General features: G+C 39.6%; 5 protein-coding genes across 14 annotated transcripts in view; 2 read left to right on the top strand and 3 right to left on the bottom strand.

Moving 5' to 3' along the window:
* Positions 1-22,187: 22,187 nt before the first annotated feature.
* LOC121780247 (UDP-glycosyltransferase 74E2-like) lies at positions 22,188-25,088 on the bottom strand. Its single transcript, XM_042177788.1, has 2 exons — positions 24,393-25,088; positions 22,188-22,982 (listed from the first exon to the last, which is right to left on the bottom strand). The coding sequence occupies exons 1-2, from the start codon at positions 25,032-25,034 to the stop codon at positions 22,245-22,247; spliced, it is 1,380 nt and encodes a 459-aa protein (XP_042033722.1). The 5' UTR covers positions 25,035-25,088; the 3' UTR covers positions 22,188-22,244.
* Positions 25,089-28,348: 3,260 nt separating this feature from the next.
* Positions 28,349-39,916, top strand: LOC121779901 (golgin subfamily B member 1-like). Of its 8 annotated transcripts, none has more exons than XR_006045955.1 (10): positions 28,349-28,485; positions 28,613-28,726; positions 29,772-30,438; positions 30,529-36,185; positions 36,743-37,535; positions 37,625-38,304; positions 38,740-38,875; positions 38,974-39,055; positions 39,134-39,305; positions 39,403-39,916. XR_006045955.1 is itself a non-coding variant. In XM_042177363.1 (10 exons), the coding sequence occupies exons 2-9, from the start codon at positions 28,676-28,678 to the stop codon at positions 39,234-39,236; spliced, it is 8,178 nt and encodes a 2,725-aa protein (XP_042033297.1). In that variant the 5' UTR covers positions 28,349-28,485; positions 28,613-28,675; the 3' UTR covers positions 39,237-39,248; positions 39,403-39,916. The 8 variants fall into 8 exon arrangements, 1 of the variants encoding a protein (XP_042033297.1); XR_006045957.1 differs by having other exon boundaries at positions 29,763-30,425; positions 30,540-36,185; XR_006045956.1 differs by having other exon boundaries at positions 29,763-30,434; positions 30,540-36,185.
* A 1,829-nt stretch (positions 39,917-41,745) lies between these two features.
* LOC121779847 (probable cyclic nucleotide-gated ion channel 14) lies at positions 41,746-45,081 on the top strand. The gene is made up of 7 exons (XM_042177304.1): positions 41,746-41,964; positions 42,045-42,591; positions 42,938-43,150; positions 43,228-43,529; positions 43,641-43,752; positions 43,837-44,073; positions 44,148-45,081. The coding sequence occupies exons 1-7, from the start codon at positions 41,936-41,938 to the stop codon at positions 44,880-44,882; spliced, it is 2,175 nt and encodes a 724-aa protein (XP_042033238.1). The 5' UTR covers positions 41,746-41,935; the 3' UTR covers positions 44,883-45,081.
* A 598-nt stretch (positions 45,082-45,679) lies between these two features.
* Positions 45,680-58,605, bottom strand: LOC121778755 (probable xyloglucan glycosyltransferase 5). Its single transcript, XM_042176159.1, has 6 exons — positions 57,943-58,605; positions 57,551-57,859; positions 57,326-57,469; positions 46,692-46,838; positions 46,504-46,617; positions 45,680-46,426 (listed from the first exon to the last, which is right to left on the bottom strand). The coding sequence occupies exons 1-6, from the start codon at positions 58,603-58,605 to the stop codon at positions 45,827-45,829; spliced, it is 1,977 nt and encodes a 658-aa protein (XP_042032093.1). The 3' UTR covers positions 45,680-45,826.
* Positions 58,606-65,789: 7,184 nt separating this feature from the next.
* The window catches only part of LOC121779807 (ubiquitin carboxyl-terminal hydrolase 18-like), a 7,601-nt gene continuing 4,846 nt past the window's right edge, over positions 65,790-68,544 (bottom strand). For 2 of the 3 annotated variants that reach the window (XM_042177242.1, XM_042177244.1), the window contains exons 8-11: positions 68,308-68,392; positions 67,744-67,956; positions 67,585-67,646; positions 65,790-67,160 (exon numbers count right to left, since the gene is read on the bottom strand). In XM_042177242.1, the coding sequence (XP_042033176.1) occupies positions 66,203-67,160; positions 67,585-67,646; positions 67,744-67,956; positions 68,308-68,392 (1,318 nt within the window). In that variant the 3' untranslated portion in view covers positions 65,790-66,202. The remainder of the gene's footprint in view (positions 67,161-67,584; positions 67,647-67,743; positions 67,957-68,307; positions 68,393-68,544) is intronic. The other variant, XM_042177243.1, reaches the window with a different exon arrangement.

Here is a 68,544-nt window from a genome sequence, read left to right as displayed (position 1 = left end):
ACTAATACTTTAATCATCAATTCTCGGCATGTTTTTGGGTCTATTACATTATCATTAACCTTTAACTTGCCATCATGATTAAGAAGCATGGCACCCACATCTCCAAAATTCGGTTTCTTCTTACAAACCAACATAAGGTGACTAAAAGTGGAAGTTCCCATTTTCGTACCTTCATATTTCCATCTTTGAAGACAATGATTGCACTTGACATTCTTCCCATTTTTGTCGAGTTCTTCATTTGTAAAGTTATTCCAAACATCGGAAGTCTTTTGTCTCTTCTTAGGCTTGGAATCACCTAAAATCTCCACATTTTCAATATTAACTATTGGAGAAGAATCTTCCATTCTTAACAATTATAAATCTGCATCATAAATATAAATATTATTAGCATTGATTAATCACTAATCAAATAATCATGTACAACCAATGTATAAACTAACTAAAATGCCTCTGTTTTGCATCGGCTGTAATCAATTATCACTTATATTTGTCTAGTATAGAGTTCTAAAACACATGCTATATAAAGTAAATGCTACCAATATTTAATAAAAAATGTGAACTTGTAATGAAGCAACCAATCAAACAGTAGCTAAAAAAAAAGCAATACATTACTAATTAAACAAATACGATAAGTTAGGGTTTTAACAAATAAGCACAAATCCAATTTTTAAATCCTAACAAAAAAATTCACTTTTGCACGTACTGTAGAAATTTAATTATCAAACATATTTATATGAACACTGACATGCACTGATACACGAATAAATAAAAAAGAAGAAGGGAGAGAGAGAGAGCACGCACCCGATGAAACATGGAAGAGGAGTGAGACGGTGGAGGTGAAACTGTGAAAACACCTTATGAAACTTGAAAGTGAAGTGTGACGGTGGAGGTGAAAGTGAATTTAGGAATTAGGATGTTGAGTACAATGGAAGCTAAAAGTGGAGAATATCGTGTAGTCCAGAAAGTGGAAGTGAAAAGTCATTTAAAAAAGAAATAAAAGTTTAAGAGTCATACGACTCATACTAGATATTTAATATATATATATATATAGATATATTATTAATTAGGTTTTAATATAACCCGATGGGCTGACCCGGTAGGCCGTTGGGCTAGCCCGATAGCCCTATAGGGCTAGCCCGTTAAGCCCGATTCATTATCGGGTTGAGAATTTTCTGCCCTAACCCTGTAATTTTAATGGGTTTTTCGGGCCAGCCCATCGGGTTCGGGCTACACTGACATCCCTATATGTGACATATGAAAAAAAAAATTAACCTAATTTTCTGGGACAAATGTAGTGTATAATGATAAGGATGTCATTGCAGCATGAAATCTATTGGCTAGATTAGTTTACTAAGGGTTGTTCGGTTTGCAAAATTATATCTTAAGATTAAATATGTATTATGTTTGGTTCATGAGATTGAATTTCACAATTTAATCCTAAATGAATAATCATGTGATAATTAGTCATAGCTACCTCCTTTAACTACATAATTTTACGACTCAATCCTATACAGATAATCTATGGATAATTAGTCGTGAAAATCAAACTAACACGTAAATTTACAAATTTAGAGTTAAAATTTTCTAATCTTAATAATTTACTAGTATAATCTAGTTATTACTCCCTTCGTCCCACAAGGATTGTCCCATTTTTCCATATCTATCAGTCCCATAAAATTTGTCTCATTTCACTTTTTTATCATTTTTAGTAGTGAGCCTCATATTCCACTAACTCATTCTTACTCGTATTTTATTATAAAATCAATATATAAAAGTATGACTTACATTCTACTAAATTTTTCAACTCACTTTTTGTTATATTTTTTAAAATCCGTATCCAATTAAAGTGAGAGAATCTTTGTAGGACGAAGGAAGTAACTTGTAATTCGGGTAAAGTTGATGTGAAACCTACTAAAATGATAAGAGCATCTGTAACGCGTCGGGCCGGGCCGGGCCGCAAATCGCGAGTCCCGGCCCGTCCCATGCGTTACACGGAGGCGAGTCACGGCCCAGGCCGGTCCCGGGGGCCGCGTTCCCGGCCTGGTGAGCGTCCCGCGTCCCGGCCCGGGACGGGGTTGCACGGTGACGGGCCGCATGTCCCGCGGCCCTGCCTAGCGTTACACGCTCTTCGGGCCGGGCCGCAAATCCAATTTTTTTTTTAATTCGATGTCTATAAATACGAGCTTGCGTTCCATCCATTTCAATCCCGCGTTCCATTTCAATACTCTATTATACCCTTTGTTTCGGCGCCAATGGATTGGTTCAACAGCGATCAACGTGAGATGGAGGAGTTCGTTAACTCGAACAATTGGTACATACCGTCGTCGCAACCATCGCAGACACAACCTAGTCCGGGAGTCGGTAGCAACGTCGACATTACATCGCCGGTCAACTCCGAAGATTTCGAGCTCAGTGATATGGAGCCCGCTCAAGAGCGGGGAAAGGAAAAGGTCAGGGAGGAGGATGGGCCGAAGAAGTACACTTCGCACGAGACATTGTGGCTTGCGAGGAACTACATCGATGTCGCCGAGGATCCTATCATCGGCAACCAGCAGACCGGCAAGGCTTTTTGGGAGCGGATTGCGCAGAAATATAACGTTGGCCGTCCGAAAGGGTCGATCGAGCGTAGCTACGTGAAGCTGCGCAAGCATTGGGGCCGAGTCCAGGCGGATATGAACAAGTGGAACAGAAAGTGGGCCAACGTAGTCCGTATGTGGCCGAGCGGGCACAGCGAGGCAGACCTCGTCGAGAAGGCGAAGGATGCGTTCTTCACTGACGGGAAGAAGACCTTCAAGTACTTCAAAGTTTGGAAGCTCGTCGAGAAGAGCCCGAAGTACACCAGCGGTGCCGAGCCGGCGGCAACAGGTGCGGCGAAGAGAACCAAAGTTTCCACCTCCGGAAACTACTCTTCGAGCGAAGGAGGTCCGGCGATCGACCTCAACGTGACGGACGACGATGTCTTCTGCTTCTCTCCTAGCATTCAGAGCCGCCCGAAAGGAACAAAGGCGGCCAAGAGGAAAGCAAAGGGGAAGGCAGCTGCGAGCAACTCCGCTATGGTGCCACCGCCGACCAATCCGTCTCTGGATAAGATGGCCGACACTTTGTCGGAGATGAATATTACATGGCGGATGAGCCAGCTGACGAAGTTGACATCGAGGGATACATCGAAGATGTCGGACGAGGAGATCGAGTTGCACCGTGAGATGATCGCCTACCTTCGCGCCCAAATGAAGAAGTAGTAGTCGTGGCCCGGGTTTCTTGTATTTCAAATTTGCTTCGTCTAGTAATGTAATGTTAATTTCTAATGAACAATGCATTTTCCCGATTTCAATTGTTCAACGAATTGCGTTTACGAGTTAAATAGGTTGGAGTTGTGAATAGTGTCATTTATTAGTTGCGGCCCGGTCCGCAACCTGCAGGGTTACAGCAGTTGGGGCCTGGGCCGCAACTGTAGAGGAATGATGACGTGGAGGGGACTTGGGGCCGGAAATGGGGACGGGTTAATGATGCCCTAATATCCATAAAATAAAGACTTATTAAAAAGGGACCGAATGCTCCAACAAATTACATCAATCATTCACCAGCGATCAACCAACCTGGTGCCCTTTGACCAAGAGCAGAGTTAATGCACATTGAATGGAATGGCAATAATAGTAATTGGGCAAATTAGAAATTCTGACAAGTCCTGGGGTTGCAATAATAAATGAATGAAAAAATCTATGTTATTTCTATTCAATTTACAACAATTTACAACGACAATATTGACAAAAAGCCTCTTGCATCGAAAAAGGTTGACTACTTGACTAAAAATAATAACCCGTAGCCGCTTCTTGGCCGTCCGATAAACTGAGGTTCAGTCAACGGATGCGATGGTCTCGCTGGAGTTGACTAGTCTGTAATTTATTCTTTTCATATCAATTTCGTAACTACCTATGAATTCTTGCCACATCAATTTCATTTCTTTTTTGATAAGAATAATCATTATTTCTTAGTTCTTACGAAGGTGGAATTAAAACCCAACTCCATCCCATTTTCTGAAATGGTTATGAATAGTGGACGGAAATGAATTAATAATTTAATAGGATGAATTTGTTTCGATTTTTTGCTCTTGAAAAAATAAAATATTGTTAATATTTAGTAGTTATGATTTGTGGAGATATCACGACACTATACGTTTTATTTGATAGTAATAGTGCATAGCTTAATTGATAAGATATTTATCTTTTAGAGAGTTTGAGTTCTCATGAGATAAATAAAGAATTATTATTAAACTTTTTTTTAGAAAAAACAGAAAGAAAAAAAAATACACTCTTGTGCTTTTCTAAAAGTCTTAATACAATCGGATACACAATCTATGTCCATTACTTCTAACAAAGTAAACTCTCTAGATAAAGTATTGACGTTGTTCAACCTCTAGCGACTATCCTAACATTTTAAATGTTTATATGACATTAATTTTCTCCTAACATATTTTCAAACATGTTGCTTACAAAAAATTAATTTCACACTAAATAAATAAAATGAGTGGTGATGAGTAAGTGAACCAGAAAACCATACTTATAGTCTTGTTGGGATTTAATTTGTTAGATAATAATCTTCCATAAATTAAAAATGATTTCATATGTGTACATATCAAATATCACCTGTCTACAGTAACTATTTTATAATATCAGGTGATTTTTAACTTGTGTTTGCATTAGTAGACCAAGATTGATTGAGATATGGTATATGATTCATTCACAAAATTTAAATGATTAAAAAACACTAGACAGCAAATTAAGGAAGAAAAATGTGAATCAAATAGCAAATTCAATGTTGACAACTTGTCTATAAACAAATTAAGCATGCAGGCGGCCATTTACGATATTCCACAAAGTCAACTCCATTTCAATTAAGATTATCATTGCTATCAATAATATCCCTTAAAAAAAAGAAACATAGGGAATTTTATTGAAAAAGTTAACTTGTATTTGCATATTAAAAGTTGACATTTTATTTGACTTTTATGTTTTAATGGATCCATATAATTCTTTCATACCCACCAATCGCACATTAAAGCTCGTACTACTATTTAAAAAGTGGTCTCTTTTTTTGGGACGGAAGGAGAATTATTTAGTAAGCAATTTTTGTTTCGTTATCTCTTTAAACCTTTTTCTTTCTTTATTTTTAACTCTTATCATATATAGCATGCTTCTATTATTTAAATTCAGCCCACTAAAACTAACATGGGCCCAACTCATTAAGAAGAAACAGACTGGCTACAGAAATAACAAGTGATTGTAAAAGATTAAAATGAAATATGGCCCAATTCAACTAAAGCCTAAAATAAAATCATAGTAACTTCAGATTTGTATTAGCTGATAATGAAGAGAAGGTTGCTGGTGGGTGGAGGTGCCATGACCCGTGGGGTCATTAATGGTCGATTATTGGGATTTTCTATAGATACTGCTTGACCAGCAGCCGGGGTCAATCGACCCCACCTTGTTGTCGAATTCTTCTCTCTTATCTTTTTTTTATAGGGATATTGGAACTTAATATCACAAAATAAAGAGACAATTTAACTCACCATCCTAAGCATCTCGACCGAGTTGATTTTTTGAAAATACACCAGGTCTATTATTAATGGAAAGGCGGCATGGTTTTGGTAGTTTTAACACGAATATAATAAAAGAGTGGACTTTAAATCTATCTATGTTCACATATGGTAAACTTAAAATGTGTCTGTTCATAGAATAAAATTACAAAATATTCACACTATCTCTACAATTCACCGCTCAAAATAATCCCTACTTTTTAATGATATGTTTTAGGCAATGTTTTAAAAACCGGACCGGCAAGCGAACCGACGACGTTACTGGTTCACGGTTCAACCGGTCCAACCGGTCGAACCACCGGTCTAACCGTTTTACTGTTGCAAATATATATAAAAATACATTAAATTTAGTAAATGATTTACAATTAATAATATATCACAAAACATTAAACTTTATAGATAATTAGTGATGTATAAATATAAATAATATTAAAATTTTGTAAATATATTCAGATATATATATATATATGGGTGCATTATAATGATAACCTCAATTTCCGTAATAACCCTATAACTAATATATATATATATATAGGGGTGCATTATAATGATAACCTCAATTTCCGTAATAACCCTATAACTAAATCTGGACCACACATTTTTAAAATCACGTGGTCTAGATTCAAACTTAGATTTACTTCATAAAAAAACACGGGGTAAATATGTCATTTCGCTCATGCTAAAATTTACGTATCCAAATTTCGCTCATTTAATTTCTGAATTTCGCTTATTTTATCATTTTATCAGTCAGTCAAAAGTATCATTTTATCAACTCAGAGTATCATTCTATCCGGCAAAACTATCATTCTATGCAATAAACCTAACATATATCATTTTATCATTTTATCAGTCAGTCAAAAGTATCATTTTATCAACTCAGAGTATCATTCTATCCGGCAAAACTATCATTCTATGCAATAAACCTAACATATATCATTTTATCATTTTATCAGTCAGTCAGAAGTATCATTTTATCAACTCAGAGTATCATTCTATCCGGCAAAACTATCATTCTATGCAATAAACCTAACATATTATCGTTTTATCATTTTATCAGTCAGTCAAAAGTATCATTTTATAAACTCAGAGTATCATTCTATCCGGCAAAACTATCATTCTATGCAATAAACCTAATATAATCGGCACAATACATAATATACAAACCTACAAAGCAGTAAACGTATCATTTTATCAACTCAGAGTATCATTTTTATAAGGTTACTGTCATTTTATCCGCTTAGATTATCATTTTATCAGGTAAAAGTATCATTTTATTAAACAAAAATGTCATTTTATACACCAAAAATACCTATCATTCTATCGGCTGAAAGTATCATTCTACCCGGCAAAACTATCATTCTATCGGCTGAAAGTATCATTCTATCCGGCAAAACTATCATTTTATGCAGTAAACCTAACATTTATAAGCTAAAAGTATCATTTTATCAACTCCGAGTGTCATTCTATCCGAAAAAACTATCATTTTTATAAGGTTTCTGTAATTTTATCCGCTTAGATTATCATTTTATCAGGTAAAAGTATCATTTTATTAAACAAAAATGTCATTTTATACACCAAAAATACCTATCATTCTATCGGCTGAAAGTATCATTCTACCCAGCAAAACTATCATTCTATCGGCTGAAAGTATCATTCTATCCGGCAAAACTATCATTTTATGCAGTAAACCTAACATTTATAAGCTAAAAGTATCATTTTATCAACTTAGAGTATCATTCTATCCGGCAAAACTATCATTCTAAGCAATAAACCTACCATTTTATCATTTTATCAGTCAGTCAAAAGTATCATTTTATCAACTCAGAGTATCATTCTATCCGGTAAAACTATCATTCTATGCAATAAACCTATCATTTTATCAGTCAGTCAAAAGTATCATTTTATCAACTCAGAGTATCATTCTATCCGGCAAAACTATCATTCTATGCAATAAACCTAATATAATCGGCACAATACATAATATACAAACCTACAAAGCAGTAAACGTATCATTTTATCAACTCAGAGTATCATTTTTATAAGGTTACTGTCATTTTATCCGCTTAGATTATCATTTTATCAGGTAAAAGTATCATTTTATTAAACAAAAATGTCATTTTATACACCAAAAATACCTATCATTCTATCGGCTGAAAGTATCATTCTACCCGGCAAAACTATCATTCTATCGGATGAAAGTATCATTCTATCCGGCAAAACTATCATTTTATGCAGTAAACCTAACATTTATAAGCTAAAAGTATCATTTTATCAACTCCGAGTGTCATTCTATCCGGAAAAACTATCATTTTTATAAGGTTTCTGTAATTTTATCCGCTTAGATTATCATTTTATCAGGTAAAAGTGTCATTTTATTAAACAAAAATGTCATTTTATACACCAAAAATACCTATCATTCTATCGGCTGAAAGTATCATTCTACCCGGCAAAACTATCATTCTATCGGCTGAAAGTATCATTCTACCCGGCAAAACTATCATTCTATCGGCTGAAAGTATCATTCTATCCGGCAAAATTATCATTTTATGCAGTAAACCTAACATTTATAAGCTAAAAGTATCATTTTATCAACTCAGAGTATCATTCTATCCGGCAAAACTATCATTCTATGCAATAAACCTATCATTTTATCATTTTATCAGTCAGTCAAAAGTATCATTTTATCAACTCAGAGTATCATTCTATCCGGTAAAACTATCATTCTATGCAATAAACCTATCATTTTATCAGTCAGTCAAAAGTATCATTTTATCAACTCAGAGTATCATTCTATCCGGCAAAACTATCATTCTATGCAATAAACCTATCATTTTATCAGTCAGTCAAAAGTATCATTTTATCAACTCAGAGTATCATTCTATCCGGCAAAACTATCATTCTATGCAATAAACCTATCATTTTATCATTTTACGTGATATTTGGGGAAATTCAGAAATTAAATGAGGGAAATGACAGTTTTACCCCCGCGCTTTTTTTTATGAAGTAAATCTAAGTTTGAATCTCAAAACTATCATTCTATGCAATAAACCTATCATTTTATCATTTTATCATTTTACGTAATATTTGGCAAAATTCAGAAATTAAATGAGAGAAATGACAGTTTTACCCCCTTTTTTTATGAAGTAAATCTAAGTTTGAATCACAACCGCATGATTAGAAATATGTGTTGTCCAGATTTGGTTATAGTGTTATTACGATATTTAGGGGTTATCATATCGTCACGACTCTCTCTCTCTCTCTCTCTCTCTATATATATATATATATATATATATATTTAATATTAGTTAGTCTAGATAAAAATTTTAATATTTTATGTATTAAAATAGATAATGTTTATATTAATTTAAGAAAATTTATTTCGTAAAATAATATATAATTAAATACGAATTAAGTACTTATTAATTAGTTTAGATAAGATTATTCATTAATGTCAATAGCTAGGGTATATAAATTAAGTATGTAATATAAAACATTTATTTATAGTAAATAATGAATCTTATATGGTACTAATAATAATATAGGTGGTAAGTAGAGCATCATTAAAATATAAAGGATGATAATTATATATATTATAATTAACAATTATATTAAAGAATAATAAAATTAAAATGAATTATTAGTTTTTGTAGATAAAATTAATGGTTAATGTATAAAAATATTTAATGTTCAAATTGTTCAATGAGCCCATGTGGTGGAGTGGTAGAGGTCTTCTTAACTAGATGAGAGGTCATGAGTTCAACCTCTAACAACAACAAATTTTAAAAAAATTTGAAAAAAATAGAAAACCGATTTCCGGTTCACGGCCCAACCGGTCCGACCGCCCGGTTCCACCGGTTCACGGCGGTTCAATGCAATGGTGGTTTAAAGGGGTGAACCGGACCTGACTACCTACCGGTTCGTGGTCCGACCGGTCGAACCGGCCGGTCCTGTCCGGACCGGTTTTTAAGACATTGGTTTTAGGCTTGCTATCATCATTCATAAATCGGATGACACAGATGGAAATGAGGGTTTTCAATTGTCATTCACAACTCGAAATTATCTTTGTGCCGAATAATCTTTTCTTATGCCATTAAATGTTACATATTGTCATTTTTCAATTTTCATTATTAAATATTTTATTTCACTTATAGTATTTTTGAAAAATAACCTCACATTCTACCAATTCATTTCACTTACATTTTATTACTCCATCTATTCTTGTTAATTATGACACTTCTTTTTAGCACGGATGTTAAGAATAGTGTGTTAAATGGATGATAAATAAAGTACTCTCTCCGTCCCAAGATATTAGACTCGTATACCATTTTGGGGTGTCCCAACATACTTGAGTCATTTTTATTTATGGTAAAAATCTACTGTATTACCAACTCCAGTTACACTACTAAACAACACCTCCTAAATTCTTGTGCCAAAAGAAATGAATCTAATATTTTGGGACGGAGGGAGTAAGGCATAATAAAATGAGAGAAATAAAGAAAAAATAAAATAAGAGAGATAATTACTTTTTATCATAAATATAAATGACTCAATTATGAAGGAACTTGTTGAACTACTTTCGTTCCTGAATAGTTTTTAATTAGGTTATTATTGATTAGATTTTGTATGCTTTTGATTACGGCTCTATTAAACTATATTTATTCAGTGTGTAAAAATTATCTCAAAAGAAAAAAAACAATTACCCATTCAGAAAAAGACGATAGGGGCGCATATTGTTGTTGTTCAGTTGTTTTTGCTATATATTGATGTGACTATATATTATTAGATGCCGTATGAAACATAGAACCAGTCACATGCTGACAAAACATAATTACAATTTGACCTATGTACACTTGTAGAGGAAAAATCATATATAACCAAAATACAGAATTGCATGTTTTGTTTGTCTACATTCATAAAAGTGATATTCTTCTAATTCTCTTAGAGTGGATATTTTTAAAATTTGCCTAATAAAACAATGTTCAACACATACCCTATCTTAGAGCAGGGTATTCGGTCCGTTCGGTTCTAACCGAACCGAATACCCGGTTAGCCGAAATCAAAAGGAACCGAAATTGAAGCACCGAACCGAAACCGAATTTGCCTCGATTCGGTCCCGGTTAACCGAACCGGAACCAAAATTTAAAAAAAGGTGATTTAGAAATTAAACTTTAATTCTTCATTAATTGATCATTTGTTAATGGAACGGGTTGATAATAAGGATCAAGTCAATTTGATTTGTTTTTTTTCCGAATTCTCCTATTTGAAGATTCCCCGTTTTGCGGAATTAATATGTTTAATAGTTTCGTGCCATGTTCGTATAAAATTTGCAATGATTACGGCAATTATATAGGAAGGAGAACTTGACTTTAATTTAGTTGGAGAATGAATAAACAATTCAATTGGTAAATATCAAACAATACAAAAGCTTTCAAATATCTATGTGTAGCATTAAAAGGGTGTAACAATCCAAATATTTGAAGATTATGAATTTAATACTATGATTGTTACGAAAATTCGAAGGAACAATTATGATAAGTAGTAAATGTGTGATTTTGACCTGTCATTACTTGATCAGGTCGGTGCGAAAAGTCCAACTACAAAATCAACAATTCAAACTTTATGTATGTACTTTATATTAGAAATTAAAAAAAAAACCTATAACTTGCTTAATCTAACAAAACAAAAAGTTTATAACCCGCTAAATCCAAAATTTGAACTAATTATAAAAGTAAACAACTCCAATCTCAAAGCTTCCGAAACAACAAGGTCAATCAATCAAAGTATACAACCTACTTATAATATGCTTAATCCAAAAGTTGAAATATTTAAAAAGGAAACAACTCCAAGTTCAAATATTCCAAAACAACCATATCAATCCATCAAAGTTTACAACCTACTCAATTCAGCAATCACTCAAAGTTCAAATATTAAAAAAAACTCCAAGTTCAATATTTTCAAATTCCAAAATAAATGCACGATAAATTTAACTTTCATCATGATCACTTGAATAAGTTCTTTCTAATTCTCCCAATTCTGCATCGTCCAATGGTCACGTCACTTTGCCATCCTTATGGAGTGCCCCACCGCTATAAAAAATAATGAATTAAAGAAAATGAGTTCAAAATGAAGATTAAATAAATATATTAGTAAATAGCAATGAATTACTCACTTTCATAGTATTGCTTTTTCAAAAATGGTATTGGTTCTCCTTCTTCTTCCATGAGATCGACAGAACTAGAACTAGACCTCAACCAATCCTCGGAGCATATCAAAGCTTCTACCATTTCTGGTGCCAAAGAGTTTCTAAATATCGACAGCACACGCCCCCCCATACTGAATGCCAACTCAGAAGCAATGCTTGATATAGGAATAACAAGGATATCTTTAGTAATCTTTGATAGAATAGGATAGGAAATACCATATGTCTTCCACCACATAAGAATGTCAAAATCACCATCTTCATTGGCCTTGTATTGCCTCTCTGCGAAGTAACGAGTGAGCTCTGAGCTTCCATCTTCATCATCATCATCCTCACTAGCAACACATAGAATGTTACAAGAACTTCTACCAAGAAATCGCAGATTAGTCGATCTATTCGACATTTGGCTAACTGAATCTGTTCGTGGTTGTGTTTTGGCAGCCACTGGAGTGAATTCTCTCTTGTACAACTCAAATAAGTCAAAGACTGACTTTCTCAACTCCTCTGCCAACTCATTTGCCCGTGCGTCACCATGCAATGTCTTCAATCAATGCTACACATGCTTCATCTTTTGTCTAGGATCTAGCATTGCAGCAATGTACAGAATTTTGTTCATGTTTGGATTAAGCTCATCCCCCTCTAACCAATACTTACCAAGCTTTTCCATCATCTTCTTGGCCATGTATCTAATCTCAGCATCTTCATCATCCTCCAACCTTTTTATGATAAGGAATATGGCACACATCTCCATTAAAAATGAATATGATGTGGCATACGTGGTACCAGAGACGAGATGAGTCATAACATAAAACGATTGGAGAAAACTACACTATAAATACCCCCTACCCCACCTTCATTTGTAACCTTTCCATTCACTTTTCCACACTCAAATTACACTATAAAATGGATTCCGGTGAATACCTAAGTCCGAATAGTCTGATGTTTGGGGGTGGTGCACGTTGGCCGGGTACAGACCCTGACGAATATCGGCCGTTCGACTCCAACACGGAGTACGATCCTGAATTCAGTACGGATTCGTACGGTCTGTTTGACAAGGTGCCGTCTCCAACTCGCCCCGCCGCCACCGCCAGAAAGAAACGAAACCAACACCGGGCGTACAAGGTGCCACCCTCGTCTTGGCGAGGTGTTGGGTGGATATTTCGGAGGACCCGATATTCGTGAACAACCAAAAGCAGGTTGCGTACTGGGAGCGCATCGCCGAGCGCTACAATGAGGCGAAGACGCCGAGCGCGTACAAGAGCCATAGGGAGCAGCTTCGCAAGCACTGGGATCAGGTGAAAAAGCAAGTCAACCTGTTCTCGGCGGAGTAAGAGAAGTGCTCGAGGGAGCAGGGAAGTGGCGAGAGCTTGAGCGATGTGCGCGATAGAGCGCTATTGTCGTACTAGTCAATATCCGACGACTTCAAGCATTTCAACATCTGGGCGCTCTTGAAGGACAAGCAGAAGTTCCAGGGCAGGATTATGCCATCGGCTGAGCCAAAGAGGACGAGGACCACCGAAGCCGGTGCTTACACAAGCAGCGAAAGCGGTGCATATCCGGTGGACCTCAACCGGACGATGTACGAGGAGGAGGAGAGTTCCGGCACACCGGTGTCTTCCTGACCTCCCATTGGCGTTAAGGCTGCGAAGAACAAGGGGAAGGCGAAGGCGACATCCTCCTCGCAAGCCGCGGCCGCCCCCCCATCGCCGATCCCGACCCCGACCCCAACCCCGACCCCGACGGCACTTGCCTACGCGGAGTTGGCAACGGCCGCCAGCCGAAGGACGTTGTTGGACACGCACAACGCCCTCATGCAATGTCAGGACCCAGCCAAAGCTGAATATCTCCAGGGGATGATCGATGAGCTGCGCCGCAAGTTGGGACTTTTGTAGAGTAGTCAACTTTTTTTTCCATTTCTAACTCGTGTAAAACTTTTTTTAAATCAATGTAGGATTTTCCGTTTTTAATTAATCGTGGTATTTTTTTTAATTATTTTGCATTGACATATTTGAAAACATTTAAATTAATTAACAAAACAATAGTGAAACCTATAGGACGGCCTTTAGGGCGGCTTATAGAGTGCCCCACTGCAGGTGGAAGGGTAGGAGGATAAAATGCTGACATGACGGTGCATAGGGCGGGCTTTAGAGCATCTTCAGTGGTTCTGGACATGCAATAGCCCTCCCATAGCCTTGCCACTGCCATATCATCAGCACTAAAATCCTCCTGCCACATCATCTGGACATGCAACTGGACAAGCAACTGGACATGCAATAGCCCTCCCATAGCCTATCCACATCACTAATAACAATCATATAATTTAATTTACAATCGTAGCAACATACGAAATTTAATTTACGAGACAAATACAGGAAAAGTGAATAATACTATTAAAATTTTAAAAAGTACAATAATTTTTAAAAAAGTACATTAATTTTAAAAAAAAAGTACAAAAATTAAAAAGTACAATAAAAAATTACATAATTTTAAATAAAAACTAACGCCTTGCAATCCTCCGCGCCCACAACTCTTCAATTAAATCCTTTTGGAGTCGAATATGAGCATCCGTTTGACGCATGTCGGCATGTGCTTGGATGAGGGCTTCTTCATCGTGAGGTACCCCACCTCGTACGTTGGCGGCGGCAACGCCGTGCCTTGGACCTGCTTCATTATCGTCGTTGGCCCAATTAGTCAGTTGTACACCTTCATCTTCGACAATCATGTTGTGCATGATGATACATGCGTACATTATATCAGCAATGAAGTCGACATTCCACAAAAGCGTTGGTCCCTTAACTGCAGCCCATCGAGCCTGAAGCACACCAAATGCGCGCTCCACGTCCTTTCGCGCCGACTCCAGCCGCATCGCAAAGTAGGCCTTCTTCGCATCTGATGTGCACCGGATCGTCTTCACAAAGACGGGCCACCTAGGGTATATCCCATCCGCCAAGTAGTAGCCCATATCATGCTGGTTGCCGTTGGCGATAAAACTGATGGCCGGACCGACGCCCTGGCACTTCTCGTTGAAAAGGGGTGACGAGTTGAGGACGTTTAGGTCGTAGTTCAAACCGGTTATCTCAAAATACGCATGCCAAATCCACAGTCGGTAATCAGCTACGGCCTCGAGGATCATCGTGGGATTCTTTCCCTTGTAGCCGGTCGTGTAAAACCCCTTCCAGGCATCGGGACAGTTCTTCCATTCCCAATGCATACAATCTATGCTGCCTAACATTCCCGGGAACCCATGTTGATCCCCGTGCATCCGCAGCAGATTCCGGCAATCTTCGGGGGTAGGCTTTCGGAGATACTGATCACCGAATACTTCAATCACGCCCTGACAGAAATACTTCATACATTCAATGGCAGTCGTCTCACCGATGTGGAGGTATTCGTCCCACATGTTTGCCGAAGTCCTGTAGGCCAACTGCCTGATTGCCGCAGTGCACTTTTGAATAGGGGTGTGGCCGGGTCTGCCAGCCGCATCGTGCCTGAAGCGGAAATACAGATATCGATGCTCCAAAGCGTTAACAATACGCATAAACAAGTCCCACCTCATCCTAAAACGACACCTGAAATGGTTGGCGTTAAAACGCGGGTCCTCTGCGAAGTAATCTGTGAACAGGCGCTGATGTGCAGCTACATGATCACGATCAACCACTTCTCGACGGTGGACAACTGGTCGTGGGCGAGGTACCGCCGGCTGCATATAACTCTGCAGCCATCGATCAACCTCACGGCTCGTATAGGTATCTAGCTCTTCGTTCATCATACGCTCATACTCATCAGCATCCCCACCACGACCACCACCACTACCACCGGCATTACTCATTTATCGTTGTTGATCTTGTACATAAATTAATTAAGATAGAGAGAGTACTCGTTAAAACAAGTGGTGCGAATGAAAATGATGTCCAAAGCGCGTATATATAGTGTTTCAAAAAATAAAAAAAATAAAAATAAAAAATCTGACGCCGGTCTGACGCCGATCCGGGGCCTACAATGGCGCTGTGAGGATCGGCGTGAGAATCGGGGTCAGCCCAAGAATCGGCGTGGGCACGCCGATTTTGACGCCGATTTCGCCGACGCTGACTGCAATGGTTCGGCGTCAGCACCGGCGTCCGTGAAAAATCAGCGTGCCGGTGTCGACGTCGCCATTGGAGATGCTCTTAGGGCGCCCCACGCTCTAAGTTATATTGATCTGATAGGTATCGAGCTTGAGCACTGCAGATTGAACAAAAAGATTGTTTTATTTCTCAATGAATAATAGTCTCTGGAATTCTAATATTATTAGGCCATCCACAACGCTGTTCCTATACCGTTCCTAAACCGTTCCTTAAACTACTATTTGCGGGCCCCACTATACTTTTTTACTCCATTCCTTAACTAAGGAACGGAACCTGCAACCCTCCGTTCCTTAGCCGTTCCTTAAATTACTATTCATTCAATTTCATTTCATATTTTTATTTCCAACCCAATTCAATTAAAACAAACACACTTTATTAAAAAACACACAACATTAAAAAAAATTACAACTTAAACTTAAAAAAAATAAAAAACACACAATTAAAATCCTAAAAAAATAAAAAAAACACATAATAAAAAACACTCAATTAAACGTGGGAAAATAAAAAAACTACTCCGCCGGCTAATCATCCACCGGAGGCGGTCGAGGTTGAGGGGGAGTCGGAAGGCCAAGTTGTGCTGCCATATGCACAATTCCGTTCCACCAGGCCGCGAATTGGGCGTACGAGAAGCGGGAAGTGTCCGCCATTGTGGCGGTCATGTACGCCACCATAAGTGTGTCCAAGCCTCCCCGCGAGCCCGATCCCGAGGCCGGCTGGCTTGATTCGCCTCGGCCCTTCCTCGCTCTAGCTGCCTTCGTCCCTTGCGACCGACGGCGCCCACGACTGGATCCCCCGTATTCGCTGGCCGTACCCGCAAACACCTGCGGTTCACCCTCGCTGCCCTCCCCGGTGTCACCAGACGAGTAGTTGCCGCTCGCCGTGTGCTTCGTGCGCTTTGAGGTTGAGCCCGAGCTGGAGAGGACACCACCGGCCCACCTTTCCTCGTCCTTGACGAGCTGCCAAATATCAACAAATTTGAACTGTAGACCGGTGTCCTGGTGGAAGGCGCGCAAAGCCGCCCTCAGAATGTCGGCGCCCGAAGCTCCGCTTTGGTAGTGCGCCGCTTCGGCCGAGTAGATGCCGCAGAATTTTTTGACCTGTAAGTCAACTCGGCCAAAGTGAGCACGGAGCATTGTATATTTGCGCTTTCGGGCCCCTTTCGGCTTAGTCTGGTGGTAGACATCACTGACCTTTTCCCAGAAGCACTTGGCGGCTTGTTGATTCCCGAAGATGGGATCGTACGAGACGGTTAGCCAGGCGTTGTACACCGCCTTTGTTTCTTCGTTGCTGTACGGATGCCGGCCCAGATCCTCCGGTTCCTCCTCCTGTTCCTCCTCCTCGGCCGCCTCAGACGCAGCCCTGGAGCTTCCACCGCCTCGGCCTCCTCCCTGGGTGGGTTCAACGGGGATATCCTCCCGAATCTGGGACAATCCCTGAGAAGGCCGCGAGGCGGAGGGTCGAGCGTATGCATCCACATCGAAAGTGGGTGGTTGGTACCCACCTGGGGTCGCCGACCCCTGGGTGCCCGGCGTCGACGAACCGGAACCACCAAGTGTGTTGTACATGGTCTCCCAATCGCCGAACGCGTTGAGATCCCACCCACCGAAGCCGCCACCGCCGTAGTTGCCGTCGCCGGACATTTTGTGAAGAGATTGAATATGAAAATTGGAGAGGAAATGAAGTTGATTTAGGAAGAATAGATGTGTAGTTGTGTGTGAAATGAGGATGAATTAGGAGTATTTATAGAATAAAAAAATAAAAATAAAAATAAAAAAATAAATAAAACGGTAATAATACCGTTAATTTTTTTTTCTTTTTTTTTATAAAATCGAATTTTTTTTTAAAAAAATAATTATTGCGTCAGCACGTGACGTCGCCCACTCGCGGGCCGGCGAGTGGGCGACACGCACGACGCGGGGAGAGCCACGTCGCCGAAGCGCGTGGCGGCACGGACCGTGCCGCGGGTCGTGCCGACGGCACCCGGCACGGCTTGGGAACGGCTCCTCGACGACACCATGCACCGCAACGCGTTCCGCTGCGAAGTCGGTCCGGCGGAACGGCCCGCGTTGCGGGTGCTCTTAGAATGCACCAGTCTTAGAAAATCGAAAAGTAAGGTAGCAAAATAAGGAAAATAAAAGAAGGGAATAAAATTAACAAAAGTTGGAGATGAGTGGTTATTTTGTTGAGCGTTGCTAGGCTTCACGTGCTGACGTGGCGGTTGGAGGATGAGGTTCTATCAAACGGCTGGTCCATGGTAGCAGCAGCTGGGCCTGGATCACACGCGCTTGTCGGCCCACATTCATAATTACTATAGCCATGGCCCATGTATTAATGGTATGGTTGGTTGGGTCATTTCTTGGTGGCCCTCGATTTACAATTCTTGTACCTCTTGGTGGCCCTCAATTACAGATTTACACCACCATAACGAGTCTGTCTGTCTGTCTGTCCGTCCGTATTGTGGTTTCTCATCACGTTTTAATTAGGGTTTGTATTGATACTCTGATCCGGGTTCTTCGAGCAGCGGATAACTCCGGCGAAATCAGCAGCTCCGGTTCATACTCGACAGGTATACACTGGATATTGAAAATTTTGACAAGGCCTTATTTGTCCATCAACGTGTGGCATTAATGCTGTCTGAAAAAACTCATTAATGTTGTGATACGACCCTACGTCGTATCCCGTTTCACCGGCGTCCTAACGAAGGATCGGCGGTAGCAAGAACCGGCTGTGCGCGAGAGCTCTCGTCGGGCAGCACGCTTGCTAGAGTTTCTTGATAGAATAGTTACGAGTTGTGCGCGGGATCTTCCCGTCGGGCAACGCGATAACTAGGATTTGATAAGGGGTCACGTAAGTAGAGCAAAATAATATTCTTCTTATTGATTGATTGAATTGATCACATTCCTCCCTATTTATAATACTAAGTCCTAACTTATCGAACAAGAAACAAATATATGTAAAGATATGCAAGACCCTAATAAATCTAAACTAATTAAATGAAGAAGGAACAAATCTAACTAGGCGAAGGAGGCTCGTATCATGTTGCTGCATGAAAAACACGATATTACAATCTAGCAATATTAGATTATTTAAATTCTCAATAATGTAGCTAAAATTCGTCGCTATTTTTCTGCAAGAGCACAACTCCCCTATTCATGCTCTTCCGCAAGAGCATGCTCAAGGGTCACATCATTCTATTATTTAATTTAAATAGAAACATTTTCACAATATTAAAATGCATAAAAAATACTCGAACTACTATTACAAATTACAAAAAAAATATATACTTAATTAACATCCTAAAAATTAAAAATTATATACTTAAAATCCTAAAAATACATGAAATTTAAAGAAGACTAGTCCGATGGAAATTTAGATGCGATATGAAACATAGAACCAGTCACATGCTGACAAAACTTAATTACAATTTGACCAAGAGGAAAAATCATATATAACCAAAATACTAAATTGCATGTTTTGTTTGTCTACATTCATATAAGTGATATTCTTCTAATTCTCTTAGAGTGGATATGTTTAAAATTTTGCCTAATAAAACAATGTTCTACTGATACGAGCCTCTTTCGCCTAGTTAGATTTGTTCCTTCTTCATTTAATTAGTTTAGATTTATTAGGGTCTTGCATATCTTTACATATATTTGTTTCTTGTTCGATAAGTTAGGACTTAGTATTATAAATAGGGAGGAATGTGATCAATTCAATCAATCAATAAGAAGAATATTATTTTGCTCTACTTACGTGGCCCCTTATCAAATCCTAGTTATCGCGTTGCCCGACGGGAAGATCCCGCGCACAACTCGTAACTATTCTATCAAGAAACTCTAGCAAGCGTGCTGCCCGACGAGAGCTCTCGCGCACAGCCGGTTCTTGCTACCGCCGATCCTTCGTTAGGACGCCGGTAAAACGGGATACGACGTAGGGTCGTACCAACTGGTGCTTTCATCCGTGAACTCATGAATCGTTTCAATAATAATGGTAATTCTACATGGGGCGTTAACCGTCTGGATATGTTTCCTAATGGTGCGTCTCGACGACCAGACTTTCACATCCGACGGAACGAGATCTACCAGCGCCTTGGTATCGACGACGACGTGGAGAGTCGCCCACTAGGGGATTCACATCATGATGATCCCGTGAATAAGAAACTTGATCGTATTCTAGACAAGATGGAAAGGTTCGATCAATGGAAGGACGCCGCGGATCGCCGCTTGGACCGTTTGGAACCAGCGGCTTCGCGGGAACAAGAACCCTCCCTAGGGTTCGACGCGGGGGGAGAAGATGAGTATGAGGAGTACAGAAGAAGAAAATCGGGGGAGAAGGGTCACCGACCACGAAACCCTAATTTCGCCTATCAAGAAGGAGAGTCGGACATGAGGAGTCGACGCGCCGAGAGATACAGCGGGCCCACCGACTGGGACACGGCGCCGACGATGAAGTATGGCCGGCCCACGTTTGGGGGATGGCAGCAGCGGTCGGACGCGCCGACGTCTCGTTGGGACCCTCCCCAACGATATAACCCGGCCGCAGCGGGGTTCGACAGGAACCAGGTGTCGATGAAGCCTCCGAGATTCGATGGGTGCGAGGCGACGAGTTGGATTGCCAGGGTTCAATATTATTTTAATCACGTCATGATACCGGATGCCCAACGTCTTCACTATGCAGTCATGTTATTTGATCAACCAGCGGCGAATTGGGTATTTAACTATTTGCCGAATAACGATTTCGTGACGTGGCAGGATTTCTTGGAGGATGTGCGTGATCGTTTTGATCGTCAAGGCCCTACACCATTTAGGAGGGAGAGACTACAGTTGGATAGACCGCTGTCCTCAGCGGCTACTATGGCTCTAGCACTGGAGCTGTCCGATACTACGTCAGAACGCACACCCCAGCCATCAGGAGTTGCGGTTCAATCCCAGGGAGGTTTGGGACGGGCGGCTGTTCAGCTTAGGCCACCGATGGTCCGGGTTTCGCAGGCAGAAAAGGCGGAACGGGCGCGGTTGGGTCTATGTTATTACTGCCCTGATATATGGGTCATGGGGCATGTATGCAAACAACGTTGGTTATGCTATGCTGAGGAGGATGATGATGTTCCCAACAACGACGCTCACAATGGGGGCGCTAATCTTGATGTGGATGTTCCAATCGACGAGTCCCTAGAAGAGATCGTCAAGACCGACAATACGCCGCGGCAAGTGCTCGTCGGGGTATATGATGAGAAGATTGGTGAAGGATTTATGTCCGTAGATGATATGGAGACAAATAATGGGGAATTGGAAAACGAGTGTAGTCCTTTTGAGAATGATGGAATCACCAACAAGTTGGAGTGTTTATGGGAGAATCAAGAGTTGATTGAGCCGTTGCAGATGGAGCTTAAGAAGGTGAAGGCCACAGGCTTGACTACCATTGTGGAGGAGTACGAGACGCCTACGGTCATCGGTGACTGGAAGCCGTGGAAGATAGACGAGAGCGAGGAAATGCAGCGTCGAGATTGCATTGCTGAGCTTCACAAGAGCTACAGAGAAATGATGCGTAAATTCGATATCCTCAACTACCAGAAGATGTATGCCGTGGGTTTTGTGCAGCAGAATGAGTTCCAGCAGTTTCAAGTTCTCCTTCAAAGGTTCATAGAAGACGAGGCCGTCCAGGGGGGGCGAGTGCAGACCTATGTCAAGGCTCGTTGTGTGTTTGATCCAGGAGGAGATGCCTCGCCGAAGCTTCTGTTTTCAACTTGTCGTCGCTTCGTGGTTCCCACCTTGAGGACAAGGTGGATTTTATCCGGGGGAGGGTTGATACGAGCCTCTTTCGCCTAGTTAGATTTGTTCCTTCTTCATTTAATTAGTTTAGATTTATTAGGGTCTTGCATATCTTTACATATATTTGTTTCTTGTTCGATAAGTTAGGACTTAGTATTATAAATAGGGAGGAATGTGATCAATTCAATCAATCAATAAGAAGAATATTATTTTGCTCTACTTACGTGGCCCCTTATCAAATCCTAGTTATCGCGTTGCCCGACGGGAAGATCCCGCGCACAACTCGTAACTATTCTATCAAGAAACTCTAGCAAGCGTGCTGCCCGACGAGAGCTCTCGCGCACAGCCGGTTCTTGCTACCGCCGATCCTTCGTTAGGACGCCGGTAAAACGGGATACGACGTAGGGTCGTACCATCTACACATACGTTATCTTATTTTATATATTTAGCTTGTTGCAGCAATTCCCATATACCGATTTAAACATAGATCAAGAGGAAGCATATAAAATAATCAAACTCCAAATTATTTATTAAAGATACTTAAATAATCAAGAATCCAATTACTTTTGTGGAAGGGTTTCACCTCCCATCAAAGTAGACACAAATTCTTGAATATTTTTATCCGAACTTCCACCCTCATCCACAGCTCCTTTTGTCAATTCCTTCCATTTCATTGCATTTAATCTCATCTCTTCCGATCTCTCTCCCTCCATCACACACTTCACGCAACGAACCAGCTCCTCATGCCCGACAACGTCTCCCTTATCCGGACAAGCCCTCACTCCCATTTTCCAAACATCCATCACAAACTTAGCATTAGTAGCTTGATCACTCCACCACGGGACCCCCACCATGGGGACCCCTAGGCTTAGTGCCTCCAGAGTCGAGTTCCATCCACAATGTGTGATGAAGCACCCTATGGTATCGTGGGCGAGGACCTCTAGCTGGGGGCACCATGACACGATTAGCCCCTGGTCTGAGGCCTCGTCCATGAAACCCTGCGGGAGCTTGGAGGCCTCTGACGACCGGACCACCCATAGAAATGGTTTGCCGGTTAGCTTTAGGGTTGTTGCCAATTCTACCATTTGTTGCTCTTCCAATTTGGCCATGCTACCAAATGATATGTAGATAACTGATTTAGGTGATTGTTGTTGTAGCCATTTCATGCAAGTGTCGTCTGGCTTGAACAAACTAAGACCATAATTTTTGTCGTGTTGCAATCTTTTGTCTAGGTACATAGAAGGTATAGTTGGTCCAATTGTTTTCACGGACATGAATTTTTTCAGCCAATCAGTGGCCTGAAACCGGACATAAAATAAATAGAGTAATTAATTAAAAAAATAACTTGATTACTTTTAGTTTTTGTTTTTTTGGGGATGATGATAAGATTGAGTTGCCGTTCTACAAAGCAAAACACATTAATTTGCAATATAAGAATGGCCAAGTTACTAACTGCAGGTAATGTAAATAAATATAAAAATTATACTACTCCCTCCGTCCCTAAAAAATTGTCACTTATTTCCATTTTCATTCGTCCCTAAAAGTTTGTCACCTTTCACTTTTGTCATTTTTTGTAGTGTACCCCACATTCCACTAACTCATTCTCTCTCGCATTTTATTATAAAACTAATATATATAAAAGTAGAACTCATATTCCATTAACTTTTTCAACTCACTTTCTATTACATTGCTTAAACCAGTGCTGGGTCAAATAGTGACAAATTATAAGATACGGAGGAAGTAGTAAATAGTGCAGCAAGGGGTTTAATTATAGAATAAATATCACTTTAAACCCTAAATTATATCCACATATAAAAATGTTCCTAACTTAAATTGTAGGATTACTTATTGAATCATTTCTGTGGTGGGACGTGTGCAGGGAATCAGGGAATCTCCAACGTGATAAAGGGGGTTTGATTGGTATACTAGAAAACAAAATACTACTCCCTCCGTCCCATGTTACTTGCACTGTTGCTTTTTGACTCGTTACAAATTCCTTACACTATTTATAATTTAAGTTAGAATTAATACATTTAATTAATATATTAGATTAAGTTAAGAGCTCATTTATTAAGTGATGTCTCGTTATACTTAAAATTCTAATTTAATTACACTAAAAAACCAATCCCAAATTTATGATCTAAAATGAAAAGTGCGAGTAACATGGGACGGAGGGAACGGAGGGAGTACTACTAGTACTACAATCATCAATAAATGAATTTGTTTTTATGCACAAAAAAAACACTGCAGCAAAAAAGTTTAAGGCTTAATTAATTAGCTGCAAGATTAATGAAAGAAAATGATTGAATGTCAACTGCAATATGGAATATAAGAATTGGGAAATATTGCAGCATATAAGAATCAATTGGGTATCACATAAATAATGATTTTCGAGTGACTTTGCGAATTCCAAGTGATTTTTAAACCATTTCAACGATGCATCCATCATTTAGTAAATTCAATACTTCAAAAAAATTAAAGTCAAGACTCCATTATGTATTCCCTAATTAATGAAATCTTAATCATATTTATTAAATTTTACTTTAATTAATTTATCACTGCTTGCAATGGTATGCACGGTGCATGAACGAAAACAAACATTAGAAAACAAAAACAAACAAATTCCAAGCCTATTTCATTTTTTTTATAAATAAATATAAATTTAAAGGTCACGTCACGATAGACATAACAGACGTCAGACGACATACCTCTTCCTCAAGCTCATAAACCGAGTTAACAAACGCGAAATTGGAATCCTCCACACCTTCAAACTGATCCACCAGCAGCTCAAACGAGCCCGGGTGTGTCTCCCGGTCAAGCACAAACGACGGCAAATCCGAAGCCCCCAACTCCGGCAGCCCGGGAAGCAACACCTCCCTCTCCACAACCTCAACATTCAGCAACCCTTTAAACAAACTGTAGTAAATAATATTAACCGAGCACGACTGCGTGAAAAAGGCCGCCCCAAACAGTCCCATATTCCTGGCCACGGCCAGGCCCCACGGAAGGAAGGTGTCGTAGACGACGCAGTCGACGGCCCGGCCCCTCTCCCGAAGCTTCTCGATGAGTTGGGTTAACGACTCGGACCCGGCCTTTTGGAAGGTGGGTAAATACTCCGGCAGCAGAGCTGCGGCTCTGGTGGCGGAGGTGTAGCCATCGGAGATTGTCTCGACGGAGATGGAGGAGGAGAATTCGTCGTCGGCGGAGGTGTGGAGGTTTTCTAAGACGGCGAAGGTGATTGTGATGCCTTTGGCGGCTAAGCGTTTGGAGAATTGGAGCATGGGGTTGATGTGGCCTTGGATTGGGTATGGCAGGATTAGGCAGTGGGGTTTGTGTTGTGTTTTCTCCATTTTGTTTTTTTGGTCGGAGAAGATGATTTGAGGTTATGAGAATGTCTACTACAGGTTAGGTTATTTATAGAGGAATGAAATATTTAGATAGTTACGTCGAAGAGGTGAACTCTTTTAGTGGTTAATGATAAACTATTTTTAATTCCAAAATAGATGAGGAAATTAGAGATGAGGAGTAGAATTGTACTATTTCGTGTTGTATGCCTAAAGAGGGCAAAAGATTTGATTGGTGGGACCGGCTTCATTAGCATTTTTTAGGATCACACCGACTGCTATAACCTGCTAATTCATAATCCTTTCGTTTCATTTTAGATGATAAATTTTTTATTTTAATTTATCCTAATTCAAGTGATTAACTTCGTTTTTTAAATAAAAATAACATTTTACTCTCTCGTACTTTATATTCTTTTTTTACTTTTTTATTGCTTATAATTTATTTGTTTTTTTTATCTCTCATATTTTATTAACTATTCATTTAATTTAATAGTAATATATATGTTAAATGTGGAGTATATAAGAAGTTGATCATCTGTGGATTACTACTATATAGATAAAGGTAGAATTGTGTTTCATTTTGTATACCTAGAGATGTCAAAAGATTGGCTGGATGGGACCACCGACTTCATTGTCCCTTTTTTTTAAGATAAGAGGTAGTATATTATTGGTTGTGTTGGATATGAGGTAATTCATTATACTTCCTCTGTCCATTATAAGTAACCGTCTATTTCTTTTTGGGCTCTTTCCCTTATACATTACGTCTATTTCTTTTTGGGCTGTTTCATTATAGGTGAAATATTTTATTTTATGATAAAAAAATAATACTATATCTCTTACTTTATTTCTTTTCCTATTTTTTCTCTCTACTTTTTTCTCACTCATATTTTATTCTCTTTTTATTTGATCACTACTAAAAATATGTGCCCAAAAAAAATGTGTGTAATGGAACGGAGGGAGTACTATATTTTAAATAAGGGTACCCTCGAACTGATAACGAGATCGTTCACAATACATTGTCGAGATATATATAGATTGGAACTTTCTTCTTAGTATACAATCTACAATTGAAAATAGATTTGTACAGAATATAATCATCAGAATATAGAAGACGACTCATTAGGCCATCCACAATGGGGGGCCCTAAGGCCCGCCCTAAAGCCCGCCCTATGCACCGCCACGTCAGCATTTTTATCCTCATGTCCTTCCACCTGCAGTGGGGCGCCCTAAGCATTTTACTATTGTTTTGTTATTTAATTTAAATGTTTTCAAATATATAAATGCAAACTTATTAAAAAACACAACGATTAACTAAAAGAACGGCAAAAAATTCATTGATTAACTATTCGGGCTATTAAAAAACACAACGATTAACTATTCGCTAGGATGTGTACCCGGCCACCGTGCGACATCTCCAAACATCGGGCTACTAGGACTTGAGTATCCACCAGAATCCATTTTATAGCGTAATTTGAGAGTTTAAATGTGAATCGAAAAGTTACAAGTGAAAAGTGAAGCCAGGGGTATATATATAACAAAATTTTCGAATTTTAAAATTTAAAAAAAAAAACTAAAATGCGTTGCATCGTCCGCGCCATCGTCCGCCCCATTGTGGATGGCCTTTAAGAAATAACCTTTCTTATTAACAAAAAGTAATGCTTTTATAATACTACAAAACATTCATATCATACAAATCATGATATAGATTATGGAGCACAAAATTAAGATCAATGGTTTAGCTATATTGATTCCAATTTCTTACTGTACAATAAAAAGTTTATATGATCCATTACATATATTAAGACATTAAATTGATTATGTTGCCTGGAAAAAGACTATACTACAATCAATATTGGGTTATTAAGATTTCAATATTTAAAAATTCTCAATAGTGTATAATTATTTTTTCTCCCTATTTTGCTTAGAAAAAGAGCCCAAGCTTATTGGTTGGGATGACAGTGAATATATAATATATCTACTTCAGTTTCAAGTGTCTATGTATTAGTAAACCTACTTTTGGCTTCTTATCATATGTGTCCAATTACTTACTTCCCTAATTCGGCTAGAAAGTGTTTAGGCCTTGGCTAAGCTTTTGTATCTTTGGTCACAATACTATTTGATTAGGTTATTAGATGTCAAATGAAACACAACAATTTCTTGCGTCCGCTTTCACGAAAACAAACCTATATTGATTGCAACTTCATGGCTGTGTTTATTAATCTTTAGTTTTTATAATTTATGGTTCAATTGTTTGAACTGATCAAATTATTCATCCAACTAGAATACTGTAGGAAGTGTGTATATATATAAACATTAAAATTTAGTAAATAAAACAAAAATATTGAAGAAAATAAGTCTTGAATCTTAAACAATAAACATTAAATTCCAACAAGTCTATAGGTTTAAAACGAATTCAAACAACAAAAAAAGGACCATAAATAAGGAAAATGAAAAAAAAATTACATCTAGAGTGCACAGCTGCACGAGATGTGGGCCGGGCCAAAATCTCCCGGTAAAGGCCCAATAATGTAAGATTGATAACTACTCCTTTTTGGCCCATATATATTGTTGAACATTGACCCGAGGTTTTTGTTTTTTTTTTGGCAATTTGATTATTCGTACAATTACTTTGAAAATTTGGTTACACGTAATATGAAGAAGGTTTATTATTACAATTTTGGACACGTAAGATCACAGCATAAACTTGCAAAACATATTAAAGGAAAAAGAATGCATTCATGATTTTTTTTATATATTTTGCCTTTTTCTTTTGGGATGTTTTTTTCACATTTCAAGTTATTATAAATATTAAATCAATATAAACAATTTACAACTATAGTTCATATTCCCTTAACCTTCCATTAGTTATCACCAATTAACTTGACTTAGATTTTTAAAAATGTAAAAAAATAGAAAATATTAATGAAAAGTATGTCCTACTTTTTTATATGTAAGTAGAAAGAATTAGTAAAATATAAGATGATCTACTATCATAAGAAATAAAAAAAATATAATAAATATTGGTGCACGAATTAAAAAAGAAATTAATGATCAGTATGGATGAAGACAATATTGATCTAAAATATTTCTAACCAAATGGAATATCTCTATTTGAAAGGAAAACATAATTTATTTATTTATTTATTTTTGACTAGTAAATTATTTTAGATTTAAAGGCCGCGCCCGCTAGGCTCGAACCCAAAAATGAAAATGAAAATGAAAATGAAAATGAAAAGATAAAAGGACAAAATTATATACTCCAATGAAGTTGGAGAAGAAAATAATGTTGAGTAGTAATAATATACCCATCATAGAAATACGTAAAAATTGATAGGTAGGGCTTGCCGATTCAGAAAAGAAAAAATTAAGAAAAAAAACAACCATCGCTTCAGATCTAAGAGAACGGTATTTTCAAATACACTCGACATTCACCTCACCAAACCAGCCGTTCAATCGGGTGAGAATCAATTCGATCATTTCCAACTACGTTCAACGATATTTTGAAACCTGATTTCCCTCAATTCGCTAACATATTGAATTCAACAATTCACTCATTTTTTTCTCCTATTGTTTGGGGTTTGCAGAGTGGCGATCTGTTTAATCTAATGGCTATAGGTAGCTGTTAGCAACATATTGAATTGGATTGGATGGAAAAAAACAAGAACCGGACCGATATGTTGGCTGCCGGACGGAAAAAGGTAACTGATGTATTCCTTCCTTTCCTAAGCAATTTTTAATGAATGTTGCATATACAGGGAAATAGGAGATTTATTTTAAGGTTGAATTTGAGGAAATGGATGGGAACGAAGTAAATATGCATAGATAGTTAAACCTCACTCACATGTGATTATCTTTGTGGAAGTATGAATTTAATTTTGTGCTGGTTTGGAGCTTTATACGTACTGTTTGTTATAAATTGAATTATTTTTTCCTGAAATATGTTATCAATTTTGCTTGCTTTCATTAAGAGAAGAGTTTAGGCAGCAGTTATAGGATAAACACATATTTATGTGCTTTGTGTTTGGAGGAAGTTTGAGGGCATTGGCTGTGCCGTGCTTAGAGCAGTAGCACGCTGCCAGTGCTCAATTCTGGCCCACACCGTATTGAATTAGGAAAAGTAGGTGAATACTGCAATACTGAATAATACTCAAGGAAATGGTGCTCAGTAGTTGTGGGTAGTGTGAAGGAGCACATGAGTACTGTAGCGCTTAAGCAACTAGTACTCAAGGGCTATGAATGCCCTGATATTCACATAATGTGGTTGGTGAATGGTGAATGACTTTTGTTTCTGTCTTCTTTGAAACTACCTCTTTCACCATTTTAGATTATTTGAACAATCCATTCAGTTAAGTGTTGAGGAACTCTTCTGATTGTTGTGTTAGTCTTTTGGCAAATATTATCAGTGTTCAATTTTTTGTCAAAATTTGTTTTCCTTTTTCAAAAACTGGATTGGCATCTAAAACCTTATAGTTATTCATAGTTAATAGGGTGCTAGCTTTACTACAAGTGGTGGTTAGATATGCTCAGAGTCCAGAATAATATTTTGGCCTATGGTGTATAAAACAACCATTTTAAAATGTTTTAACTTCTTAGCTCAATAATTGAAGTGCTAGGAAGTACTTATATTTCTACTAATTGTGGATCATCTAGTTCCAAAAAATGTTCAACTATTAATATCATCATATCGTGTACGTATTACAATCTTTTGTGGTGATATGCTTCATCATATGTCAGCTTCAACAGTTCAGGCAAAAGAAGGATAATAAAGGAAATAGTAGCAAGCCATCGGGTAAAGGTAGTAAATCCGGGCGTGATAAGACGGAAGGCACAGTTGCTGAAGCAGCTGGAGAATTATCCAATCATGATACTGTTGATATTTCAGAGTCAAGTTCTGGAGTGGTTGCAGAGGCAAGTGATACAGCTACTGGTATATCCAAGCATGATGTAACAGGAGACGCTTCCAATGACACAGCCGTACAGCAGCTACATAATGCCGATGGACAGATATCCAAGCATGATGCAGAAGATACTACTGCTTTACCAGAGTCAATTCCTAGAGTGGATACGGTGGCAAGTGATGCTGCTTCTAGAGTAGATCCAGTAACAAGTGAAAGTCCGGTTGCTAATAAAGATACTTCAGCAAAGGGTAAAGTTGGAATAGCATGTCTTTTGGATGTTGCCGGATTCCCACCAAAGGGATCAAGAACAGATGACACTAGTGATGGGCATGATGTAGATATTAGGGCTTCTCTGGAGGATGGATCATCTTCTCTGGTTCTTGAGGAGACAACCATTAATGTCCCAGCAATGGTTTTAGAAGAGAGGTCAGGAGATTCAAATTTACTTTTGCCCACTGTTTTTTCATCCGGACTGGAGAGGGAGCATGGGGAAGAGCAGGTAACAGATGTAGGTTTGTGCCTTCACTCTTGATACTCTACTATTTACTCATTTTGTCTCTTAATTGTTGCTAGAGTTTAAAGTCTGTATAATATTTTGGTAGGGGCAATGCAGGAAGTTGGCGGTTCCGGTGGAAATGAAACTGATGACCGCATGGTGAATTTTCTTGATGGAGATAGCAATCCTCCTACAGATGATGCTAATGATTCTATTGCAGACAGAAGGGCAGCTGATTCAGGGAATAGGTTTGTGGAGGAGAATATCTCTGTTGCCACACAACTCAGCAAGATTGACAATGCATCATTGGCTGATTCTGTTGCCAACTATGCTGGAGAAGCTGAAGAGCCCCGTGACCATTCTTTTGGCACTTCTCCTTTAATTGAGTCCTCAATGATGTCAACCGTAAGATCTGTGGCAATGGGTCATGAGAGAGATGTCACATCATTTGGTCCAAATGATGAGAAACCAGAGGCAGTTAATTTCTCAGATACAGAAGGTACTCAAGCAAACTCTGGATTTTTTGAGGTTGAAAGATCTTACGAGGTTGAAAGTAACAATAAAAATAATTTCTTAGCATGTAAACACATAGACCTGTCGTCGATTTTGGATGGAAGTGTGGTCAAACTTTCCCAGCTTGCAGAAATTTTACAGGTACTTGATCAAGATGAATTCAGGTACATATTCATGTCAAGAGAATCATCAGCTGAAAAACCTAGAAATGCAGATAAGCGTCAAGCTCCTGATGATGTCATTCATGATTCTTTTGAGAGGCTCAAAGAACATTTGTATATGACAAGTTTGTCAAAGGATGTGTGTTATTTACAACTGTCTGAGCATCAAAAGGGGATTGATGGAATTGCAGTCAACTCTTCACTTGTTGAAGTCGAAGGGAAAAATGATACAATTGCCAAAGAAATTGTGCAGTACAGAAATGAGCTCCAGGAGTCTTTATCAGAGAAGGTAGAGCTCGAGAAGCAGCTTCGGTTATCAAGATCTGAGGCTGATGTTTTTGCTGCTAAAGTTAATGAATTGCAGAATAAACTAGAAATGACACAAGGAGAAATGTCAGGCATATTTTCTGAGCTAGTTGAGTGCAGGAATTTGGTACAAGCCTTGCAATCTGAAAATGAAAACTTGAATGTAAGTTTCAAAGTGATGATCGAGGAAAAAAACAAACTTTCACAGGAGAGTACAAATGTTTTGCTGGAGAATGAAAAAATCACTGAGGAATTATATCAGCACAGAGTTTCTTTAGAGTCATTCCAGACTTTAATACAAGATGACAGGAAAAGACTCGAGCAGGAAAATTATGGCATGATCAGTGAGAATAGTAAATTACTTGCTGGCCTGGCAGAGTGTGAGAATACAGTGGAAGTTCTAAGGGTGGAAAACAAAAATTTGAAAGAGATTTTGACATCTTTATCAGAAGAAAGAAAAAAATTTGATGAGGAAAAAGTATCGATGGACCATCAGATTGGCAAAATGTCAGAAGAATCAGTTAACTGCAAAGAAATGATTCTAACTCTTCAGACGGAGATTATCAACCTGAATGAGCATATGAGATCCATATCTGAGGAGAAGAGCAAGCTTGTAGAAGAGAAGAATACAATTTTCAGTGAGTATGAAAAGCAATATCACAAGTTAGTGGAGTTCAATGTTCTGGAAGCTGTTCTGCAAGCAGAATGCTGTAAGGCAGTGAAGGATCTAAAAGAAGCCAGAACTTCCATTAAGCATTACACTGATGAAAATAAATCCCTCTGTGCTGATTTAGAGTTTCACAAGATCAAACTAAAAGATATAGATTGTCAGAAAAACTCATCTCAGTTTGATGAAGTTGAAAGTCAAGGTGTTAAGAATGATACTGGTGTGTTGCACGAGTCCAAATCTCATCAGTCATCTAGTAGACAGATGAAATTGGATATTTACAGTGACGCCTTTGGATTTTTAGCACTAAAAAGGAACTTGGAGGAAGCAGGAGTTTTAATGCAGAAACTTGAGAGGGAAATTGAAAGTATGCACTTAGAATCATCTTCATTGAATAGATCAACGGATGCTGTTTCCCCTGAAGTGTCACGATTGATTCAAACTTTTGAGCCAAAAGGTTACACAGAGAAGGATGGCCAAGATCCAGAGAAATCCCCTTCATCTGAAGGCCACACAACTGAAGATTCACACATGAGCACCAAAATGGTTGCACAAAATCTCAAGATATTGCTCAAAGAATTAGTAAGTGATGCTGAGGATGCCAGTGAATTTTGTAGAGTTAAGCACAGCAAAGTACTGGCTAATGCTGCTGGAACAGACTTGAGCAAGTATGATGCGTTGGAAGAGCACAATGATCAAGTACATAAAGCAAATATAGAGCTTATGGTTTTTTATGAGGCTATGAGAGAGCTTATCCATCATGGTGTTGCAAAAGAGAGTGAACTTCTTGGTCAATGTGATGCCATGCAGAAGCAAGAAGCTGTTCTAAAATTAGAGAACCATCATCTTCAAGAGAAGATGAATGACTTTCAAGGTCATATTAACGAGCTGCAGGTTCAATTGGAGGGACATTGTAGAGACTCGGATGAGATGACTTCTTCAATTTCTAATCAATTGCAAGCACTCCAATCAGAAGTGTCTGACAGAGAATTGATTCTCCAAGAAGAACAGAGTTCTGTTGCGGCTCAGATTCTTAAGACTGTTGCCATGCTGGATTCTACTGTCAATAATATTTCTGCCAACCCATTGCCTATTGGAAATAGCAACCCTGATGTTGTTGGCTCTGTTGCTGCTTCTGTTGATGGTGCCTGCAAAGTGATTCAGGGTTTGCATGGACTACTTGAGGCTTCTCAAAGTGAATTTCAAGAAATGTCTCACAAAACTGATGTAGCTCTGAGCATTCTGCATAGACTTTACAGTGAACTTGTGAGGACTTTATTTGGGTATGACCCAGATGCAGCTAACAAAGTCGTGGCAGATGGTAAAAGGCTGGATCTTTTACATCCTAATTTTTTTGATGCCTTATTGGACCAATTGAAAAATCTTTATATTGAGAGATTGGAGCTTCAGTCTACAAATACACAACTCAGTTCACAGATGACTAACACAGCAAGGGAGACTGATGAACTGCAAAAGTTATGTCTAAAATCAGATACTGTTCTCAAGTTAATTGACGAGATCGAACAATCAGTGAAGTTGGAGAGGCCAGCTGTGTCTGCAGATGAACCTGCCTCACTCCTGGAGTCTCTGATTCATTTACTCATTCAGAAATGCAGAGAAACTGGTCAGGGCTCAAGCTTATGTGCATCTCTAGAAATGCATGTACATGATTTGCAGGGTGAAGTGGAACGCTTGAACTTTGTTCTTATGGAATATGGGAATGAGAACCTGGTTTTTAAGCACAGTCTGAAGAGTGCGCAAGAGGTTGTTATTGCTCTCAATTCTAAAGTGCAAGAGAAAGTTGTTGAGCTAGAACTGTCTGAGCAGCGAATATCGTCCCTTAGAGAGAAGTTAGGTATTGCAGTTACAAAGGGGAAAGGCCTTATTTCACAACGCGAGAGTCTCAAGCAATCATTATCTGAAACGTCCAAGGAACTGGAGAAATGTTCGCAGGAATTACTATCTAAAGATGCAAGGCTTCATGAAGTTGAAACAAAAGTAAAAGTCTACGCTGAGGCAGGTGAGCGCATGGAAGCCCTGGAATCTGAGCTCTCCTACATTCGCAACTCAGCTACTGCACTAAGAGAGTCATTTCTGCTTAAGGATTCTGTCCTACTGAGAATAGAAGAGATTCTAGAAGATTTGGAGCTTCCAGAGAACTTCCACTCCAATGATATAATTGATAAGATTGATTGGTTGGCAAAAATGGTTGGAAATCACTCCTTACCTCTTGGTGAATGGGATCACAGAAGCTCAGCTGAGGGAGTTTCGTATTCTGATGCTGGATTTGGTAGTTCAGATGGCTTGAAAGAAGATATGCAGCCAACCCCTACTTCTAGTGAGGATTTAAGGAGAAGATATGAAGAACTGCAAAACAGATTTTATGGGTTAGCTGAGCAAAATGAGATGCTTGAACAGTCATTAATGGAAAGGAACAACCTTGTGCAGCGGTGGGAAATTTTTTTGGACACAGTAGATATGCCATCTCATCTGCGATCTGGGGAGCCTGATGATAAGATTCAGTGGTTGGGAAGTGCACTATCAGAGGCACAAAACCATTCTTATTCTCTCCAGCAGAAGATTGATAACTTGGAGACTTTTTGTGGATCCCTAAGAGCTGATGTTGAAGATTCACAAAGAAGAACATCTGAGCTTGAAGCAGCTTTCCATCAGGCTTGCTCAGAAACAGAAATGCTAACGAAGGACTTGGAGATACTGAGGCAAGAAAATGATGAAAGCATAAAAAGAATAGCTGTTTTTTCTCTTAGAAATGAGAATCTTCAGAATGAATCAAGTTTGTTGCAAGCACAGAAACTTCGGTTGGAGGAAGATAAGGATCACATTGAGGATGTAATTAGAAAACTGAAGGAAATGGTTAAGAATGCTCTTCGGGATTCTTGTCCTGAAGATGTGGTACTTGATCAGGAGGGGGTTGAATATTTTGAAGAGATATTGAGGAAGCTTGTAGAGGAACATAAGACACTATCATCTGGGAACCTTGTTAATGTGGATTCTACTGATTCTACTGATGTGCACATCACTGGAAAGGAGGAGCTGTCTAACACTTCCAGAGATTTTGAAGAGCAGGATGTCACGACTTTGAGCAAAAAACTAGATGAATCTATGGGTGAGCTAATGAGCTTGAAGGAGGAGAAAGATGGATACATGCAGACCAATCAATCCCTGGTTCGTGAATTGCAGGAGCTGGAAGTAAAAAAGAAAGAATTGGAAGAGCTACTTAACCGAGAAGAGCGAAAATCAGCTTCTTTGAGAGAGAAGCTAAATATTGCTGTTAGAAAAGGGAAGTCCTTGGTGCAGCAGCGAGATGGCATGAAGCAATCAATCGAAGAACTAAATGCTGAGGTTGAGCGCCTCAAGTCTGAGAGCAAGCACACTGACAAAACTATTTCTGAGTATGAGGAACAGATCAAGAACTTGTTGGTTGCCCGCGACAGGGTACAGGTGGTGGAATCTGAAAATAGTTTCCTCAGGGATCGTCTGGCAGAAACTGAACACCATATGCTGGAGAAAGAGGGTAGCTGGAGCAGTATTTTGAATGCTCTGGATGAAATAGATGTTGGATTTGAAATTAATTCTGTAAATCCAGTTGAGAGGATAACAGAAATAGGCAAGTACTTGCATGGTCTACATGGTCGAATGGATTCCCTTGAACAAGATTCAAGAAAATCTAAAAGAGCAGCTGAACTACTGCTTGCAGAGTTGAATGAAGTTCAGGAAAGAAATGATGTCCTTCAAGATGAACTAGCAAAAGTTGTTGATGAACTTTCAGAAGCTTCCAGGGAAAAAGATTTAGCTGAAAATGCCAAACATGAAGCTGTTGCACACATTGAAAAACTGTCTTATTTACACTCGGAGGAAAAGAAGAGACAAATTTCTGAAATTACAGTTTTAAAATTTGGTGTGGACAACGTGAAAAATGATCTTTCTGCAATTGACAAAGAACTGGGGGATGCTCTTTCCAAAGATTTGGAAGTTCTGTACAACGTGAAGGCTACAATGGAATCATTTTTTGATTTAGATGTCGTTCCTGATCTGGGTGCTCTATTTCCTGGCAGCTTACCTGGGGGCACATTGTCTACGAAATCAGAGAACAAGGTAAACTGATTATGTTATCACACTCTTATATGCCCATAGATAATACTTATGGCCATTTGAAACACTATTCCCTTTCCTGAATGTTCCATACAAAAGCAGCATTTGTGTCGTAAGATGTGATGCACTGGCCTCCTCTTAAGTATTATGTTTTTCAACGTGAACAAATTTCTTATTTTATTTTCCGTGTTATAAGGTGTTTCTGATTGAACTTTTTTGGGTTTGGGAAATGAGAATCACTTTGTTCTCGAAGACGGAATTATAAACTCTGTGTTCGAGGTGGGGGTCACGTTTGAGGATATTATTTTTGTACTGATAAAAGAGGGAGCTCAAGCAAGAGAAGTGATTTCCTTGGTATTACTATATATGAGAAAAATAGTATAGGGCAGGGTGCTTTTCGTTTAGATGATATTGTTTCAGTATTGTCCTTCATGTTTGGGCATGGCATCTATGTCTGACAAATGACACCTGCAAGTTTCTTGTTAATCTTGACTGTTCTGTCTCTTGAGTTTCTGACTGTGTATGAGATGCCTGAGCTTAACATTGTATTTCACCTGCAGGTTTTTATGACCCAAATTGATTCTATCCGGGAGCGAATTCACGAGCATTCACGTTTATTACAAGAAGAATCTTCTCGCTTATCCGAAGTAGTCATGAATGTTCATAGAGGGTATACTTCTGAGAAGGAGTTCTATGAATCTGTGAAGAGAGATGCTGAGCGTTTACAATCAATTGACAAAGAGGAGGAGTCAAAATTGCATATCTTGCATGGAAACATGACATTGTTGTTTGAAAACTGTGCTAGTGCAATTTCAAGACTCGAAAACTGGCAGGAACATATGGTTGAAAATGCATTGGCATCTAGATCTCCACAGAGGAACTTAAATTCTCAAAATCAAATTGGAGAAAATATTTCCATTGGCGATGCTAGCATCTTCAATGAGGAAAGCATTAGGAGCATGTGCGACAAACTATCACTGGTTGTGGGGGATTCCATAAGCATGCATACTAATGAGTTGGGAAGAGTGATGGAAGTTGGGCAGAGTGAGAAGAAGAGTACCATAATGAATTTACAGAATGAACTTCAAGAGAAGGATATCCAGAAAGAGAAAATTTGCAAGGAACTTGTTGGTCAGATAAAGGAAGCTGAGACCAATGCAAAGAATTATTTACTTGACCTTCAGCAAGCAAGGGTAAAGCTAGATGCTTCACAGAGACAATTGGATGCAATGGGTGAGGAGCGCAAGTTGTTGGACCAGAGAGTGAAAGAACTCCAAGTTAATGAAACTAATGCCATAGATTTGCAGCAGAAAGTCAACTCACTGACAGATGCACTAGCTGCAAAAGTACAAGGTCAGTTATATGCTATATTTAGCTTCTATGTAGATCACTAAGTGCTTTTGTAAAGATCCCATTCTAATGTATTCATTGTACTGCTGCAGAATGTGAGGGGCTGATGCAAGCCCTTGATGAAGAGGAGACGGAAATGGAAATCCTTGCAAACAAGATTGTGGGGTTTGAAAATGAGTTGCATCAAAAGAACAAAGACTTGGAGAACCTTGAAGCGTCTCGTGCTAAAGCTTTAAAGAAGCTTTCTGTCACCGTGATCAAGTTTGATGAACTTCATTATCTCTCTGAAAATCTCCTATCTGAGGTTGAGAAACTCCAATCCCAGCTGCAAGAGAAAGATGGAGAGATTTCTTTCCTTAGGCAAGAGGTTACTAGGTGCACTAATGATGCACTAGCTGTCACACAGATGAGCAAGAAGAGTTCTGATGAGATTCGGGAGTTGCTTGCTTGGCTTGATTCCTCGATATCTCATGTACAGGTCAATGATGTAACTATTGATTATTCAAATCACCTGGTCGACGAATATAAAGAGGTATTACAGAAGAAGATTTTGGACTTGATATCTGAGTTGGAGAATCTTCGTGTGACGACCCAGAACAGAGATATAATGTTGCAAGAAGAGAGATTTAAAGTGGATGAATTAACACAAAAAGAACAGCATCTGAAGAACTCATTACGAGAAATGGAATCTCAACTATTTGTGCTCCAAGGTGTTGGGGGTTCTGATAAAGCTACAAAATCTACTTCAGAGATTGTGGAGGTTGAGCCAACGGTATGCGGCATAGTTATTTTGTAATTGTCTTGTTCGAATTGCCTTAATCTTCCCTCTTAATATGATGTCTGTTGCGAGAATGACATGATTAAGTCTGCATATAATACATGCTCTATATAGGAAGTATGGTATGCTTTTCATCTGTAGCTATATATCGGTTCAGGATCACATAGTATAGTATATCAAATTTACTTGCTTTAATACCTCCATGAGAGAAATACAATCTTGAGAGGGCTATAATTATGACAGTTAGTAAGAAGTCTTAAACCTGTATTGATAATATCCAATGTTGTTAAATATCAGCCATATTGGATTTTCTCGCTTATTTTCTTTCTTGCAGTCATCTGTTTTTCTTTGATAAACTTGTTTTTCCTTTTCTTCTACGCTTTTCTGGTAGTTGGCATATTCATGTCCACAATGTATTGATTGGTGCAGAAAAACAAATGGAAGTCTAGTGGGACCATTGCTCCGCAAGTTCGAAGCTTACGGAAACCAAATAATGATCAAGTTGCCATTGCAATTGATATGGATGGCAATAGTCCGGGGCTGGAGGATGATGATGATGATAAAGGTAATGTAAATTTGGCCAGTGGGCAATAATAGTGGCAAACATAAAATTTGTAGAACCTCTTCAACGCTATTTTACTTATACGCATGTTGTCAATTCAGCTCATGGTTTTAAGTCGCTGACCACATCAAAAATTGTCCCACGATTTACAAGACCTGTCTCAAACATGGTTGATGGATTATGGTAAGCCTTAATATCAGCTTATACTTGTATTTTAAATGTATTATGCCTGTATTGATTTCTGTTGGCATATTGTTTCAGGATGTCCATCGACCGAGCCCTAATGCGACAACCTGCTTTACGTCTTGGTGTAATCCTCTATTGGGCTTTGATGCATGCCATGCTTGCAACTTTTGTAGTCTGAGAATCTGAACTGGTCAGCGCTGTATATTATCTCTAGTTTTTCTTAAAGTGCATCCATCCATATCATCAGGTTATCTGAACTTTGCTTGCCTTTTCAATTTCACACCATCAATTCTCTCTCGGTAAAATTAGTTGTGCTGATGCGTTAGCCTCTTTAAATCCTGCAGGTCTCTGATAATTCTAGGTCACCAGCACAGCTTCAGTTGTGGCTGAGATAAGTTTATTAGCTTCTATACGTATAATCATCTAGGTCGCTCATTCTTTCGTCATTCGTGGACCAGGGAACTGTGATTTCCTCGCTTTTACAACACGAATCACAGATTGCTTGGTGTTTTTCCAATAAGAAGGGAAGTTATTATATAGGATTACTATACAGTGGAGATGCAGGTGATTGATTATAGTCGACAGAAGACATTCTTCTGTTTTGTCATGGCGAGACCGGCAATTCGCCTTAGTTTTGTTCATTCTCTGTGTGGAATTGTTTCTTTTACTGCATCACCCATATATTATAGCTCTAGTGCTGGATCATCAAAATGTTGTATTCGACACTTTCTGGGATTGGGATTGGGATTGGGATTGGGATTTTCCCCCCGGTAGTGGTATATACATGTATCGTTTCAAAACGTTATTCTCACTGTGCTGAGATGGAGAATAAAATTAATGGAAAAACTGCACATAATATGAAACATGTTACAAATCTCATTTGCTGTAATGAAAATTTGTGTTTACACTGTCAGCACAAAGACATAAGTACGCTAACTAAATATGTGTGAACATACTAATGTCAATGTATTGTGTTGACAATTTTAATATGTTGTATTGATGAGTTAGTGAGTTAGCAATTTAAGAAAAGTTAGCATTATAACGCACTTTATTGATACCGTTATACATAATGGAAATATTGTAACAAGTACGTAATAGAAAATTTGCTTCAATATTTGAAAATCTTTTATCCGTGCATAGTACGGGTGGTAACACTAGTTAACTAAAACAAAGGTTATTTTCGCATGAAAAATAATTGTCAATTGCTATTCATGAATGTAGTTTGAAAATTTGCACTTCATAATTTTTTAGGTGTCGATCAAACTTATGGATTTACTCACGCTATTAACTATTGATCTTAATCATTTAACAGAACGAGCACAATAAATGTATCCCATAAAATGTGAAAGACAAATAAACTCGATGGCAATCTTGTCTTGGAAAAGTGGAAGTGAGGATTGCAAATGAAACCAAATATATAAAGTGATTGTGATCTCCAAAGTGAGGATTGCAAATGAAAAGTGACTGTAATCTCGAGAATGTACCGCAACCTTGTATCAAAGAAATTCTTGATCATCACAACTTTTGCAATGCGGCTAAAATCAACGAAGATAAATTGTGGAAAAATTCAAAATTTGGTCAATCTATGGTTATCCCACAATTTATAAAAAATAGATCGAAAATGACAAAATTTGAATTTGTTATAGTTCTTACATGAGTGAAAAAAAAGCTGAAATTGTATCTAATATGGAAATGAAGAAATCATCCTCATTCGTCACTGTATATGACTTAAATAATATCGTATATACATAAATAAAATGACGTTGTTTAGTTGAAAAGTATCACTAGTTACTTGCACGTAAGACAACTGTATTCTTCACTGTTGAAAAATGAGAACAAATCAAATTTTCATAATTTTTTCAAGTGAATTTTTATGTTGTGAAACATACCATAATTTTATCAAATTTCATATTATTTTTGATAATTTTCCCATTATTATACCTATAAAATATGTACTTGTTGAAACTGAAAATGATATTAGCACAACATTTATTTTATTTTGAACAAATCTTCCTCGAAAGAAAATAGAAAAAAATGGAAGAAGAGTGGACATATTTAATTTGGGTCACGTGCGCAGAACGTGGAAATAACGGATACGGCGCCAAAATCGTCGGCAGCCCTTTCCATCTTACACGTGCACATATCGAATGTCTACAATTTTCTTTTATTTTTCCCAATTCAATTTATTCAGCTTTTTCAGTATTTATAAATGACTAATTGCATATTTCAATGACTAAATGCAAATATATAAATCCAATTTGCAATTACAATATTGTTTTCATAATTACGTAGATTTATCACACTTTCAATTCTACAGTTGTCCCATTCCATAAATCAAGAAAGCCAATAAATTTGACACAAAAATATTTGTTATGCAGGTCAACATACCTTTTGGCTTTTTCATTACCAAAATATGGAGTTCAAAAATTAAATTAAAACTAAAATTTGAATAAAATGCTGTGTATTGTTTGATAATTATAAAACTAAAATTAATTGTATATAACGTTTAAAATCTTGGAGAATTAATGTCTAAGTTTACTTTCATTTGAATTCTCTCTCCTCTCTCTCTCTCTGTTCAGTTTCCATTCACTGCACGGTTAGTTAATGACTGACAGAATAGCTGTTTCATATATTTTGCAGCCATTTATTGACAAACCTTTTAATGAGTCAACTGCATATAAAATTAAGGTTCCACTTCATTCATGACAAGACATATCTCTCACAATTTGGGCTGTTTCCCTCTAACACAGTGGAGTTTGGCAAGAATTCTTGAATCTGCGCTTCCAATTTTCAAACCTCAATCATTCCTTGTGTGAAGATTAGCAAATAATGAAGAGGGCTTCCCATTAATCTGGATGCATTCACCGTTTCACAATCATGGACTTTAAGAAACAGAAACAAGTCAGGTAAAATCTCTACACTCATTCTGTAGCTTTAGCTTGCATCCCATTTTCACAATTTATGCTAAGCAGAAATATGTTTTTAGGTTCCACGATGAGGAAAAGAGGAATCTTGATGAGAAAAATGGGGTTCACAGCCTTGAAAAGCAACTACCTGTGAACAAAAACTCAAAAACCCCAGGGAAATCTGAAGGTGGGTATGGGGAAAAGGCTCCCAAATTTGGTAGGTCTAAGGTTTTTCCAGAATGTCAAGAGCCTGAGAAAAGAAGAATCTTGGATCCTGGAAGTGATGTTGTGTTGAAATGGAATAGGATTTTCTTGTGTTCTTGTTTGGTGGCACTCTTTGTGGATCCCTTGTTTTTCTATCTTCCTTCTGTGCTGAATCAGGGCTCTGGTACTTCTTCATGTATGCATATAGACCTGAATTTGGGGATAATTGTGACCTGTTTTAGGACATTGGCTGATGTGCTGTATCTGCTGCATGTGGTTATCAAGTTTAGGACAGCTTATGTTTCTCCTAGATCAAGGGTTTTTGGCAAGGGTGAACTTGTCATGGATCTTGATCAGATTGCAAAGAGGTATTTGAGGTCCGAGTTCTTCATCGATGCGATTGCAGCATTGCCTCTTCCCCAGGTAGCCTCAATTTTGCTTTCTTGGTAGCTCTTGGTGCCTTAATTTGGTTTAGTCACTCAATTATGAAGTTTTAATTAAGCTCTATATTGTGAAATGTGGATGATTATCATTTGAAAAGAGGTTAATTGTGTCCGGTTACACTCTTCCTATTTCAGTAAATGTGTGACATGGCATGAGAGAAAATGAAATAGCTGTAAAAAACATACAACTATTGAACTCTTATACTGAGCCTAATTTGGGGTGGTTGAATCAAATCATCGAATAGATATTTCGTTCTTGGTGAATTGGTGATGATGATTATGGAAGCCGTTTGAGTGTAGTGTTTGGTTTGTTTCTTTTTTTCCAGATTGTTATATGGACGATATTACCTGCGATCAGAAGCTCCCATGCTGATCACACGAACAATGCGTTGATACTGATTGTCCTGCTGCAGTACGTCCCGAGGCTGTATTTGATCTTCCCCTTGAGTTCTCAAATCATCAAAGCTACTGGAGTAGTCACAAAGACAGCATGGGCCGGTGCTGCATACAATTTGCTACTCTATATGCTAGCAAGTCATGTATGTCGATGCTTTGAACTTGCATCATTTCTCTTTCAGTCGGATTCTCTGAAAAATGATGTATCTACTTTTGTTAGGTGTTGGGAGCTTCCTGGTACGTGCTGTCTATTCAACGACATGCTACATGTTGGAAGTCAGCTTGCACAGTCGAAATGAATACCACCGGCTGTTCTCTTGGCTTTCTGGATTGTAGTGCTTTGTACCACAGTGACAGAGAAAATTGGGTGAATAGCACGCACGTCTTCAAAAGATGCAATCCCGGTGATACTACCTACTTTAACTATGGCATTTTTGGAAATGCTGTTGCGAACAACGTTGTCTCATCTGATTTTGTTGAGAAATACTTCTACTGCTTATGGTGGGGCTTACAGAACTTGAGGTATTGAAAAACTGCACTGTCAAATGATTTGAGACAAATTTCTGCACAAAGTGAACTTGTACTTAATTCTTTTAATCCGATGGATATTGACTTGTTATTCGTTTGTTGTAGTTCTTATGGTCAGACGTTGGCAACGAGCACGTTTATTGGTGAAACTCTGTTTGCGATACTCATTGCTATCTTCGGTCTTGTTCTGTTTGCTCACTTGATTGGAAATATGCAGGTATTGTGAGAATCCTTTCTGTGTTTGGTGTACCGCTTTTGATCTTCTAGTTTGATTTCATCGTTTTTTCATTTATCTCCGCAGACCTATCTGCAATCGATCACTGTGAGGCTTGAGGAGTGGAGGCTTAAGCGAAGAGACACAGAGGAATGGATGAGGCATCGCCAACTACCACAAGATCTGCAGCAACGCATCAGGCGTTTTACACAGTACAAATGGCTAGCCACGAGGGGAGTTAACGAGGAATCCATCCTGCGTGGCTTGCCTACTGATCTCTGTCGTGACATCCAGCGCCACCTCTGTTTAGACCTTGTTCGACGTGTAAGATATTCAATCTTGATGTTTTCAGCTGGTTGTAAAATTCACAATGTAACGTTATCGTTGCCCGATTGCAGGTACCTTTTTTCTCACAGATGGACAGTCAACTCCTAGATGCCATATGTGAGCGCCTAGTGTCGTCTTTAAGCACCCAGGGGACCTACATTGTTCGTGAAGGCGATCCTGTGACGGAAATGCTCTTCATTATCAGAGGGACGCTGGAGAGCTCAACCACCAATGGAGGGCGGACAGGATTCTTCAACTCGACCATATTGAGGCCGGGTGATTTCTGTGGGGAGGAGCTGCTTTCATGGGCTTTGCTGCCAAGGTCTACCCTAAACTTGCCCTCTTCGACCAGAACGGTTAGATCCCTTATCGAAGTGGAGGCGTTCGTGCTAAGAGCAGAGGACCTCAAGTTTGTGGCGAATCAGTTCAGACGTCTCCACAGCAAGAAACTGCAGCACACGTTCCGTTATTACTCCCACCACTGGAGGACATGGGCGGCCTGCTTCATTCAGGTGGCCTGGCGACGGCACAAGAAGAGAACCACCGCGAAGAGCCTGAGCATGAAAGAGTCCTTCTGTGTATCCGATGAGGGGCATTATTCACATGATGAAAATGACAAAGAGGAGGATGAATCTGCTGCCTGCATCCCGTCTCAGCCAGCAATGCAGAGCCTTGGAGTAACGATACTGGCTTCTAGATTTGCTGCCAACACGAGGAGAGGAGCGCTCAAGGCCAAGAACGTGCAATTGCCCAAGCTTCAGAAGCCCGAAGAGCCAGACTTCTCAGCCGATCCTGATGACGACTAGCACCAATTCTCCAAACTCAGGAGAGTGCGTTTCGGGAGACTCGATCAAACTGAACATTCGTCAGATGGAACACGTATCTTAAGCTAGAGTATTATCCAGAAAGAAAGCACTAGTATACAAGTTTTTGTACAGGAAAAGACAATATTTTGATACAAAGTTCTTGAAATGCCTATACTACCTTCTGAATTTTGTATCAGAATATTATAGCCTTTGTTACAACTGTTTGATTTTATCACAGTTTTCTACAACTGGATTAACTGACTCAAGAAATCTAGCATGTGAAACAAATGGGACATCAAAACACTTGTCATAATGAATGCCAAATCGCAGAACCATGCACGTTTTTGCCAGCCTTCAATATGAAGATGTATTTAATGCAATAAAAGATGCCTCCCTTTTCTGCAAGTGGGCTGTCCAAATCCAAGATCACATCTTTTTCTTGATGGAGAAAGGTAGTAAATGAGCTTGCTCTGAAAAATAGACACTTTGATCAAATCACCAATGTCCACAAAAATATTCCGTGGCCCTTCAACGGATGAAATTTAGGCCGTTCATGACAACGAGTTCCCTCTGCCGACTCTAATTAGTCTTGCAGAATGCTAGAACAGTAACCGAGGGCCGTGGTGGTGGTGGTGCAACGGTTCTTGATCAAGAATTTACAATAGTGGGATGTGAATATGGAAAATCATAATACATACAAATATGTAAGAGAGGGAAAATGAATTAAATTCAAACTATACTTAATTTACATAAACAGCTATCTGTGGAGTACTTACTATACATCTGTGCAACAGCAAATGAATATGGAAAATTTTGATGAATAAATGTAGCATGAAAATCTTATTAAAAATTTGATGAATAAATGCTCTATAGTGACTGATTCTGAGCCAAATCATCCAATAATCAGGAATGTGTGTATGTATCTTCACTTGAACTGCATCAAGCTAGCTCATTTGCTCTCCGATCAAATCAAGGCCGACGAGGAGGAAAGTGAAGCCTTGGAAGAGGAGGAAGTAGAAGTGGAGTCCATGAGCTGACAAGAGGCTTCTAACTGCAGCTGTGAGCAGCAGGAAAGCAAGAGCCAACTCTTTTCTGTAAATCTTGTTAGTTTTCTTGACACCTTTCCCCTTTCCCTCCTCCAAAAGGCTCACATCGCTCTCAATCAGTGCTTTCGTGTCCCTATCCGCTGTGGCCAGAAGGTCCGTCTCTGAGGACCTCCCGGCCTTCTTGGTGACAATCCACTCGTACGAGCTGCCTAGCTGGAACAGCCCTGAGACCATGGCACTGAACTTGGTCACGGACATGGTGTTCTCGAAGAGGAGGTATGGGGCGATGAAGGGGAGGGATTTGGGCGCGGGGAATATGTTGATGACCGTCATGAGCACAGGCACGTAGCAGATGATCCACATAGGCAGCTCGGCCTCGGGGATAAACATCGTTATAGGCAAAACGATGCAGAACAGTGTGAAGGAATAGAATGGGAGGATGAGCTTCCTCAATAGGAAAAAGAGGAATATCAAGTTTGCCTTCTTCCAAATAGATATCTGTACCAAAGCTTTCCACATTAGGCCTAATGGTATTATAAGGTAACGAAAGATTGAAAATCGGGGCAGAATGTTACCTTTGATTTCAGCACAGCAGGGAGGCACAACCGGAAGAGCTGCATCGGCCCTGAGTGCCACCGATGTTGCTGCTTCCGGTATGTCTCAAACGACTCGGGAACCTCACACAGAACCTAACATATGTTGAAACAGACTCAATCAAATGATTCCCAACTAACAAAAACTAGTTTGTTGCAACTGTTAGTACCTTGACATCATTGAGGTATATGAAACTCCAACCATTGAGATGTGCCCGGACAGCGATGTCCATGTCCTCAACAGTGGTCCGGTCGAGCCAGCCCCCGGAGTCCTCCAACGCCTTGATCCTCCACACCCCAGCCGTCCCATTGAACCCTGATGATTTAGCGAATTTTTGATGGGAATAAATGCAAGTAATAAACGAAGATCACAACACTGAAAATTACGTGGTTCGATTTACTGAGGTAAATCTACGTCCACGGGAAGAATAGAGGGCAAATTTGTATTGCTTGATCTAGCTTACAGATTACAATACTGATTTGCTATATGAGATTCTGGATCTGGAGAGCTTAACCTTCGTCTATCTGATCTAAGTTCTATTTATACATTCGAACTAAGATCGTGGTTTGCAGCCCTGGTAGGGGGGTTGATAACTGCTTAATACCACTAAATAGATCGTGGGTGTAATGGAGGTCGTGGAGATCCTGCATGGGTCCACTATCTCCTTGTTCGGTCGAATACTGAGACCGAACTGCTGAACTTTGCCGATCAGCTTTTGCCGATCTGAGAGTTGAGCTCGATTGGTCGGCTTTTACCGAGCTATAGGCTGTGACCGAACTCTTTGGTTGTGCCGAACTGATACTAACGAGCTATAGGCTGTGACCGAACTCTTTGGTTGTGCCGAACTGATACTCTTTCTTGGGTTTTGGGCTGATGGGCCGTCACTGCTATTGGGCTCGCAATTATTGTTTAGTTGTTTAGTTCGTATCCCATCACCACCCCCCCCCGAAAAGCGAAGTGAATCACTTCGGCATTTTGGATAAGTGTAAGGGGGAGGCTGACGTCAGGGGACGTGCTCTGCACGTGTCTGCATTAAATGTGACAGCAAATCCGGCCAGAGAACCCAGAAAAAGTGGGATTTGAAACGGTGCGACGAATTTGAAACGCCTCTGCGAATCTGATAAATATTTCCTTTCTTCATCATTGGAAAACTTTTGCGATTATTTCTTCTGCATTCTCTCTCTTTTTCGTAAAATTTTCTTCCGCTTCTTCAAGAATTTCTTCAGAGACTTTCGACCATCAAAGAGTAAGAATCATGTCTTCTTCTTCTGAAACTGTTTCTGAATCAGGTAGTGGTAGGAAGGGGGGTAAGGGATCTTCTGGCCGGAAAAAGTCCGGGGAGAAGACGGTAGAATATTTTCACAGCATTTTGAGTAAGGATACTGTGATATCCTTACACAGAAAATATTTTCTTCCTGGGGGGTTAGTGGTGATTCCCGACGACACTCATAGGGCTAACTCGCCGCCGGAGGGTTATGCCACCGTTTACGAAGCCTGCTTAGAATGCGGGCTTCGTTTCCCTCTTCCCCTCGCCTTTGTAGAGCTTCTTGATTTTTTCCAACTTCCTTTAGGTCAGGTGACTCCAAATTCTTGGAGGCACTTATCGGCCTTTGCTGCCGAGCTGCGTAGACTAGAAAAGGATCTGTCTCTGAGGGCAATCCTTAATTTCTTTCAGTTTAAGAGAAAGGGATCCTGGTTTTACTTGATCCCTTTACAGCCCTTTAGAGCCTTCTGTAAAACCAAATGGCCGATGTGGAAAAATCGCTTCTTTTTTTACAATAGGACAGCGGCTCCGGACTTTTCCTGGAGAGGGCCGAAGTCCGTAATTCCTCATCCTCGGGTAGAACCGTTGGACGAGCTCGAGGGCGGGCTCAATAAGATTCCCATGATTAGGAAACAGTATTTGGAATCTGAGCTCGTCAAGGGTGACTTCGTGTTCGACTCCTCGTCTTCGGACGAAGAGACTGAGGGTGAGGATTTCTTTTTTATGCTTTACTGCTTTAGCGGCGAAAACTAACTTTGTTTTCTTGCTTTTTGGCAGTGAACATGCTAAGCAGGCTTGGTCGCAAATCCTCCGAATCAAAGGAGCCGGAGAAACCGAAAACCACCAGCTCGGCGTCCGATGCCGAGAAGAATCCGAAGAGGCAGAAGACCTCTTCGAGTCAGTCTTCGGATCCAAAAAAGCCGGGATCGACCTCGGCAAGGGGGAAGGCGAAGACTCAGAAACCCCCAAAAGCGCCAGAGAGAGACATTGTCCAGGGGGGTTATGGATTAGGAGTGGTTACGGCCACTTCGGAACATATCTCTGAGCCCTTTTTATGGCCAAAGGACTTTGTAGAGGTGAATTTTCTTCTTGATTTTCTGGCTTTGCTTCTTTCGTATATTTTTTTTGTGGCCCCTCTGTTGACTTTTTCCTTTTTCCATTTTCAGAGGAACAATATGCTCTGCAAACTCGTCACAGTTGAACTCTCTAAAGCGTCCAGCGATTATGATGAGATGCAGAGGAATTTGAATGCTGCTCGTCACCAGGCCGAACAGGCTCGGGCAGACTTTGAGAAGGCAAGGGCCGCTATGATCTCGGCTCAGGATGAAGCCCAGCGTGCCAAAGACCAGCTCATCATCCAGAGAGAGCGGTCGAAACAGAGGGAGGCGGCTGCCGTGGTTGCTCAGGGGGAGGCTCTCCGTGTTTACACGGAGAAACTCTTTTTGAGCAATCAATTTTCGGCCCTTATCGGTGATCTGCTGAAATTGATGACCGATAATGTTGAGCAGGAACCCGAAGTCGTCTTGCCGCTGTATGGCCGAGAGATTGCAGCGCGTCTCCAGAGTCTGCCGCTCCTTGAGGAGCTTGCGTCTTCCTCGGTCCTGCTTTCTGCTGAGCGAGTCCGTAATTGCCGTGCTGACCGTGACGAGAACATGGAGGCCATCTTTGCCTCCTTGGGGCCTGTTTCACCCGCTTCAATTTTCATAGAAGAGGGTGAGCAGGAAAATGAGGCCGGCAAGGAGACCGAGCAGAAGGATCAGCAGACCGGCGACGGGCACGCCGAGCAAGAGGTGCAGCAGATCGGCGATGGGGGCGCCGAGCAGGAGGGAGGGAGGAGGGAGGCCGAGGCTGAGACCGAGGTCGACAAGGAGAAAGAAGCTGAAACCCACGGGGAAGCCGGAGACGAAACTGGCGGAGTATGATTTCGTCTCCGTTCTCTTAGTTTAGTTTCTTTCTTTCTATTTGTAAAATGGCCTTGAAGCCCTCCTTGTGTAAATTTTTTCTTGCGAATGAAAAAAATTCTTCTTTCTACACTCGTGTCTTCCTTATAGCTTTTCTTAATCTCTTTTACTCCTATTGTGGTTTACTGCCTGCTCGGTAAACTGAAATGCCGAACTGACATAGCTGCTTCGTATTCTTAACTCTAAGGAGCTGGAGGTACTTCACTGGAAGCGGCTATACTCTTTGGCTTTAAATGAAGCTGAGAAAAAAGCTATAGATGACCAGATGAAGTATGATGAACTCTTGGCTCGTTTAGTGGAGCTGGAGTCCAACAATAAGGACTTAGAGTCCATAAAGAAAGATCTGGAGGCCGAGCTGAATACTGCCGTCGCTGAGAGGACTGCATATGAAGATTTCATCTGCGGGCGCGGGGGAATGACTATATCTGAAGTTCAGAATCAAGTTGATGAACTGTGGGAGGAGCTTCATGTACTCCGGAAGAACAATGTGCTGGAGAGCTCGGCTTGCCAACAAGTTGTGAAATCATTGCGGCGCTTGGCTTCTCTGTACGACATCATTCTTTCCCGGCGTCCCTCAATCGAGAGATTCCTTAGCCGTTTCCCGCTAACAGATGCTCACACTCCAACTCAAACCTCTAATCCACTTACTCAAAATTCTACTCCAAATCAGCAACGGACTCAGGAGCAACCGGAAACGTCAAGACAAGAACGCCCTGAAGTTCGTAGAGGAGTTGTGAATATGAGTGAGCAAGATCAGCGAATGCTTCGTGAAGAGACTCTTCGCCGCCGAGGTGCTAGAACTTCCCGGACTCAGGGAAGAGGCGGTAGGTCGATCAGAGCATCTCGTCCACCTACTTATTCTTCAACTGCTCGGAACGCCCGAACTCAGCATCATGAGGATTTTTCGGATAGGTGGCTCAACTTTAGCAATCGTAGACAGTAGAATAGTCCTTTGTAATGGTGTAACGCATTCTCGTAGGGCAGCGGAATTGTATGCCCAACAAGACTTAGTAAATGAAATTTTTTCATTTCGCTTCTATCACTGCGTATTTACAGTTCAGCGATTTTTTATTTCATTTATTGTACTCGTCCTCGGTCTTATGAAGTAAACTCTTCTTTGACCGGACTTAGTTAGTGTCCTTATTTGGCGAGTTTTATCGCTTGGATTGGACTTTCCCTAGTTAACCGGAGTGGTTTCCGGCTTATTGCAGTTCGTTTCAGACGAATTGCTTGTTTCTTAAGCTGAATTGTGGAATCTTGTATCTTCCTTAGAAGCTTGGACTCACAATTGTCTTTAATACATGATCTAAAAAAGGGGATCAGCCTTTAAGGAACAATATACCTCAGTAACATTTGTAAGAGACAAAACGCACATAGAGAGACAAATAAAAAGGACGAAAAAGATTTTAAACTTTTTTAAAAAACGACAAGTAAAAAGAACAATAAAAATATGAAAGCACATAACCCTAGGACCGAACTAGACACAAGACTGACCGGACCTTGTCTCTTACAAATAGAACTTCTTGAGGTTGGAAATATGCCATGTTCGGGGTACTTGTTCTCCTGACATGTGAGTTAATTTATAAGACCCTTTTCCCAGGACTTCTGACACCCGATACGGACCTTCCCATGTGGGTTCAAGTTTGCCCAGCTTTTCTGCTCGGCTTACTTCATTGTTTCTCAATACGAGATCTCCCACTTGAAACTGCAGCTTTTTCACCCTTTGGTTATAATACCGGGTTACTTGCTCCTTGTACTTGGCTTCTTTTATGAAGGCCAATTCTCTTCTTTCTTCGGCAAGATCTAGTTCGGCTCTCAGTCCGTCGTCATTCAGTTCTGTTGAGAAATTAAGAGTTCGGGGGCTGGGTATGCCGATCTCAACCGGAATTACGGCTTCAGTGCCGTACACTAGACTGTACGGAGTTTCACCGTTGGAGGTTTTTGGCGTAGTTCGGTAAGACCATAGGACTTGAGGAAGATTTTCTACCCATTGTCCTTTGGCTTGTTCTAACCGAGCTTTTAATCCTTTCACCAAAGTACGGTTTGTTACTTCTGTTTGTCCGTTTGCTTGTGGGTGAGAGACTGAAGTGAACCGCTGTTGAATATTCAACTCTTGGCACCAATTCTTGAATGTTTTGTCAGTAAACTGAGTCCCATTATCTGAAATGAGGATATGGGGTATGCCAAATCGGCAAACTATGTTCTTCCAGACAAAATCTAATGCCTTTGAGCTTGTTATCGTAGCTAATGGTTCAGCCTCCACCCACTTTGTGAAGTAATCCACGGCAACGATCAAGAATTTCATTTGCCGGGGAGCTTGTGGTAGTGGTCCTACTATGTCTATGCCCCATTGCATAAAAGGCCAAGGGCTTTGCATAGCACATAGATCAGTCTGCGGCGTCCTTGGGATATTTGCATGGATTTGGCATTTCATACATTTCTTAACTAGCTGTACTGCTTCTTGTACCAAAGTTGGCCAATAATATCCCCATCTCAGAACTTTTTTAGCTAATGCTCTAGCTCCGATGTGGCTACCGCAAGATCCTTCATGAACTTCTCTAAGGATGTAATCCGTCTCTTCTGGTCCTACACATCGCAATAACGGTTGAAGGTAGGACTTTCTATATAGGACTCCTTCATGAAGTTCATACCGAAGTGCTCGGCATGTGATTTTCCTTGCTTATCTCTTATCCTCGGGCAGTTGTCCTTGATCTAGATACTTTAATATTGGCGTCATCCAGTTTGGCGAACTGGTTACTGAGTGTACTTCAGCTTCATCAATGCTTCTGTGCGGTAATTCCTCCACCTTTGAGCTCGGATATGAGGCCAACTTACTTAAAGTATCTGCTCGGCTATTTCCCGCTCTGGGAATGTGGATTATCCGAAAATAAGAGAAATTTCGGCTAATACTTTGCGCTTTGTCCAAGTATTTTTTCATCCCTTCACCACGGGCTTCACTTGTACCCAGCATGTGATTCACTATGACTTGTGAATCACAATGAATTTTGAGAGATTTGACAAGTAGATGTTGCGCTAACTGAAGTCCGGCAAGAAGGGCTTCGTATTCGGCTTCGTTATTAGTGGTTGGGAATAAGAACCGAAGTGAATAAGTTACTTCGTGTCCGTCGGGAGCGATAAGTAGAATACCAGCTCCACTTCCTGTCTTATTCGAAGCTCCATCTACGAATCCAATCCAACAGTCCGGCGGCTCTACTTCGGGTTTCTGGGGCTGTGTTAGTTCATCATTGGTAGGATTTTTCTGTTCGGCAATAATAGGGATTGCCTGATCGAACTTTGCCTCTACAAGAAAATCTGCCAAGGCTTGTCCCTTGATGGCTTTCCGAGGTAGATATTCTATTGAATGTTCTCCCAACTCTATGGCCCACTTGGCAATTCTGCCTGATGCTTCTGGCTTAGTCAAAACTTGCCGAAGTGGAAGATCGGTTAAGACGCATACTTTGTGAGCATAGAAATATGGCCGCAGTCTCCTTGCTGCATTTACTAATGCCAGAGCAATTTTTTCCAGAGGTTGATACCTTGTTTCGGGACCTCTTAATGCTCGGCTTGTAAAGTAGATAGGACGCTGTTTTAGGCCTTCTTCTCGTACAAGCACCGCGCTAATGGTTTGATCTGATGCTGCTAAATATAAGAATATCACTTCGGCATCTGTTGGAGCAGAGAGAGTAGGAAGTTCGGTTAAATAACTTTTGAGTTCGTCAAAAGCCTTTTTCTGTTCGGCTCTCCACTCAAACTTTGGTGCCTTCTTCAAAACATTGAAGAACGGCATTTGCTTTTCGGCTGCTTGGGAAAGGAATCTATTCAGTGCGGCTAGACATCCAGTTAGCCTTTGCACATCATGTATGGACTTCGGCATTGCCATGTTCTGAACAACTTGAACCTTTAGGGGATTTGCCTTGAGTCCTTCCTTTGAAACCCAACAACCCAGAAATTTTCCCGAATCTACCAAAAAGGTACATTTTTGGGGATTGAGTTTGAGGTTGGCTTTTTTGAGCACGTCGAGAGTGGATTTGAGATTGTTTTCGTACTCCGAAGTGCTTCTGCTTTTAACAACTATGTCGTCAACATATACTTCAACCTCTTTTCCGATCAGGTGCCGAAATAACTTATCTACCATCCTTTGATATGTGGCTCCGGCATTCTTTAAACCAAATGGCATCTTTTTATAAGCAAAAATACCGAAGTCAGTAATGAAAGCCGTTTTTGAAGCATCATTCTCATCCATTAAAACTTGGTGGTATCCTTTATACAAATCAAGAAAACAGAAAATTTCGAAGCCTATCAGAGCTTCTACTTTTTTATCTATGTTGGGAAGGGGGTAGCAATCTTTAGGACAGTGCTTATTTAGATCCGTAAAATCTATGCACATCCGCCATCCTCCTTTTTTCTTGATCATCACAGGATTGGCCACCCAAGAAGGATATTTTACTTCAAATAATACATCCGCTTTCAGTAATTGGCGGACTTCGTCATGGATGACTTGATTTCTTTCTGCCGCAAAGAGTCTTTGCTTCTGTTTTATAGGCCGGACTGAAGGATCAATATTTAACCGATGTGTAATTACCTCGGGAGACACTCCAGTCATGTCCAACGGAGACCACGCAAAGACATCTTTGTACTCTTTGAGGAGCTGGATGGTCTTTTCCCGGAGTAGAGGTGTTCCCGCGAAACCGATCTTGACCGTTCTGGATGGATCATCTTCGTATAACTGAACTTTCATCGAGTTCGGCTCCGGTGTGACTTCGTTCATTTCGCCTACCTCTGACTCCGGCTGCTGTGATTGCTATGCTTGATGGTGCCGATCTGATTGTTCGGCACTTTTAAGCGCAATCTGCAGACATTCTTTTGCTCTCTTTTGATCACCTCGGATGACTGCTATCCCTCCTTTAGTGGGGATCTTGATTGTGAGGTGATAAGTAGAGCAAATGGCCCGAACTGTGTTGAGCCAGTCTCTTCCCAGTATAATGTTATACGGGGATCGAGCTCTTACCACAAAAAACTCGATCACCGTACTGGAGCTAGTAGGCGCTCTTCCTACCGTAATCGGAAGGCTGATAATACCTTCAGGGCGGGTGTCCTCCTGGGCGAAACTTTTCAGAGGAAGTGGGGCCGGACTGAGCCGAGCTGGATCCACTTCCAGTTTATCAAAACATTCTTTAAAAAGAATGCTAACCGACGCTCCTGTATCCACGAACACTCTGTGGATCAGTTTGTTTGCCACTCCAGCTTGAATGACAATAGCGTCTTGATGAGGAGAAATGGCCGGGACGGGATCTGCATCTGAAAATGTAATTACTTCCTCCTCCTTCAGCCTTTTATGTGTTGGCTCCTCTCGATTGAAGCCTCTGCGCTCTGATTTTAGAGACGATTTAGTCTTCCCGGCTGGGAGAGCGTCAATAGTCTGGATCACTCCATCATATTGCGGCTCGTCATCGTCTTCGGGATCCTGTTGCCTTTTAGGATCCTGAGGAGCGCAGTTCGCACTTCTCTGTTTCTTATTCTTTTTCGGCGGCTTGCTTTGGTATTTTTTTAACGTCCCTGCTTTCACAAGAACATCAATATCTGCCGCCAAATTTCGACACTCCTCGGTATCGTGACCGTGGTCTTGATGGAAGGAGCAATATTTATCCTGACTTCGGCGCGTGGCCGATTTCGTCATCGGCTTTGGTTTTTCGAACATATCAGAATGCAGTTCGAAAATTTCCGCTCTCGACTTGTTCAATGGTACGAACTGAGCGGGTGGTTTCTCAGGATTGAGACGTGGTCCCAATCTGTCTTGTACCGGTGCCCTTTGAATTCTTTCAAAAGGAGTTCGGCGAGGATGTCCCTGATCGCTATGATCGGGCTTCCTCTTGTCTCCTCTGGAAGAGCTGTCTAAAGACCGTTTTCGACGGTCTGCCTCATCAGCACGAGAAAACTGGTCCGCAATGTCCCACATCTCTTGAGCTGTTTGCGGACTGCATTCAACGAGCTTTCTGTAGAGAGCTCCTGGCAGAATTCCATTTTGGAATGCCGAAATGACAAGTAGATCATTGAGATCATCTACTTGTAGGCATTCCTTGTGGAATCTTGTCATGAAGTCGCTAATCTTTTCATCGCGACCTTGACGTATAGAAAGCAGCTGAGCCGAAGTGATTCGGGTTTCCGCTTTCTGGAAGAACCTCCTATGAAAAGCATCCATTAGATCTCTGTAAGATCTAATGCTGCCTTGAGGGAGGCTATCAAACCACCTTCTTGCGTTCCCGATGAGCAGCTCGGGAAACAACTTACACATATGAACCTCATTGAGACCTTGGTTCGCCATATTATACTGATAGCGTCCCAGGAAATCATGAGGATCCACTAACCCGTCATAAGTCACTGACGGAGTTCGGTAATTCTGTGGCAACGGAGTTCTGGTGATATCATCCGAAAATGGAGTCTTCAGCGCTCCATACATAGCGAATCCGACATCTCTACGGTATGGTGGAGATGGAGTTCTCCTGTGATTTCGGTAACAAGGAGGAGAAGGAACATATCGGTGGTGAGGATTCTTTCTCCTGGAAGATACGACACTACTGCGGTAGTGACTTTCATGTCTGGAGGGGGAGGGAGAATCCGTCGTTTTCTTCTCCGGCTTCTGGCTCTTTTGCAGGAATGTTAAGAACTCATCCTGCTTCTCAGCCAAGAACAACTTGACAGCCTCATTCAAATCGAGCTGCTGGGGAGGCTCGGTGCGATGACTTTTTGAGTGGTTTGTTCTTTCACCGTGAGAACTGGAGGCAGATTTCTCCCGAGGCTGTTTTCCAGACCTACGGGCTGGACTAGCTTCCTCACGTTCATCACGGACGGAAGTATGGGTATTATGTGATCTGGTACGCATTTTTTGGTGGAAGAGGATCAAAAACTCGCTTTTATCACAGTTTTGGTTTTCTGTGTTCCCACAGACGGCGCCAGTGATGATTTGGCGAATTTTTGATGGGAATAAATGCAAGTAATAAACGAAGATCACAACACTGAAAATTACGTGGTTCGATTTACTGAGGTAAATCTACGTCCACGGGAAGAATAGAGGGCAAATTTGTATTGCTTGATCTAGCTTACAGATTACAATACTGATTTGCTATATGAGATTCTGGATCTAGAGAGCTTAACCTTCGTCTATCTGATCTAAGTTCTATTTATACATTCGAACTAAGATCGTGGTTTGCAGCCCTGGTAGGGGGGTTGATAACTGCTTAATACCACTAAATAGATCGTGGGTGTAATGGAGGTCGTGGAGATCCTGCATGGGTCCACTATCTCCTTGTTCGGTCGAATACTGAGACCGAACTGCTGAACTTTGCTGATCAGCTTTTGCCGATCTGAGAGTTGAGCTCGATTGGTCGGCTTTTACCGAGCTATAGGCTGTGACCGAACTCTTTGGTTGTGCCGAACTGATACTAACGAGCTATAGGCTGTGACCGAACTCTTTGGTTGTGCCGAACTGATACTCTTTCTTGGGTTTTGGGCTGATGGGCTGTCACTGCTATTGGGCTCGCAATTATTGTTTAGTTGTTTAGTTCGTATCCCATCAAACCCGAAGAAGTTCAAGAACGCGCCATTCACCTGCTGCTCCACCTCAAAATGGAAGCACAAGTTGATGTTCTGCAGCCGAGTCAGCAAGTTCTCGTCCTTGTTCACAAACGCCCAGCGCGTCTGCACCAGCCCTACCTCCGGCTTCCCCTGCACCAAAACAACTCCATCACTACTCTTCACTCACTCAACACACGAACATCATCCAACCATATATATATATATATATACCTCAAAATGTGGCACCGTGAGCTTGAGGAAATCCGGGGCAGGCTGGAAATCTGCATCAAAAATCGCAACGAATTCATAATCCTTCACATAGTCACAGCTCATGGCAGAGTTGAGATTCCCGGCTTTGTAGCCGGTTCTAACAAGGCGATGGCGATAGACAATGTTGACACCTCTCTCCCTCCACCTCGAGACCTCATTCTTGATCATGCATTGGATCACCTCATCGTCGGAATCATCAAGAACTTGAATCAAAAAACGATCTTTCGGCCAATCCAGCTGACACACCGCAGAAATCGACATCTCATACACCTAATCAACACAAAACACAACAAACAATCAGCTTTTCCTCTCTTAGCCAAATTCTTGAAATATGAAGCCAAAAACCTCATCACCTCACGCTCTTTGCACATTGGGATTTGGACAAGAACCATGGGATGATCACGAGCATCGTGGGAATGAAAAGAGTTTTCGATTATGGTAGGCTTAATCTTCTTGATCTTGATGTAGAAGCACCCGAGGAAGAGGATGAGACGATCCAAACTCTGTATCATAAAGAGAGCTACACACAGCATGGAGAGAGACTGAACAAAAGGGGCGATGTAGCGGCGGCGCAGCTCAAGCCACGCCGCGTAGATCGATTGGAACATCCCTTTCTCGAGGTAACGCAAGCCTTTGAAATGAGCCGCGGCTTCCAAGGCTAAAGCCGCCAATGCAGCAAACAGAAGCAGCTTGATCACTCTCAGCATCAGCTTCCCCTTCCCGAGCTTCTCGGTGGCGGCGGCTGCTCCTCGCCGCTTCCTCACGGCGGCGAGTAGACCCCACGCGGCGGCGGCCAGCCACGTTAAGAAGCCGGCGGCGCGATTGGCCTTGAGGAGGAGGATCCATCTCACTTGCTTGGCGTTCCTGAGGCGGCTCTTCTCCACCGGCTTGAATGCGGCGTCGGCGCCGCCGATCTCGACGACGGAGAAGCTGGGATTCTCCATTTTCACGATCACCGGAGTTCCCTGCGGCGTTTCCTTGCCCCACCACCCGAAAAGATTCAATTTTGGAGCCATTTTTGTGATTAATTGAGGAAATAGACAAGAATTACTTTATAATTACACAAGAATGAAGAATTTGAGAGGGGTCATGAAAGAGCAGTGAGTGAAAGCTTTGGCAATGAATTAGTATTACAAAACAATGCATATTCATTAAATGTGGAAAATAGAGAATTATTTTGGCAATATTCTTTCCTCAATCTGGAAGACTATCTTGGCAAGGCGCCATATTATAGAGAAAGGTATATACCATCTGCAACTACAGTGAAGCAATTGTATTGCGTTACTCATTTCACCAGTCAAACTTTAATTTATTACTCCATTATTCTAATTTCAGTATCAAATAAAATGAAATTTTGAAAATTTATAAATTACCCCAAATAATACGATTAATAGTTTCAATGATACATGGTGTTACATTATAAAGTATGCCACTATAAATTCCTACAAAATTGCATGAATCCTTATTGTTATATATAAACATATTCAACCCAATCCAATATTATGTCAATCAAATTTCCTTTTCTTGAATTGAATTTACAATTATTTATTGTCTACTTACATCGATTTGGACATAAATTAATCGACCTCAAAAGTAATTAAGTGGTTTTAATCAATTTTAATTATATTATTGCTTAATTATGCTGAAATAATTTAATTTTAATCTACAACTTTTTTTGAATTACTTAATTTTTATTTAATTATACAATTGTGATTTTCCATTTAATTTTATAATTGGAGATTTTAGTTTTCAATTAAATAATCAAGAATCTTATATCCATTTGAATAATTGAAAATTAAATATATTAAAATATCAAATAATTGTGTAATATTGCTGTTATACGACAATGTATATAGTACTATTAATTAGTACGTACATATACATCACTACATCATATAATAAAAATAATAATTAGAAAAAACACATTTAAAAATTGGTAAAAACTTAATCTTAAACTTAAACTAAAAAAATTATTTAAGTACCAATAAACTAATTTATTTCAAACATATTTATTGCTATTAATAGTTTATTTTTGTCTAACAAATTAAGTTCTAGTTTTCCTTTAGCCTATGGAGTGCTTTGGTTTGCTTAATTTTGGCACTTCTCTAATTTTGGAGTACATTGTGATTGTACTAATAACTTAATCATCGACACTCACACTATTAATTGGTTAGATCATATATAAATATATTAAATTAGTAAAATTTAAATAATAAATGATTTTAAAAGCGAGAAAAAAGAATTGAATAAACAAATAAGTAGAAAGAATAATAGTGTAAAATCATTTAAACATTTTCGAGTATTATATTATTAGTATTTCATAACCATATTAACTAAAATACCATGTTACGACTGTATGTATGAATTTAATTATTGATATTAAAAAAGAAAGGGACAGTAACTGACCATTCTATTTCTTGAGTTAAAATGCAGAAACAGTATTTGTCAAAAACTGCAGTGGCCATCACTGATTGAGAGCAAGGAGCATGAGCTTTGTATGGTGAAATCTTGTTCTTTGGGAAAGAAACAACTTTTTTGTTCATTTATTTACAGAAATTCAATTTTTTATTGATCATGTAGCATGTATTCAAATACAAGAGGATGAAGCAAATACTAGTCGACTGTTGATGAAGATGAGCTTCACCTCTGCAAAATTTTATAGGAACATAAAATTAAATATCGCAATTAATTTAGTTTTTAGCATTTTGGACAAAAACACCTCTAGTTAATATGGACAGTGATTTTCTTTTTTTACTAATACTATAGTATTATTTTTACGATTATTTCCATCTCTTTAAATCAATGTCTCTTTAACCTATTTTCATACTACTTTGATGCTTTCCTTCATCATTTAGTTCTCAATCAACAATGCATATTTTTGCAGTATTAGCATTTCCGATATTTAATTATTTAGAATTCTTCTAAAGGAAGTTAGTAATATTCCAATTTGTTACTGATTTATTTATGCCTAATGTAATTCCATAAAATGTAGTATATGATCGTAAATACTAGTATTTGTTTGTATGTATAATACATGCATAATTTAATTTGATCAACAGAGACTGAATTTCAGAATGCTCTCTAGTTTTACTTTTTGAGAATCTTAAATTTACAATAACGAAGCCCCTAAACTAGTACTACTACTACTAATTAAACATATGCTCCACATTACTTAATAATCACAGATAAAAAATTAGTGAGACATCATTCCCAAATAGATGACGTCATACATATAGATCTTTAATCAAATTTTATAAAGAAAATTAGAAAACACAGCTTTCAACAACTCATTCCAGCTACACATGCACAAACCGAACCGGAACACCGGTTAACCGGCGGTTCGGAACCGGTGGTTCATGAACCGGAACCGGCGCCGGCGGTTCAACGGTTTCAACGGTGGGATTCCGGCTAGGTCAGGCTAGGTGTGCAGAAAAATCAGCGGTTTCCGACGGTTCAGGTGCTTTTTCAGGTGGCAGAGCATAGGTGACAGTGTATAGGCCTGAAAACCGGTCAGAAACCGCCGGTTTTCGGCCAGAAACCGTGGACTGAACCGCCTGTTTTGGACTGAACAGCCGGTTCAGGCGGTAAACCGGCCGAATTTGAAATTTGAAATTTTTTTTTATTTCTTCAAATTTTACTTCTATAAATACCCTACTTTCCCCATCATTTTTCTCACCCCATTCTTGTGTTAACAAGGATTTCCTTCTCTCAATCTCAATTTCTCTATTCTCTCCTCATTCTCTCTAATTGCTCAAGTTGTTTGCTAGTTATTACTTACTACTATATTTGTGGTTGTGTTCGTAATTTACCATTTATTCAATACTCCATATTCCATACTACTTTCATTTTGCACTATGTCTTCTTCTCGTGGTGGACCGGGATGTGGTGATCAGGGCAAAGAAATTGCCCAAGATCAAAGTACTCGTCCCCCAAAATCAAGGCGACCTAGTCAACGAGAAGTTATGGAAGAGGTTTCCCGAGTGGCGGTTGAACGCATGCAAGTAAGTTCTAAAAAATAAAATTATTTTTACAATTCATAATTTCATAAGATTGAGTTTTTTAATTTTTTTTTTGTGTTCCTAATTAAAACTTCAACTTATATAATATTTATAGATAGAAGAAGATCATAGGATGACCATGCTACTCACTGAAATGCATCAAGGTGGGGGGAGGGGCGGTGGTAGTTCCCAACAAAAAGATGACCCACTAACACTACAAAAGCTTTGAAATCTGATATTTTTGTTAAACACTACAAGAAGGTCTCGGTGGTGATTCCAAGTACTCATGATCCGCACTCTCAAGAAGAGACATCGGCGTTTCATGCATATTGTAACTACTGTGATAAAGTCTACAAATTTGCGAGTGGTGAGGGATATGGCACCCTCCGTCGTCATTTGGTGACAAAGCATCCGGTAGAATGTGGCACTACCTTTACCCAAACATAACTAAACTTCCAACCCGGTGGCTCAGGTTCGTCAGGTACGCCTCTTTTTAAATATGATCAAAATTTTTTTGCTGAAGTTATGACTACATGGGCTGCAATGAAGCATTTTCTTTTTTAATGTTTATGATGACAAAAAATTTGAGGTTACTATGCAAAGTGGTTTGAACGTAGCTATCAAAAGAGTAGGTCGAATGACCGTTCAACAATCTACCGTTAGACAATGTTTGGAGAAAAAAGTTGAATTATCACGTTATTTACTAAACTTGGGATACAAAGTGAACATTTGCTCAAATGTATGGACTGATTGTTTTAACCGGCATTCATACATGGGCATTACGGTTCACTTTGTGGACAATAGTTGGACTTTGAACAAACTTTTAATTGGTTTTAGAGAATTTGAGACACCACACACTGCACCCGAAATTGCTTCTTTAATTATTCAAGTTTTGAATGAATCTCAATTATGCAATAAGATATTTTCTGTTGGTTTTGATAATGCAACTGCTAACACTGCAAGTATTAATGACTTGATTGCAGTTTGTGCTCCGGTCATTGGAGGTAAGTATTTTCATCAAAGATGCATATGTCATATTTTGAATTTATGTGTACAAGATGAGCTTGAATTATGGCAAAAGCACGTTAGACCTATTAGAGCTGCAGTTAGATTAATCCATCAAAAGCCACCTATTGACAAAGCTTGGAAGAAGTATTGCCATCAAAAGAATATAAGATATACGAATTTTACCATGGATGTGTCTCATAGATGGAATTCGACATATGATTGTCTGAATTCTACTTTGACGCATAAAGATTCTTTGTGTGATTTTTTAGAACCTATCCCGTTTCTGATTTATATCTTTCGCATAGTTGTCGGGATCACAGCTGGCTTTATTTAAATTGTTCAAATATTTCAAAAATGCAACTGTTGAATTATCGGGTGTTTATTATTGCACTGTTGTTCGTGTTTTAGAGCATTGCATGTATATATCACTTGGTTTTAAAACTGCGATGAAAATTGCTTACTCTTCACCTGAATTGATGTGTGTTTTATATTATATGATTGAGAAATGACTTAAGTATTTCAGTGAGATTCCAACGGTGTTTTTGATTGCAAAGGTCTTGGATCCAAAATGGAAATTAGCCGGTACCTCCAAGATTTTAGATTTTTATTATAACAATTTGAGTTCTATTGTTCTTGGTCCACTTAAAGCATTGCAATAGGATACCAGTGACGAATTCGGAGTAGACCTCTCAGAAACATTTCAAATAAACCTCCCGAACCGATCAATTATCCAACAAACCTTCGAGTTTAACTTGCGTGCTCTCTACACCGAATATGAAACCAAGTATAACAGTACCCACCAAGTCAGAAGATCTCCCTCTCCTCAACAATATAACTTTGGCTTCGCATTTCAAGCCGATTATGATGACCCCGACGTGCAATCCCAATTAGCCGACCTATACAGCTGCAACACCGGCGGAAGGTCGACCTCAGGTATGGTAAGTGAGTTAGATTTATATCTCTATTCACTCTTTTCCTTTGGTGATGAAGGTCCTACTCCTCCCGCCCAAATCGACGTCCTCGATTGGTGGGGAACACACAAGAAAGATTTTCTCATACTTGCGTCAATGGCCAATGAGATTTTTTCTGTTCCGGCTTCCACTGTCGCCGTCGAGTCCGCTTTTAGTGTTGGCTCACGTGTGTTGGATGAATCAAGAAGTAAGCTCTCCGCGAAAAATATGGAAGCCGTGATGTTACTTGATGATTGGGCCAAAGCTGACGTCAGAGAACAAGAAAATGATTGGGATGATCGTGAGGAGGGATCACAAGAAGAATTCACCGGGGATGAATCGTAGGCCAGTCGTCAACCGCCGGCCAAGCCAAATAGGTAAATAAGGTAAGAGAACTACGTGAGATTTGATTCCCTAATGCAAATGAGCATTGGGGATACGTAGGCACCTCAACTTAAATTTAAAATTTAAGTTGAGCTCAAGTCCTTTTTCTTTTATTTCTTTTTTTTCCCATTTGTTCTAGTTAAAAATATGCAAATACAATTAAATATTCTAGTCGATGAAGTAGATTTCTCTATAAGGCTAAATTCGGGAAACTTTTGACAATTCTACTATAATTGTTGATTGTTAGACTAAACTCAACATTTAAGGTTGAATTGCTAAAGGTGTCCTCAATTTAGTTATGTAGAAAGATCTCCTTCGCCGACTAAGAGTATATATACTATTTATTGTTCAAAACTCCAATTTTTTTTGTAATTTGTAATTAGTTTCGTTGTAGTTGTAGACTATTAGTCTCGTTGTATTTAAATTTTTGTTTAAGACTTCAAGTTTTTTGTGATTTGTAATTATTATAACTTGTAATCTCAATAAAATTGCAACTTTCATCGTGTTTTTTTTTTAATTTTATTTAGGCACATTTCATAGATAAACAAATAAAAAATGTAAAAAAAAATTACGAACCACCGAACCGGCCCGGAACCGACGGTTCAGGCCAAAAACCGGCAGTTTTGTGAACCGGAACCGCCGGGACCTTTGGCGGGCAGGTTCCGGTTCATGGTAATGCTGAACCGTGAACCGCCGGTTCATGAACCGGAACCAGCGGTTTCGACCCGTGTGCATGCCTAATTACAGCATCCAATTTATTGAAGGTGCCACTTGCATATTCAAAATGAGAACTGAGAACTAAGAGGTGTATACATAATTAAATTACAAATTAAGGTATAGTCTTTATAAGTTAATAGATATAATCAAATGAAAATTCAATATATTGTATAAATTACAAATTATAATCTGGACAGTTAGATTTCAAGATTTGATATCAACAGAAAATGTCACCACAACGTCAACATTGTCAGCCGATTAACGTTTGTAGACATTTTCTATTGACGGTATTTGTCATCTGTTGACATTAAATTTTGAAATTTAACAGTTCAGATCAGAGTTTGGAGTTTGTATGAAAGATGCAATTTTCATTTTATCATTACCTGGTAAACTTATAGTGAATGATAATAGTATTTAAAAAAATTGTTTATACTAAAGTGTCTTATGAGTTTTGGGATATGATTTCATTGCGGTTCTTTCAATTTTTGTAAAAATATTATATAAACTAAGTGTTGTGATATTATTAATTTTTTAAAATTTCAATATAGACTTGTTTATATTTCTGGTTCTGTCACTAGCTGCTCAATTGACTCTTGAGTCAAATAAATAGCCATAATACACTTTATTCCCTACAATTTTCAACTATTTGCACTTCACATCATTCTGGCATATGCACTTGATTGCGATAAGTTACCAAAACAAAATTAATAAATGAAGTAGCTAGTTTGAGAATTAATGGAGTAGTTCATTGTCGCCTATCTCCACTTCCATCAACAAAATATTTTCAGCTAAAACACACACATATTGATGCATTATACGTGTTATTTTCTTCCTAATGGATTAATATTTCTACATCATGTTCAATTCGCATTGTAGAAAATCATGAGATAATAATCAAGCATATAGTGACAAATTACCTAAAGATTGATGAAATAATGCGAGTCTAACTTTGATGTACATTTACAAAACTTTAGCATTAATCAGAACTAATTGTTATTCAATCATCGTGCACTCATTTGAATCAAATTTATTCTCCTATTAATGATAGGTCACTTTAAGCGTAAATACACATTCCACCTAGCCAAACTTCATTAAAGTAGATAAAAATATGCACAAATATATTGAGAAAAAATAGATAAAACATGCAACAAAAGGAAATTAGATTTGAGTAAAGTAATTTTAAAGGAGAGACAAGAAGACTAGTATCCAAGATTCCTGTAAATTTTGAAACCAAGGATATGCATTCCCAGCGCATCCAGTTGTGGGGATGGGATAATCGAATGCTATAAACAGCAAAGAAAATGGAAAATAAATATGCTCTTACCATCACATTATCGACGTTATTTCTAAAACTATCCGGTTTCAATCTCTTCAACACATCAGCATTCTTGAATTATTACAGAAGATCTCCAATCTTCTGCAATTTGATTCGACATATTCGAGCATCACTCTGCCAGTGAAGTTTTCCACGCCTCCCTCCTATGGGATGGTATATCTTCTCAAGAGATCTGAAGTTTCTACCTCCTGCATCAATTGTGTTAGTCATCATCATCTCATCATATTTCACTCGAGGAATTTCCATTCCAAAGGCTCTTACACGTATCTGCTTCTGTAGAAACATCTCCATTCACATGTGTATCGTGCAACTTTCTGTTTTCCAGTAAGCCACCATTTTCACGTGGTAAACCAGACTTTGCAACTCTTTCTGTATGATTATTCAGGTGGCTTTTACAGTCTAGCTTAACACTTTTCTTTAGTGGCTGTTTTCCCAAAAAACCAGGACGGAAGAGTGGCTTACACTTTTCTGTGGAACTTCCTCCATCTGCTTTCTTCATGGAATTTATAGTATCAGAGGATGATGAGCCATTCCCCGGCCCAATATTTCCATTATTAGATGTTGAACTAGCAGAGTGATCTTTATCTGAGATCTCACCGGCAGTAGTATCCCTGGTTGGGATACTACAAGTGTTGCTGTCTACATCATCTTTACAGTTCCCAACTGTAGTGGTGGGCACTTCAGTCAACTGTCTGGATGAACCCTGTTCGATATTGATTTCATTTCCACAATTCGCTTTAACATCAGAAGTAGATGAAGATGTCCCATAACTCTTCGCATCCACTTCTGTAGAAGAAGTATCAATCACTGAAGTGCTAGTGAGATATGTCCCACCATCATGATTTCCGGTGGAAGGGACCTCTTTTGGTGTGGTGGGCAACCCCTTGTTGTGAAGTTCAGCATCATTGACAATGGGCAAACTTAAGTCGGCTATTTTTGCGTCTCCTTTTGCATCTTCTGCACTTGATGAAATTTTTCCCCCAACATTGACCTGATACCCCAAACTATTTGAAGATGATTGCTCCAAATCGACATGACTGTCAGTGCATACTACATCAGGCGATGACTCAGCATGTTGTTTCGTGGAAGAAGAGCCCACTTCAGTTATTTTCACTTTCTCACTTTCTTCTTTCATCAGCAATTCAGTGGGAAGCAAGCATGATGGGCGAGCGTGTATTCTGTCAAAACAAGTGCAATGATGATATAATCGCACACCAATTAAGATGCTACTCAAATGATAACAAGTATTAACAAGCATGCAGAAGCAGAGCCCAAACCAATTATTTTAAGTCCTGTCTGAGGCAGGACCCTGAGGACAGCATAACTGCTAGGGTGGTGTTAGCAGTTTCCAGGGGCTCTGCTTGGGGATTCGAGCATACCCATTTGGAGGCATTTAAACAGCATATACACATAGATATATATTCACTTCACAAGGACTTCACATTTAGAGTCTTTAGAAACAAACAATCTAAACCCATAACTACCACCAAGAAACTTGAGGAGAATATTTATTAGATGAACTGTCTTATACATGATCTTGCTTCTCATCTTATTCAAAACCTTTTGTTAATCTTTATTAATCCTGTAAAATGATAGAATTACCTGCTGTACAAGAGCATATAGGCTCCCTGTGAAAGCACCTCATCCAAATCAACGCTAGCAACCTAAATAAGAAGACCAATATGCAAGTTCGATCATCTGATTATCTGACGAGCGAAACGAACAATGACATAGTCCAGCATGAAGATCAGAAACCGTTACCCTGCAATCATCAATTCTGTACCAGCTTCCACGGAAATCCTTAATATAACATATGTAATGGCCAAAATAAGATGCATTCAGCATGTCCACATGGACAATAACAGCATACAGCTTGTAAGTATCATTTCCATCTTCCAATTCACTCATGTATGGGCTAAGATCCAATGTCTCTGGGAAAGTCACCCTCTTATTAAGTTTCCCAAATCTTCCACTCTGCACAAGAAGGAGAGCTCAGACATAATACTGACACCATTACTCACATTTTAACTTATTTGACAAAAGGTAAAACATGGACAGATGTATAGGCCGACAACACAAGTATAAATGAACTTGCCACTATTGAAAGTCCTATGATACTGCATAAAGTGATGCTGAATATCAGTTTTATTCAAAATGAAAAAACCTCCTGAAAATTATCTTTTCATTATGGTGCTACTATTTTCTTATGGTGCTACTATTCTGATGAACATATTTAAGCATATTAAAAGCTTACGCTTCATCTTCTTCTACAGAATCAAGATATCAGGGGAAAGAGAATCAGCACAGTAGATGCAAAGACCAGACCTGGAATCTTTTCAAGGCAATTGTAAGAATGTTTGGTGCTCGGTGAACAGTAAGGTGCTTCCAAGCCATGACATACGCATTGCAACTGCAATGACAACTCATCCAGATTGGTCAAAAGTTGCAATGCCTATTATTAAGGAAATAGCATTTTTCATGTTATATAACTTGGTATCAACAATTACTTCGCTGAATTATATGGAACGACCCAGGCATCAGTAAAATAATAAAATGTGAGTC

The sequence above is a fragment of the Salvia splendens genome, chromosome 19, assembly GCF_004379255.2.
Source record: "Salvia splendens isolate huo1 chromosome 19, SspV2, whole genome shotgun sequence".
NCBI classification, from domain to species: domain Eukaryota; kingdom Viridiplantae; phylum Streptophyta; class Magnoliopsida; order Lamiales; family Lamiaceae; genus Salvia; species Salvia splendens.
The sequence above is the reverse complement of the archived record's forward strand: the minus strand, read 5'-3'. Positions and strand labels throughout refer to the sequence as shown.

Bases quoted from the DNA above. Each gene is read 5' to 3' on its own strand.
- LOC121778755 (XM_042176159.1), bottom strand. From the start codon at position 58,605: ATGGCTCCAAAATTGAATCTTTTCGGGTGGTGGGGCAAGGAAACGCCG. The intron at 57,860-57,942 runs GTGATGAGGTTT...TGTGTTGATTAG, and splicing joins CAATGTGCAAAGAGCGTGAG to GTGTATGAGATGTCGATTTC. The intron at 46,618-46,691 runs GTACTAACAGTT...AACATATGTTAG, and splicing joins TATACCTCAATGATGTCAAG to GTTCTGTGTGAGGTTCCCGA.
- LOC121779847 (XM_042177304.1), top strand. From the start codon at position 41,936: ATGGACTTTAAGAAACAGAAACAAGTCAG. The intron at 41,965-42,044 runs GTAAAATCTCTA...ATATGTTTTTAG, and splicing joins AAGAAACAGAAACAAGTCAG to GTTCCACGATGAGGAAAAGA. The intron at 43,530-43,640 runs GTATTGAAAAAC...CGTTTGTTGTAG, and splicing joins TGGGGCTTACAGAACTTGAG to TTCTTATGGTCAGACGTTGG.
- LOC121780247 (XM_042177788.1), bottom strand. From the start codon at position 25,034: ATGGAGAAAACACAACACAAACCCCACTGCCTAATCCTGCCATACCCA. The intron at 22,983-24,392 runs GTATGTCGTCTG...GTCCGGTTTCAG, and splicing joins TTTATGAGCTTGAGGAAGAG to GCCACTGATTGGCTGAAAAA.
- LOC121779901 (XM_042177363.1), top strand. From the start codon at position 28,676: ATGGAAAAAAACAAGAACCGGACCGATATGTTGGCTGCCGGACGGAAA. The intron at 38,305-38,739 runs GTATGCGGCATA...TGATTGGTGCAG, and splicing joins TTGTGGAGGTTGAGCCAACG to AAAAACAAATGGAAGTCTAG. The intron at 39,056-39,133 runs GTAAGCCTTAAT...ATATTGTTTCAG, and splicing joins AACATGGTTGATGGATTATG to GATGTCCATCGACCGAGCCC.